At 35.8% G+C, this 72,089-nt stretch overlaps 4 protein-coding genes across 10 annotated transcripts; 1 reads left to right on the top strand and 3 right to left on the bottom strand.

Moving 5' to 3' along the window:
- Nucleotides 1-5,555: 5,555 nt before the first annotated feature.
- Nucleotides 5,556-13,545, bottom strand: LOC114296792 (protein NRT1/ PTR FAMILY 5.9). 3 transcript variants are annotated; one of them, XM_028241123.2, is made up of 7 exons: nt 13,418-13,545; nt 10,330-10,355; nt 8,772-8,856; nt 7,835-8,052; nt 6,926-7,422; nt 6,420-6,757; nt 5,556-6,153 (listed from the first exon to the last, which is right to left on the bottom strand). In XM_028241123.2, exons 3-7 carry the CDS (start codon nt 8,815-8,817, stop codon nt 5,681-5,683), a joined length of 1,572 nt encoding a protein of 523 aa, XP_028096924.2. In that variant the 5' UTR covers nt 8,818-8,856; nt 10,330-10,355; nt 13,418-13,545; the 3' UTR covers nt 5,556-5,680. The 3 variants fall into 3 exon arrangements, with proteins under 3 accessions (XP_028096924.2, XP_028096926.2, XP_028096925.2); XM_028241125.2 differs by lacking the exon at nt 10,330-10,355 and having other exon boundaries at nt 13,418-13,512; XM_028241124.2 differs by lacking the exons at nt 10,330-10,355; nt 13,418-13,545 and adding an exon at nt 9,432-9,539.
- A 13,452-nt stretch (nt 13,546-26,997) lies between these two features.
- On the top strand, nt 26,998-35,541 carry LOC114296795 (uncharacterized). Of its 5 annotated transcripts, none has more exons than XM_082867583.1 (18): nt 26,998-27,149; nt 27,325-27,369; nt 28,711-28,766; nt 29,845-29,902; nt 30,015-30,112; nt 30,789-30,889; nt 30,995-31,073; nt 31,650-31,710; nt 31,890-31,936; nt 32,050-32,142; nt 32,281-32,368; nt 32,925-32,973; nt 33,864-33,980; nt 34,068-34,215; nt 34,417-34,509; nt 34,584-34,652; nt 35,011-35,053; nt 35,136-35,541. In XM_082867583.1, exons 4-18 carry the CDS (start codon nt 29,845-29,847, stop codon nt 35,234-35,236), a joined length of 1,245 nt encoding a protein of 414 aa, XP_082723709.1. In that variant the 5' UTR covers nt 26,998-27,149; nt 27,325-27,369; nt 28,711-28,766; the 3' UTR covers nt 35,237-35,541. The 5 variants fall into 5 exon arrangements, with proteins under 5 accessions (XP_082723709.1, XP_082723708.1, XP_082723710.1 ...); XM_082867584.1 differs by having other exon boundaries at nt 27,003-27,149; nt 29,825-29,902; XM_082867585.1 differs by having other exon boundaries at nt 27,003-27,149; nt 29,819-29,902.
- Nucleotides 35,542-36,389: 848 nt separating this feature from the next.
- Nucleotides 36,390-42,545, bottom strand: LOC114296797 (alpha-mannosidase 2-like). The gene is made up of 4 exons (XM_028241132.2): nt 41,908-42,545; nt 40,838-40,987; nt 40,337-40,369; nt 36,390-39,516 (listed from the first exon to the last, which is right to left on the bottom strand). The coding sequence occupies exons 1-4, from the start codon at nt 42,478-42,480 to the stop codon at nt 36,775-36,777; spliced, it is 3,498 nt and encodes a 1,165-aa protein (XP_028096933.2). The 5' UTR covers nt 42,481-42,545; the 3' UTR covers nt 36,390-36,774.
- A 7,825-nt stretch (nt 42,546-50,370) lies between these two features.
- Nucleotides 50,371-52,560, bottom strand: LOC114296798 (putative pectate lyase P59). Its single transcript, XM_028241133.2, has 4 exons — nt 52,236-52,560; nt 51,431-52,133; nt 51,034-51,276; nt 50,371-50,838 (listed from the first exon to the last, which is right to left on the bottom strand). The coding sequence occupies exons 1-4, from the start codon at nt 52,430-52,432 to the stop codon at nt 50,602-50,604; spliced, it is 1,380 nt and encodes a 459-aa protein (XP_028096934.2). The 5' UTR covers nt 52,433-52,560; the 3' UTR covers nt 50,371-50,601.
- Nucleotides 52,561-72,089: the final 19,529 nt, after the last annotated feature.

Below are 72,089 nucleotides of genomic sequence, written 5' to 3'. Positions count from 1 at the left end.
CCTTTGGATAGGTAATTAAGTGATATAATATTAGAAGAGCTTCCCAGAATCCTTATTGAAAAATCACTTTAAAACTCAATGAGTTAACCACTGCGGCAGTATCACCCACATTAACAACAACAACAACAACAACAAAAAATTTCTCCAACTGGGACTACAAAAAATAATTATTTAACTTTATTTAACAAATATAAGATTATATATGATTGTCTAATTTTGTTGTTGCATACTAGCAAATCACGACTTTAATTAGGCATTAATTGTTGTATAATGACATATGAGAATTAACATAAAATTGAATTATTGCATTACAATATCATGTAAATTAAAATATGATTACCCACAATTAAACAACTGTTTAATTCTATCAAGCAATAAACATATGTCCAATTAAATAAATATTACCACTGCGGCAGTATCACCCACATTAACAACAACAACAAAAAATTCTGCAACTGGGACTACAAAAAATAATTATTTATCCACCTTTAAAACTTTATTTAACAAATATAAGATTATATATGATTATCCAATTTTGTTGTTACATACTAGCAAATCACGACTTTAATTAGGCATTAATTGTTGTATAATGACAAATGAGAATTAACATAAAATTGAATTATTGCATTACATTATCATGTAAATTAAAATATGATTACCCACAATTAAACAACTGTTTAATTCTATCAAGCAATAAACATATGTCCAACTAAATAAATATTACCTCATCAATTTGTTTAGACTTATAAGCAATATACCGTTGACAAAATATGCACTACCCATATTGATTTAAGAGTTCTCTAATTGGGACAATTTTAAAATAAACATTCTCCCATTAGAAATATCACTATTTATTATTTTAATATATAATAGTCGTTTGCACCAGTATGTTTCAAATCAATATATTCACGGGATTCAAATTTATTTATTTTTTTTTATTTATTTTTTTTTAAATGTTATGATTCCGAAGCAAACAATGAAAAGTATATAATGGAGGAACATTGAAAAAGGTTTGGTTGCCAAGCACATTGAAAAGGTTTGAATAGTATGTACGATCACCAGGCACATCGTTTTAGTAAAAGAAAATATTAATTTATTTCTTATTATTATATGAAATAATTTTACTGAATAATCTGTCATGATTTTGATTCTAGTATAAATTTGCTCGGATACCACATGTAAGATTATAGGATCTATATACTAGAAATCAAAATACTATGAATATAAGCAACTACTAAAATATAAACTTTAGTGTCTTGAGTTTTGCTTTCTTGAAAGAATATGTCATTCACAATTGGAAAACCTTAGCACCAGTTCTTCCCCTCCTTCTCCTAATCTTTTTGTTGTTTTTTCAATGGGCTGACAACCCTTTGATTTATATATATATATATATAGATATATGTAAACTCTAATAAGGATAGGAGAAGGGACTAGGCTTAAATAAAACAATTACTGGGCCCTCCCATTAAGGAACCCAAGTAACTTAAACAGGCTTTACACCTCCATATCACATATAAAATAATATATACACTAAGATGGACCATAACCCAAAACTTTATGAATCACAATAATAATTTTGGGCTCATACCAGTCAATTTGTCTAAATCACTTTCAACCCGTTTTTTATAAACCAAACAAAATATAGTCAATAATAACTTAATTAAGAATAAATTCTTACATTAACTCCTTATACCATACCTAGAATAAATCTCAATCACACAGTTTACTATCCAAATTTAGACACGGGTTTATCTTTTTATTCCCAATGCACTATCAATAACACATTATATATCGAGATTCTCTTATTTTATAATTCTCATTAAATTATGAAATTTATTTTTCAGAAAATTTTACTTTTTTATTTTCTGTATTTTTTTGTTTTCACTGATTTTTTTTAATATTTGAAGCATTTTTTTAAAATTTGTAGGCACACCTAACACAAATACACTTAAAAAGTATAATATTTGTGAAAAAAATCTTTAAAAAATTCACTAAATACCACAAATACAAAAAAAAAAAAAAAAAACGAAATTTAGTACATTTTTTTATATTTTTGTGCATTTATTATTTTTTAAAATATTTTTTCACAAATAGGACTTAACAGATCAATAGATAAATTTGGGACTAATTGGAATACTTGTTTGTGAGATGAGATTTATTAATAAATATCCCTAAATTTTTTTAATACCATTTTTTTTTTTTTTAACAAAAGACAAACATTAAGAAAATGAATGACTTTTTTAACAATTGCTAAATGTGTGAGTGATTTTCCGATCACACTGTCCAACTCAGTATTCAGCTGGAGAACACTGGCAGAATAGATGACACCTGGCTAACCTATAACAGAAAGAGAAGATTCCGACGGTGGTTCGTCCACCCGGGGCACTCCGACGATCAAGTCAGTATATCTCTCAAAGATAATCAATAGTGCTAATCTCACTAGACAGAATATATATTGCGTACCTTAGACCCATGAGGGTGCCTCTCTTTTATAGTTACCTCAATCCTAATCCCAATAGAAGTCTGACTTCTATTGATTCCTATTCAGTACTTACTTTGGACTCCTTAAGAGATAAAGATAAACTCCCTAAGAGTTTTATCCTTATCTTAGCTAAGTCTCCTCTTTATTCTAGGACTCTTGTCCCTTATCCGATTATCTCGGGTTCTGATATTTTCGGAGATAACCTCGGCCTTGCCGAGATCACCTCGGCGTCATGACCAGGACACGTGGCTCCTCGGCTGACACGTCGGCGTCACCTTGACCACGTGTTGGTACTCAGAAATATATCCCCACACCAAACATAATGGATTCTATTAATTTTTTTATATCTCAATTGTCAATTAAACAAATTAAAATAAAAAAAATAAAATCTTTTGACTTAAATAATTAAGAAGTGACTTTTGCTAAAATTAAATAGAAATAAATATTTTTTTCTATTAAAAGTGATAGTTGGTGAAACTTATTTTTTTATATAATAAAAAAAAGAAAATGGGAGTTACACGTGATAATTTATTCTTCCAGCAATACTACAGAATCATACTTTAACCCAGCATAATGTAGCAAGGCGTTGGATCCCATGTCATTGAATGTATAGCAAATCAAGTGTTGACATATATGATATCACATCATTATGGATACAATTGTGAGTGTTTTTTGTGGGTCTCAACATTTTTTTTAGGGTATGGCTTCCCTCCAGTCCGTGATCAGATTGGAGGGAACTGTTGGGCCTGTAGGGGCCCACCACGGGTCCCGTTTCGATAATCCGAACCATTCAGTGTGTAGAACTCGTCAAGTGTTATATGTCTGTAAAAAATCACGTTAATCGGATATCGATAGCTAAGAAATCAAATCAGTTTTATATTAAAAAAAATGGACGATGAAAAAATAAACAGTTGACAGAAATCTGATTTGATCACATAGCTATCAATATCCGTTCAATGTGATGTCTTACAAGCATATAGTACTTGACGAGTTCTACACATTAACGGTTCGGATTATCGAAACGGGACCCATGGTGGGCCCCCACGGGTCCAACAGTACCAGCAAGTTCGATCACGAACTGGAGGGAAGCCATACCTTTTTTATTTATTTATTATTCATCTAGACTTTTTCGGCACTTGCGAAATATAGTGGATCCTGTTAATTTTTTTTTTAATCTTAATTGTCAATTAAATAAACTAAAATAAAAAATGAAAAAAATTTGGCTCAAATCGCTAAAAAATGACTTTTACTAAAACAAACAGAAATAAATGTTATTTTTCTAATAAAAGTGATGGTTTGTGAAATATATTTTTTTTTTTAAAATTGAGAGTTATAAGTAATAATTCATTAGTCATCTAAATTTATTTTTAGATCAAATGAGAATACCATTTTAAATTTTCGTCTTACTTTTTTTCTTTTTTTTCTTTTTATCTAGATACTTTTATTTTGTAATAAATTTAATTTTATTGTAATTTTTTAAATTAAAGATAATTTTTGAAAAATCTTATTTAAATTATTTTATGCTATTATAAAATGTAATTTTTTTAATGTCAACTTATTCGATGATCCATTTCTAAAAACTGTATTTACTTTTATTCATTAATATTAAGGGGGTGTTTTGGATTATCTAAATAAATGTACTTTTTGATTTTTTACGAAAAAATATGAAATATGAGTTAGAGTTGGAGTGATGTGTTAGAGAAGTGTCGTGACTCAAATAAGATGATTGTAACCTAAATAGAGTAATGTGCTATTTTAGCACATGCCAATCACCCCTTAAATTTTTTAATTAATCTTATTTATTATTAAAAAATAAATTAGCAAATAATTATATATATTTATATATACAATTTTGTTCGATTGCTTAGGTTATTTGATCTCTCTGCCCAAATCTATTCAAATTTATTTGAATTGTTCAATTTTATATAGGTTTTTATTGAATTAAAAATTATGTTGCCCAATTTTTAAAAATTTACAGGCTTGATTCGAGTTGGTTGGATTCAACTTGTCTAAATTTGCAACTTTAGTAAGGGAATGAAAGTTATATGATTGAAATTTGACAAATTAAAAATTGATGCATAAATTGTAATAAAATTGTGAAACTTAAATTGTAAGTTTCAATATATATATATTTTTTTTTTGTTTTCATAATTTACATAAAAAATTTAACTATTTATATTATTTTATGTAAACATATTTTATTATTTTTTTTCACATCCCATGCATAGGACGGGTTTTCATTAGTTTTTTTAAAAGAAATGTGATTTGATCAAGTTAATTTTGATATTCGATCAAGTTAATTTTTTTACATGAATGATCGGCTCAATAATCTCCAAATTAAATGATTTAGTTCAACAAAATTAGACCCAGTGCGAGCCCACAGCCATGAAATTACAAGTTGGATTCCTGACAAATATTTATTTGTCCCATATACTTTGTGTTGTTAGTTACTTTCAAGCTGAAGACTCCATTAGTCCAGTCAGATGAGTTTACGTTTTCTTTTTGGAAAATATTATTTGTTGTAGATCAATAATTGAAAAAGTTATTTAATGCAATTAAAATCAATTTTGACACAATTTTTGCTTCTTATGGCCTTTTTATGTTGGGAAATTCTTTGGTGATCTTTAACTTGAAAAACAAAGAAATAGAAATGAAATGAATGAAGTTAATTCCTTTCAAAGATTAATATTATTTCATATTCCTCAAAAAAAAAAAAAAAAAAAAAAATCCTTTCTTTTCTTTGGTTAAGTTTTGAAAATGAGAAGAAACTTAAAAAGTATATTAAAAAAATCTATTTTTGATTTGGCTATTCATAAGAAACGAAAAATGTATTAGTAATTTCATTTTTATTTTATATCGAAAAGCCTTTTTTAAAAGTGAAAAAATTACATACCTTTATCTTGAAAATTTCTAATTCTTGCAATACCAAAAAAAATATATATATATATATATTAATGACTATATATTAGAAACGTTACTAAAAAATAAAACGAAACTAATCTGTTTGGAGATAAATGTAAATGAAATATAAACTTCAAAGAGGTGGAGTGGTGTTGTGATAAGGGACCTCTGCTTTGTAATAAGTTTGCTCACTTCAATTACAGTGAATAATACTATTAAAAAGCTATACAAAGCTATAAACATTACCTAAAGAGTGGTCAGAAAATGAAGCATATGTTACATATTACATTAAGCAAATCATGTTCTACTTTTGTAAAATCTACCCAAGATTACAAATGTTAGCATGCTTAAAGAACTTCCCAAGGCAAGAAGCCAGTAGTACTTATCTAGCCTAGCTTCTCTCATGTCATCAGAGAACCAACTCTGTCTTCCTCCTCTTCTTGAGTTTGTGAAATAGTCGAGAATGGTAATTAACAGTGCACTCAAGAAATTTCCTACCCCAAAAACACTTGTATACAGTGCTATCCCCGTTGTTCTCATTCGTATAGGAACTTCACTGTAAAAGTACTCTTGCATCCCAATAACGGTGAAAATGTCCGAAATACCCAACAGAATGTACTGTGGCAGCAACCAAAATATGCTAAGTGGCACTGTTTCTGATTGTGTGTTTTTACTTATTTTGAGCCTCTTCGTTTCTACAAGCGCTGCAATCACCATCGCTATGACTGAAAGAAGCATTCCGATCCCCATCCTCTGCATCACGCTGATACCTGTTGGGATATTTTAATAAAAAATAACAGATATAATTTTTAATTCTTCAATTATTATATATGAGTTTCGAGAATGAATTCTATGTTTACATCCAAATCAATATATCTATTACAATATTGTAAATACGAAATAAATCTATTTTTATTATTGCCCGCTATTGTTCTCAACTATAGTTTAATTTCTGTTTATATCATTATTTTTTGTATTTTTATTTATAATGTGTGCGCTTAACATTGTGATTGTTATTTTGCTAGACTAACAATACCTTTCTCGTTGTGCGTGACAACGCGAGCGAGGGGGATGAAGTACATGTTATATAAAGGCGTTAACAGGATTATGGATACTGTGATCACACTCTGTAGCATAGCCGGTGGGATTTTGAAGTTGCTTCCAATGTTTCTCTGCATTGTCACACCTTGTTTTGTAAAGAATGTCATGGGCTGTTGGAAAATCACTGCAAACATTAGAAGAGTAGTCCATGTAGGTAAGAGGTGCAATATGACTTTCGCGATTTCAGGCAGGTGAATGCCAGTGTTAGAGCTCTTGTCTACGCCCTCGCTGCCATCAAGATCTTGGTGAGACAGTGGTTTTTGTTCTTCAAGCCTATAGACAGATTAAAAGTCCCATCATTAATACTAATTCAATTTAGAATCTGTTGAATTTTGTTTTTGTTTTATTTTCTTTGATAAATTACTTTTATTACACAAAAACAACAATACAAACTAATTGGGCATATCCCAGATCAAACAAATCGGATTGAAGGAAGCTTACTCTAGCTCAACCACATCGGATTTGTTTGACACGGTTAATTGAACATTCATCATTTTGGCAGCAGTCCCTTTGATGGCATGAACTATGTTCTTCAAGGACTTCACATCACCACCCTTGTTAGCCTGCTTGTACACGAAAAATTTGCTACCACAAGAGAAAAATGCAATTGATGTAACCATCATGATCGCTGGGATAGCAAATCCTAATCCCCATCCTAAGTTATCTTGGATATACGACATAACCGTGACACCTAAGAGGCTGCCACTGCAAATCCCAAAGTACGACCACCCAAAGAACAAACCCTTGTCAGAATTCTTTTCATTTTTGCTGAAAGGCGATGTTTCATCCTCGTTTTCAAGTTGATCTGCTCCGAGCACTTGCAATGACGGGTTGTACCCTCCTTGGCCTATTGAAATCATGTAGAGAGACCAGAAAAGTGAAGAGGTGGAACTGGTTTTGTTGGTTGGCAATGTTGTTGATGTCAGTGCTAGAAGACCCTATAGAGAAAGGAAGTAGAGAAATTTCTCAATTGTGCAATGCAGAGTTGTACATCTTCATATCCTAGATCTATGTATGTGTAACCAATTGGAATCACCTAGTACCCTGTTTCCATGTATATATGATTGGACAATGTTAGGTACAACAATGTTGTATACACAGGAATGGAAGAAGAAAAAAAAAAAAAAGCTCGAAAAGCTACCCAGGATTTGAAATATGTAGATAATATTCATTCCACTAAGTTTAAATCTATACCATGTATTGAAATTCTGTACGCTTTCTTAAATTTTACTTTTATTTTTTTTATTTTTTTGTGTATATATCATTTCTGATATTAGGCATCAACATCGAGTAGATTTAACAAATACAAGAGTAAAAAAAAAAATTATGAGAAGAGGAATAATTACTCACCAGAGCATAGAGGAAAGAAGAGAATAAAATGGTAGAATACTGATCCCAGTAAGAGTCAGCAAGGGGTGCCACAAGGAGAGACAACAGGGATGTGACTCCACACCAACTGTTCACCGTCTTGGCAGCCGATGAGTTGCTCATCTTCATAACATCTGTTAAGTAAGTTACCAAATTTGATGCCACCCCTTTGAACGCAAACCTCTCCATACCAGCTATCACTGTTCACAACAAACAGACTAAGAAAAATAGAACAAGAAATATTTGTTTTTGAAATGAACAGAACAAAAAATAAATATAACAAACAAACAACCGTACAAAGATTTATGTAATTTAACTTTAAATCAACGTTCACGGGTGAAGAATTTCACTACAAAAATAGAGAATCTAATAAGGTGTCTTTTTACAAGAAATTTCAATATAATGAGATGGCTCTCTTTTTACAAGTCACGATATCTTTTATTCCAAATCTTTGTCTTTGTCACAAAACATTCTAAATCATTGAATCACATCTTAAAATGTCTATATCTCAAGATTCTCACATGATTTCATAATTGTAAATGTTTTGGGACAGAAGGACATAAAAATTTGAGTACAAATGATTCTAGGTTTTATGTAAAGTGTTTGTCATAAATTAATGCAATGGATGAGAGGAAAGACTCGTATGAATTTTGGTGTCTTCTCGTGGTGATAGGTCTCGACTAAATATTTATTTATTTTTGATAATTACACAGACAAGAAGTTATGGAGATCATCAAACCTATATACGCAATCCAAATAATATCAAACCAAGTCGAAATAGACCCTAAACCAAATACCGGGTTGAACATACAGGTAGGCAACGGGTTATAAGCACAATTCGATTGAATTGAAGACACACCCACAACCCAACCCATAGTAGTACAGCTAAAAAAAAAATGAAGGTGAAGACTGTCATTACCTATGATGAGTATACATGGCTTGTTGAGTCCTTGTGTTCTAGCCATGAGAGAGAATGAAAATCAATGCACTGAGACACAGCAACTCTGAAATAACAGAACAACAACAACAACAAAAGTAGAAGAAGATGGTGATCAAAACAAAAGGCCAAAAGAGATCCTGTTTCTTTCAAACTTGGAATCTCAGTCACTATTAATAGACAAACAAACACTGTACTACTTCAATCTTTTTCTCATGTTTATTGGCTCCACCACATCACTACATTTTTTTGGAGGGTTTTTTTAATATTACTTCAAAGTTTGTTTCTTTATGGTTCAATGGGATCATCACTAAAGTTGTTTTATTGAAGAGGAAAAGGGCCTTTACTCCATTTTTGATCAGTTGGTTGTGTCGTCACGGCTAGTATACATGCAACAACATTCATATTTTGGATTACTTAAGAAAAAATGATAGGGATAGTGAAAAAGTAGTTAGAAAAATTATCTAAAAATGAAATATACAGTGAATTTTATTTAAATTTAGTATTATAGACTTGTGAGTCACAGCAAGAATGAATTTGTTTTTTTTTTTCCTTTTTCATAAAATAAAATGTTAGTAAGTTTGATTACAATGAATGAAAAGACTGTAATTGCTTGATCAACTCAAATTTTGAACCTCTTACTTTTTTATTGTCTCAAGGAACAATTACATAAATTTTCCAACTCCTCAGCCTTGTTCATAACTGTTCACACCCCTAAAAAATTAGTACCATAAAAAAAATGTTATCCGCTTTGTGATAAAAGAATGAGATCTATGGTACGCACTCATGAAGTGAAAGTTATGACATAAATGGTGTAGTGAAAATGTTAATAACCATCATAGCAATAGTAATACTATGTACACATAATTATAACACAAAAACTGTATTGTGTGGTTTGGTTGAGTATAAAATTAGAATACGAAAAGAACACAAAAAATTGTATTGCACGTGTTAGCCAGTGAATTGAAGAACTAAATCAAACCGATCTCTTTGGGTTGGGTTGAGTTGGGTTGGTTTGGTTTGGTTTGGTTTTTGAGTGCATTGATTTGATTATGGGTCTTTAAATCATCAAATCGATAGGATTGGGTTGGTTCTTAGTTTAGACATCGTCTAAACCGAACCATACTGAGAACCGAACCTATTTATATATATTTGAAATTTTATCTATATTGATATTTCTTCACATAATTGATCTATTACAATGAATTTGATTGCACCTAATAATCTTTCAGATACATAAATTATTAGGTGAATGAAGGAACGAGTACTATAAACTTGTGTTTAAGCTTGAGTTAGATTTAATTTGTATTAGCTTACATTAAATAATATTTTGCTATTTATTTGTCACGACCCGCTCCCCATACCTAAGGGTTAAGTATCGTGATGGCTAGTAACTGAAGTTACCTTCGGCCAATTCTTGAACGAATAAATAAATGCGAGCGGAAATAATATTTAAGTGAGGGTACCAAAATAATCATTGGAGCTTCTATTTAATTAAATTGTCAGAGTTGAACTATGTCTACAAGTGTTTTGTGCCTACCTCACACGCTGGCCCTGATATGTCACCTGAAAGTGGTAAACAATTATAAGCACATGGCAGAGTGAGAAATATTATACTAAGAGCATAAGGGCATAAAATTCACCATAGATAATTATGGGGCCAAACAGAGCTTGATATTAAAATGTTGAATATATAATACGGAAATCATTTGACATATAATACAGAAATTACGTAAATAACTATAACCACGGTACAAAACATAACAGAACAGGGATCACCGGAGTGACAATCAGAACAGGGGTCAATGGATCCATGACAGACAACGGACCACAAAGTGGCCAAACAGGAGCCGATGGTTATTTAAATCCCCCAAGGCATGGGATTCCTATAGTGGTACTTATAAAATAATTACTCAAAACACATTTTAATAAACAGTTATATCCATGGATTTTCCTTATTATACAAAATAGGGTTCATAAAATAAATAATATAATTAAAATAAAACTACATAAATAAATTATAATAACTCAAAACATACGTAAAATATATTATGGTGACTTAAGATATAATATAACTCACCTTAATGTTAATTCTAATTTTTACTTTTCACTCACTGTGACCTACCAAATATTCCGAACTAAACTCAAAGTTATATGGGCAAATTACACTAGCAGTCCCTATAGTTTGGGATTCGTGTCACTTTGGTCCCTGATTTTTCAATTGTGACACATTTGACCTTGAATTTTGAATCTTGTTTCAAATAAGGACAATTGAAGATATTATTGTTTAATTGCAAGGGCAAAATCGTCAATTTAATAAAATATAAACTAATTTGAAAAAAATAAATGTCAAAAAAATATTTTTAATTTTTAAAAAATTATTTTTATCCACCAATAATAAAATTATGTAAAATTGATAAAAATTAATAAAATTTACATGATTAATTTTTAAAAATTAATTTTACATGATCATTATCCAAATATATAATAAAAATTAATTTGATAAAAAAAATAAATAAATGTCTAAAAGATTTATCAATTTTACATAATTTTATTTTTAGTGAGTATAAATAATTTTTAAAAATTCAAAAATATATGTTTGACATTTATTTTTGTCAAATTAGTTTATATTTTATCAAATTAATAATTTTACCCTTGAAAAATTTAATGATATTTTTAATTGTTCTTATTTGAAACAAGATTCAAAATTTAAAGTTAAATGTGTCACAATTAAAAAGTTAAGCACTAAAGTGACATAAATCTTAAATTATAGGAACTATTAGTGTAATTCACCCAAGTTATAGACAAAACAAAACAATTAGAGAGAGAGTGGAGAGACAGTGTTTGGAATTGGTGATGATGATTTGCACATCTACACATCTATATATATGGTGAGAAAGGCGTGGGCCGCAAGACATCGTAGTGGACATGCAAGTTTGTTGCAGAGAAAAGGTTGTATTTTAGTATATATTTTGATTTAGGAAAAATATAGCGAAAAATATAATAAAAATATCATAATATTCAGAAAATAATATTGAATAATAATATAAAGTTAAAATTATTTTTTTGAAATCATTTATAATTAAATAATACTAATATAAAATTTAAGGGATAATTTAAATTTTCGAGTTGTTACAATCTTTTCTCCTTTTAAAAATTCTGTTCTTGAAATTTGTCATATGTGTAAACTATCCGCTGCGCACTCTGATAAATATATACCTGATGATTAATTTGATATAAAATATTACCTCAAAAAAGTTACTAAAAATAACTTACTATTTATTTGTCAAAAATTGTGTTGGGTCAAAACAAGAAACAATGGTTGATTTTAAAAACTTTTCATTAGTTTTATTTTTGAAAAGAAAAAAAAAACGAGAACATAATTAAACAAGCGACTAGAAATGAAATGACGGAATCATATGAAAGAGCTAAAAGAATTTGAGATGAGATTCCATTTCTTTTATCTGTGAACTTTTCATTGATGGGAAATAGTTTCAAAATTAGTATCTTTTTTTTTTTTTTTTTTTAGTACTGAACTGGAAATTATATGTATTTAACTATATTATAATTTTGGTGGGTGCTTGAGCCTGACACCCTCTACTTCTTTTTCATCTTTTGCTATAACAAATATAAATTATATCTAATATCTTTTACAAATTATGCACACAAAAAAAATAAATATATATATATATATATATATATATATATATATAATCATATAAAATCATAATACACTTAAAATCATATAAAATTATAATATAATTAAATCGACTAACAAAATATAGTATTTAGGTATTAATTACCCGCTATCATACTTCTTAAATGTGCATGTATTCTATGCTCCAATGATGATTTTTATTATTATTTTATTTTATTTTTTTTAACCATTGCTCTGATACCACTACCTGCTCCCCGTACTCAAGGGTTAAGTATCGTGATGGCCAGTAACTGAAGTTACCTCCGGCCAATTCTTGAACGAATAAATAAATGCGAGCGGAAATAATATTTAAATGAGGGTACTAATATAATCATTGGAACTTCTATTTAATTAAATTGTCAAAACTGAACTATGTCTACAAGTGGTTTATGCCTACCCTACGCGCTAGCCCTGACATGTCTTCTGAAAGTGGTAAACAACTATAAGCACATGACAGAGTGAGAAATATTATACTAAGAGCATAAAAGTATAAAATTTACCATGGATAATTATGGGACTAAACAGAACTTGATATTAAAATACAGAATATATAATACGAAAATCATTTGACATATAACACAAAAATTACGTAAATAACTATAACTACGGTACAGAACAGAACAGAACATGGGTCACCGGAGTGAAAATCAAAACATAGTTCAATGAATCCATGACAGACCACAAAGTGGCCAAAAATGGGCCACTGGTTATTTAAATCTCCCAAGACATGAGACTCTTGTAGTGGTACTTATAAAATAATTACTCAAAACACATTTTAATAAACAGTTATATTCATGAGTTTTCCTTATTATATAAAATAGGGTTTATAAAATAAATAATATAATTAAAACATAATTACATAAAATAAATTATAGTAACTTAAAATATACGTAAAATATATTATGGTGACTCAAAATATAATAAAACTCACCTTAATGTTGATTCTAACATTTATCGTTCACTCACTATGACCTACTAAATATTTTGAACTAAACTCAAAATTATATATAAAACAAAATAATTAGAGACAGAGAGAGACTAAGAGTGTTTGGAATTGGTGATGATGATTTTCACATCTACACATATATATGGTCAGAAAGGCGTGGGCCGCAAGACAGCGTAGTGGGCACGCACGTTTGTTGTACAGAAAATATTGTATTTTAATATATTTTAATTTAAAAAAAATATAGGAAAAAATATAATAAAAATATTATAATATTCAAAAAATAATTTTAAATAATAATATAAAATTAAAATTATTTTTTTGAAATCATTTATAATTAAATAATATTACTATAAAATTTAAAAAACAACTTAAATTTTTGAATTATTACATTATTTGTGTTATATTTAAATGTTAAAAACTTGTTTATTTTTGCTATTTATTATTGATTGATTAATTTATTTTTAATATAGTGAAACCGTGGTTCCAACCCCGAACTACATTTTGGATTGGATTAGTTCTGGTACATGATTGATTTGATTCTAGATCCAAAAACTTGAAATTGACCATAATTGAATTGATTCTAAATTTAATGCCAAACCCACCTATAAACACTCTTAATAATTAAAATATTATTTCTAATATAGCCCACATCACATTCAAGATGAAGGTTAACTACATAGTAGTGTTTTGAAAAGTTAATAAAAAATTAATTTTTTAATTTATTTTTTATATTGTAACTTTTTTTTATATGTCGACATTTTTTTTTTTTTTAACTCATCATCTACGTGAGGGGATCTTTACTTTTTCTATATATATCGACATTTTTTTGATAATTCACAGTCCACTTACGGGTGATTTGACAACTCACCATCCACTTACGAATTTGAACTTAAAATTTCGGAAGGAACACGCCCTCAAACATTAAGAGTTGTTTGGAATGAATTAAATAAATATATTTTTTATTTTTTTACAAAATAATATATAAAAATAAAAAAAATAATATGATAAAAAAAATTAAAAAATAAATTATTTTATATATGTCAAACTTAATCTAAATCTAGACCATCAAACCAACCCGTTAAAGATGTATATATCGACAATAGCATACAAAAGAAGTAAAACGTGATCAACTTTTGATGCTACTAAGGCACCGTTTGGGAAGGTGGGTTGGAGGCTTTTTTGGCTATTTTAGCCACAAAAAATAAAATAGGCTATTTTAGCCATAACAAACAAAACATCACATCCAACCCATAATCATTACATTCTTCTCTCACAAAAAAATTTAAAAAAGCCAAAAAGTCAAAAAGCCCTTCCCAAACCAAGCTTTTAAGCCCAGGCTAAAATAGCCAAAAAAGCCAAAAAGCCAAAAAGCCAACCCACTTCCCAAACGGAGGCTAAGGATTATAATAATAATAATATAAAAATGTAATGGAATTGCGTTGTGATGTGTCCTTGTGAGGTCATACCATACGCGCATGCACCCACGCAACTCTTGTGTTGATAGATCAGTAACATTGCTTGCTTATGAAGGTGAAACACTCGATTTAGGGATTGTTTGGGATAAATTAAGGAGTTATTTGGGATGATTTAAATAAGTGTACTTTTTATCTTTTTACGAAAAGATGTGCAGAAAAGTAGAGAGATAATGTAATGAAAAAAAAGATAAAAAGATGAATTATTTAAGGGATGTCAAACTACCCCTAAATAAGGTTTTGTTTGGCAACAAGTCGGTTTAGTTAAAAAGTCAAAAAGTTACTAAAAAATTCAAAAAGTTACTAAAAAATTCAAAAAGTCAACAACCCATACCAAAAAGTCAAAAATTCTCTTTTCTCTTTACTTTTTGCACATCTTTTCCTAAAAAGTCAAAAAGTCATCACAAACATACTAATTTTTTTTAGCTCATATTTTATCCAAATAGCCAAAATGTTACTAAATTAGTCTGTTCCCAAACGAGGCCTAAATGCACTTTTTGACTTTTTATCAAATATGAGTTGAGTTTAAAGTGATGTGATAGAGAGGTAATATGACTTAAATAGGATGATGTGACTTAAATAGGATAGAGACTTTTTGAATTTTTTAGGTTATGCCAAACCAAGCCTTAATACCATGTTTTGAAATGTGGCAACTCTTTCGTATTGCATTATAACTCTTTCGGATGTGAAATCACAGTGACTTTAAAATGAATCACATAACTTTTTGTGTTTTCATGTATATGATTAAAATTCTTACTATATTTTTGTTCGTGTTCCATTTCTCATTGATGTCCCAACAACAGTAACCTCAACCATCACACTTCTGATACACAGCTTCGTTGAGTGGATTCCATATGAGTTTGATATGACTTTAAGTTAAACTTCACGCTGCTAATTTAAGTCATTTAAATTTGATTACTGTAATGTAAGGGTTTCTTCGCTTATAATTAATTGATTTCAAGTTGGATGCTTTAAAGGTTTTCACCATACCTAGAATAAATCTCAATCACACAATTTACCATCCAAATTTAGACACAGGTTTATCTTTTTAGTCCCAATGCACTGTCAATAACACATTATATCTCGAGATTCCCTTATTCTCATTACATTATGTAGTTATGAATGCATTATAAACAAAAAAGACTACTTTGTTTGGTTTCTGTTTCAGAATTCACTTTTTAAAACATTTTACTTTTTCATTTTTTGTATTTTTTTGTTTTTATTAAATTTTTTTAATATTCTAAGTATTATTTTTTAAAATTTTTAGACACACCTAACATAAATACAATTAAAAAGTATAATATTTGTAAAAAAAATCTTTAAAAAATTCACTAAATACTACAAATACAAAAAAATAAATTAATTAATTAATTAATACATTTTTCATTTTTTTTTGTATTTATTAATTTTTTAAAATATTTTTCACAAATATTTTACTATTTTAGATATATCTATGTAAGACGGATCTAAAAAAGTATTAAAAAAATTTGCTTAAAATTTCAAAAATATTCACTAAAAACAAAAAAACAAAAAAACTCAAAGAACAAAAAAACTCAATTTAAAAAAAAATTAAATTTAAAAAATTAAAACCAAACCTACTGAATAATTTTAAAACAAGATAAATCTCTAGTCCAAATTTTGGTTCTCAAAATTAATCACCACAACAATATTGATACTTTTTGTCTTTCCAATCAGACATTATCGTCCAAATTCGAAGGTATCAATCACAGGCAGAGAATATTTTATAGTGATTTTCCACAAACATCAGATAAGCATTCTAGCAATTAGAACTTTCTGTCTTTCCAATCAGACATTATCGTCCAAATTCGAAGGTACCAATCACAGGCAGAGAATATTTTATAGTAATTTTCCACAAACATCAGATAAGCATTCTAGCAATTAGACTTTAGGTGGTTTAATGAGATGGAAATCACTTTGGACAACTGTATGATCTTTGGATTGTCCCGATCTATAATAACTTTGTTTGGAAAGAAGGGTTAGATTGGGTTTTGGATTATTTTAATCATAAAAAGATAAGATAGATTTTTTAATTTAATAAGACAAAATATCATATTCAATTCATAATCATTATATTCTTTCTTTCACAAAATGTTAAAAAAGTCGAAAAATCCTTTCTAAATGAGATTTTTTAACCCTTAAATTAAAATAATCAAAAAAAATCAAAAAATCAAAATGTTAACCCACTTTTCAAACCAAGTCTGATCCAAGTTAAATTCAAATTGTCCGAATTATAAATGAGTTTCATTTTTTTTGGCAATTATATTATTAAATTATTAAAATTTGACTCTATTTATATTTTTTTTTATTTATAGAAAATCATTAATACTATCAAAACAAATAATTTATATAATGTGAGAGTGATGCCACTGTAATAGTCTTTACAATTTATAAGTCAAAATAAAAATAAAAAGTAAGATTTTATATTATTTGTATATATAATATATATTCAATATGATTTACTAATTTAAATTATTTTAATATCATGTAATGGCTAATAATTTATATGTATATTTAATATTTTTATATATCTATATATGTATAATTCAGGTTTCGGATTGCTCGGATTATATTGATGTCTTTGCCCAAACCCATCCAAATTTAATTTGGGCTTCTGCATTTTTTTTCAAGCCCGTACGAAATTTGAAAATATTTTGTCTAAGTCATAAAAAAATTCGGGCTAAGTTCGGGTTACTCAGATTGAACCCACTCAAGTTGCACCCCTAGTGCACACTGCTTGCTGTGCATTAGATTTTTTATTTTTTCTTTAAATTATCGGAACCATGTACTGGACAACCTTTACGTTATGTTTGGTTGCAACATTTGTGAAGAGATTTGAAAAAGAAAAAAGAAGAAAAAATGCGTGTAAAACTAAATAAAATGTAGGTATATTTTATTCACATTTGACTTTATCTTTTTCATTTTTCTTTCCAAATATCTTCCAAAATCATCTAACCAAATACAGCATTAAGAGCATGTAAGGAGGTTCAAAGTTAGGAAGATGATTAGAGACGTAAAACTATGTTAATGATCCAAGAATGGTGGAATGACAGGAGGATGAGCAGCAGCAACTCTCTGGGAGGTTGGAGGGTGAGCAGCTGGGTAAGGGTGAAGCAAATAACTCAAGAAGAAGATAATGGCAGTGCACAAATGGACAACATCTCCCCCAAATCTCAAAACTCCTCTTCTTGGACCTTAGGAAATGGGTCCTATTTATAAGTTTTTCCTTGGTATCAAAAGGGCACCAAGTGGCCAAATAGAGAGAAGACAGGTGTCCCTAAGGATCATATGGAATATTCTGCTTTGAGTCACCAGGCTGGAGGTGTCACGTGTCCCTTTGCCTGTACTGTGTACTATCTGTTTGCCTCCGCAACTACCTTTTTGAGCCTTAGCAAGTGTAGCTGCGATGAGAGTATTTGGCGCTACAACTCTCTTTTGAGCTTCAGCAAGTGCAGTTACGGAGGGAGTGTTTGCCGCTGCACTTGCCTTCTCAGGCTGAACCTCAACAAGTGCACTTGTAACAGTAAACCTTACTACTGCACTTATCTTCTCAGTTCTATTTAGTTAGTACATACATTCTCAGGACTTCATTAGCTTGCTATCGACTATGTTCATGTTCATGTTCACCTCAGCGAAGCCTCCACCCTTAGCCACCTAACCACAAACTTTCGAGCTTCCCATAGCGAAGGCCACAGTCAAGCCTGCTATCAGCCATGTTATTCCTTAATACCAAGCCCAAGGGGACTTCCTTAGTCATGCCTATGTAACTAAGGCAAGTTCATGACTTAGGTAAATAGAAAGAGAGTCCCTTACACGCCGGCTACCCTGCCTCCATCTTCACGAGGTTGCCGCGGTATACTGGTTTACCTTTAGGTCTGCTATCAACTCCAACTAGTAAGTCTTGGGGCCTGCTATCAGTGCCAGGTTAATGAATTTTGGGACCTGTTATTAGTCCCAGGCTAATAATCCCTTGGAGCCTGCTATCAGCACCAAGCATTAGCCTCTACTTGCAGAAAGGAAACATTTCCCAAAGGCTGTTTATCACCTTGCCAGGACGTTCCCTCCGCATGTTAGTTACGATGGCTATAGTTGTGAAGGTAGTCATTTCTCGCGGCAAGTTCAAATGGCAAAATCGACAATATTAACGATAGTGGCGTCGACAAAATGCCTCCGCAACTTGGGCACTGCAAGTACTGCCTCTATAACTTAGTTGCTTCGGTTTTCTCATTCCTTCAGCAACTCCAGGTGGCTGAGGTACCGACAATACTTGGGATGGCGGCGGTACCGACAATATTTGGAATAGCATCGTTGAGGCAAAGTGCCTCCGCAACTTGGTCGTCGCAAGTGTTGCCTCTACAACTTAGTTTCTTCGGCTTTCTCTTTCCCTCAACAACTTTAGATAGCAGTGAAACCAACAATATCAAGAATGGCAGCACTGAGGCAAAGTGCCTCAGTAACTTGATCGCCGCAAGTATTGCCTCTGCAACTTAGTTGCTTCGGTTCTCTTTTTCTCTCAGCAACTTCAAATTGCCTCTGCAACTTTACTTAGACATTTTCCTTCATGGAATCTGTTCAGCTCTTTGGCGAGTCAAGCATGTTTCAGCCCACTTGTTGGCCCACTTTTCTTGGACTTTAACCCATGCTCCTTTAGTCATTCTTGATCGCTTTAAAGGAGCGATCTCAGCATTTAAACTCATACTTAATTTAGAGTTTAATTTCTGACCTTCTACAAAGTGCAAGTTCAAAAAACAAGTAACATTCGTTAATCATATAATCCGGATAAACGTGGCAGGCTAATAAGGGTCAGATTGGATATGTGGGAAGCAAACGCACTGCCTACTAGACTATCCCCTAAAAGGTCTCTGCATGATAAGTAAGCTTGTGAGTTCATATTGTTAAAAAAAATATAATAAAATAAATTAAAAGTTATTTGGTATGTTCATTTTTTCTCAAAAAATTAACTTTAATCACTTAAAAGGGTCATTAGAAAAGTCAAAAATATTACCAATTTACCAAACAAACTAGCTCATTTAAGAAACAACTTTATTTGTGAGTTTATTTTAAATTAATAAGCTAACTTAAAAGCTTAGAGCCAAATGAAATTTAAGTCATTTAAATTTCATTCATATATTTTCAAAATTTTCATTATATTATTGATTTTAAATTCGACATCTATTAGGCCCAATTTGTTTTCAAATGTAGAATGGAGGGGACTCATAGTGAGGGGATTAAGTAAAATTGTGTTTATTTTGATGATAGTTGTTAGTGTAGGGATTATTAAATTATTTTTATATAAAATAAATATAAAATAATAAAACAAATAAAAAAAATACAAAACATTAAACATTAATGCTTTTAAAAAAAATGCCCAACATGTAAAAAAATTTAAAAATATAAAAAAATAAAAAATTTCCAGAAAAAAATAAAACAAATAAAATAATGATTTTTACTTAACAAAAAATACAAAAAAATTAAATATTAATGTTCAAAAAAACATGCCCAACATGGAAACAATAAAATAAAAAATAAATAAAAATAAAAAATTTCTAGTCTTACGGACTATTTTTCTAATACCAAGTCTTGGAGGCCCATCCGAATTCCCTTGGGGAGGCCTATCCGAATCCGAAACTCACTATCAATCCCCTCCCCATCTTTCAAAATAAACACAATATAGTGTTGTGTTTGTTTGTAGAGTTGGAGAAGGGATTAGGATAAAGGAGGGGATTAAGATGGAGGTTGGAAAGGAGATTGGGATGGAGGAGGTGGAGGTGGTATTAGAAAAATAGTGAAGGGATTAGAATTTTTATTTTTATTTTTATTTTTTACATGTTGGGTTTTTTTTTGGAACATTAATGTTTAATTTTTTGTATTTTTGTATTTGTTTTATTATTTTATATAAAAATAATTTAACAATTCCTACACTAACAACTATCATCAAAACAAACACAATTTTACTTTGTCCCCTCACTATCAATTCCCTTAGGCCCCGTTTGTTTGGAGTTATGGGGAGTGGATTGGGTTTGATAGTGAGGAGGGAATTGAGAATGGAGTGTTTATTTTGAGAGATAGGGAGGGGATTAGTAATCCCTTGGTATTAGTAAGGAGGAGGAAGGGGGATTGGTAAGGAAGAGGTAGAGATGGTATTAGAAAAATTATGAGGGGATTAGAAATTTTTTTATTTTTTTATTTTTTATATATTAGGAATTTTTTTTAAATATAATGTTTATTTTTTATATTTTTTTATTTGTTTTATTATTTTATATAAAAAAAAATTAACAATTCCTCACTATCAATCTCCTCACTATCAATCCCCTCACTATCAATCTCCTCTATTCTATCTCCCAAAACAAACGAGGCCTTAGGCCCCATTTGTTTGGAGAGTTAGAGGGGGGATTGGGAGTGGTAGTGATGTGAGACCCACTAATCTCATCCCACTCTCACCTCCATCCTAATCTCATCCCACTCTCTATACTCCAAAACAAACGGAGCCTTAAAATTGAGTCTTGAGCGATTTTTTAGGACAAGTCTACTCTTTGAATTTCTTTCACTAATCTTGTTCATTTCTTAGATCGCACGTGCATAATAATGTAATGTGGGGATATATTTTCTGAGTATCAACACGTGGCAAGGTGACGCCGACGTGTCAGCCGAGGTGCCACGTGTCCTGGTCGTGACACCGAGGTGATCACGGCAAGGCCGAGGTTATCCCCGGAGCTATCAGAATCCGAGAAAAGAGGATAAAAGATAAGGGACTTTGACGCCCCACTTTCAGGTCGTTAAATACACTAAAATAGCCTCAAAAAAAATACAAGTTTTGCTCCTAAAAATAATAATTACAAAATTGTCTCCAAATGGTACAATATCCTCCAAATATTCTAATTACCTCCAAAATAAATAATATTACAACTATCTCCCTATTTAATAATTAAAGTGGTGGATCCCAAATCTCTGTATTAATAAATCTTTCTAATCTCAATTTCGAGCTCTGCTAAAATCTGCTTCGCACCTGAAAAATAAATTAATTTGGGAAGTATACAATACGACAGGAATACAAGGCTCGGATACAGAATAAATTAACAGAAACCCAACAATTTATGACAGTAAATCAACGATACGATAATCAAGCAATTTACCAAATTGCACAACAAATCAACCATAATTTATCTGGACCAAACACTCAGTCTTACTCAGTACATGACCAGTGAATAAATTCATTTATTCACCCACCTCACCCAAGCTCCACGCTTATCCGGGCATATTGGTGTAAACAGGGTTTGTGCAGAAGGACAAGTCGTCGCCGACGTTTTCGGTGGAGGAAGGGTTTGTGCAGGTTGATCATCAACAGATGATGGAATGCTGGCCAGAAGATCTTTTGCAACTGGTTTTGGGCGGCCCATCTCGGCAGTAAGGACAAGTCGTCGCCGACGTTTTCGTTCTGATATTGGGACCAGGTATGGAGCTGAAGTTGATGGCTGATCAGCTGAATCAGATGTTGATCCTTGATCTATTCGTGATGTGGATGCAGTCAACAGAGTTGTAGCAGAGGGCGGAGAAAGGTTTTTTTTCTTCCTTTTGGGAACGTCGGACAAAGTTGATTTGTATGATGGAATAAAATTGAGAAGCACAGGCGCTTTCCTTTTATGGACTGGCAAATCCAGAAGTTTCTTCAAGTCCTTGCTGAGGACAAAGGGTTAGAGAAAATTTTTCTGTGGCTGACGAACAGCTGCAAGAAGAACAGACGTCAGAAACAGACAAAGTATTTAAGATTTTGAAAGAAAACAGACAAAGCTGAATACTGGGCTCTTACCCTTGCCCTCTAAAACTGATCGGGGAAGAGGGTAGAGATGGATGTCCTCGTTTGGAGCAAACTCCTAATTTCCCGAGGTAATGAGATAGTCATCTCCAGCCCCCTTGTTGGAGTCTGGGAGGTCGGCTACGATTTTGAATTCTGTAGACCTCGGCTTAAGGTAATAAATGTAGCTTTTTTCTTTCAAATTAAGGGCACACATGGTATAGCAATACTGGATATCGGCTAGGGTGATCCTAATGTTTTCTTGTTTAGCTAAGGCTATGGCACCAAAGATCACTCGATAGGAGTTGATTACCAGTTGCATGGGGTTCAACTTATAATAGTGAAGAATCTCGCGAAAAAGGATGTTGAGTGGGAGCCGGAGTCCGCACTCAGTAAAAGCTACAATGGGAAAGGGCATGGAGTTTTCTGTAAGCATGATGTAGTCATCATCCCCAGCCAACCTCAGATGGACATTGACAGGGATGGAGAACTCTTGCCTAAAGTACTCAAGTTTGGTCGGGGTATCTACCCTATGTCTCCACATACCCATGATATCGGCCTGAATTAGAAGGGTTGAAATTCAGAAAGAAGATGTTTCTTATTGATGGGACCTCGGCAAAAATAGGTTTGGGCTGGTACAGAAATTTGTAAGGAATGCTTCAGTTTTGTCCTAAATCGTGGGTTCTACAAACAAATCCCAAACCTAAAACTATGGAAATGAGGATCAAAGGCACAGATCTAGAAAAGACACAAAAAATAGAAAGCAAGAATGGAATTTCAGAATCAAGAACAGAGATGGTTTATCAAGAGCATAAAGAATACAAGAAATACAGGTCCAAGATTAGTGACAAAGATACAAGGAAGTAGTGAAACAATGCGTGTGCTCAAGATATGAGCAAAGGCAAAATCATAGGAAGGACACATTCAGGTGTATGAATCGCAAATTAAAAGTTTCAACAGATGCAGTAAAGGCAACAAGTAATGGAGAATATCAACAGAATTGAAAAAGAAAGGAACAACAGCTTACCAGAAGAGAGTGAAGCCGGTATGAAGATTGCCGAAGTCCGACGATGGTTGCAGGAGTAACAGAGTAGCGAAAGTTTCACCAGAAAGACGAACGAAGACAACTGCAGAGCTTGGAACTTAAGCAATGGCGGATTTGAAAGAAGGAGTTTAGAGAGAGAAAAAGCAAGAGAAATCAAATGCAAAAGTAGAAAAATGAAGAAAGGGGGAAAGGTTTTGTCAAAAATGAAAACGGCAGCAAAAAATAATCAATACGCCTAGAAGAACGTATACATCAGACGGTGCACGTGAGAAAGAGACGGCTTATGAGTGCGTCACAGGTACGAACCAGTAAGAAAGAAACGCGTGATTAAAAACGGTTGAATTATAGTGTATGACAGCTCATTTCAATAAAAGGAAATCGGCCAAAATAATAATCTCGGCTGAGATACTGAAAACTGACGTATTGGAAAAACGGAATAGGTTCCATCACCTCAGAATGCCGAGGTAATAGAACTTAGGGGGTAGTTGTGGGAATATATTTTCTGAGTACCAACACGTGGCAAGGTGATGCCGACGTGTCAGTCGAGGTGCCATGTGTCCTGGTCGTGACACCGAGGTGATCTCGGTAAGGCCGAGGTTATCCCCGAAGATATCGGAATCCGAGATAAGAGGGTAAAAGATAAGGGACAAGAGTCCAAGAATAAAGAGGAGATTTAGCCAAGATAAGGATAAAACTCTTAGAAAGTTTATCTTTATCTCTTAAGGAGTTCAAAGTAAGTACTGAATTGGAGTCCATAGAAGTGAGGCTTCTAGTGGGACTAGAATTAAGTAAACTATAAAAGAGAGGCACCCCCGTGGGTCTAAGGTACGCAATTTATGCTTTGAATAGTGAATTTAGCACTTGATTATCTTTGGGAGATATATTGACTTGATCGTCGGAGTGCCCCCGGGTGGAAGAGCCACTGCCGGAGCCTGTTCTTTCTATTACAGGTTAACTAAAGCCATCTATTCTGCCGGTGCTCTCTAGCTGATTACTAAACGGGCAGTGTGATCAGAAAATCACTCACACACGTAATATCGTCATTATACTCAAGTTTTTCTCTCCTATATCATTTTTTAAGATTTTTTTTTTGAAATTTACCTATAGGTGTTTATAGGTAGACTTATTATTCAATAGGTCCTGTGAGAATTAATAAATTTTTTAATTAAACACTATAAAAAAAAATTAATAATTGTTAATTTTCAACGACAACTTAAAAATTGTCACAAAAATGGCACTAATTATAAATTTTAGCAATAGTTTAAAAAAATCGTCACCAAAAAGTCACTAATTTTTAACTTTTAGCGACAATTTTAAAAAAATTGACATACAAAAATATCACTAATTATAAGTTTTAGCAACAATTTATAAAAATCGTGACATAATAAAAGGTCGTTAATTGTCACTTTTTAGCGACATGTACAAAAAATCGTTATAAAAAATTATTTTTAGTGACGATTTTGTTAGGACTTATTTTCAATAGGACATGATGGGAATTAAGTCTAATTATTAGGACCTATTGATAGTTTATAATTTTTTATTTTTTTAATTAAGGGAACTCAATGTTTTATAAGAGGAAGAAAAAAAATCTTAAATTTCTTAGGCCAATCCTATTATTCTAGTTCATTTCTACCCATAAGGCCCGGCCAGGACAATGGGCTGGATTGAGGTGGGCTTCTAAGCGGGGGCTTATGGGCTCTCCTACAAAAAAAAGAAATGATATTCGGATATTCACAAGACAACATGCCTGTTTGGTAAAAGATTAGAGCTTAAAAAAAAGCTCTTTTCAGCTCAAAAGCAACTCGGGGCATGCTTATAGCCGAAGGTTCTATTTACACACACAAATTCCTCTTTTTACACATCCTTCTTAATTCACACACACAAAAAAAAAAATAATAATAATAATTTACTCATCACACACAATTTTGTTCTAGTTATATCCCATACACACACTCTCATCCACACACCTTCTTCCACACCAGCAAGCAACGATCAAACCCTATCTCTCATCAAGGGTGTTCAGAGAGAGAGGTCGCAGCGGGCACTTCCTTCTCGGCCTCGCGCTTCTTGGCCTCCACCTCCTCGTCGCAGCGCTGGGGGAGGTGGTTACGCTGCTGCTAGAACCGCCATTTGGGGCCGAAGCGAGGGCAAGAAGGTGGCTTGCTGTCGACGAGATGGAAGGTGGCGTCGTCGTCGTCGTCGGCGCCGCCACCGCCGGTGAAATCGAAGACGGAGTCGGAGGGGTGGGTGGAGTTGTAGGGGTTTGTGAAGTTGCGAGTAGGGTTGTAGTTGCGGGTCCAGTCGGCTAGGACTGCTCCGACTTCAAAGCCCACCATTGATGAGAGATAGAGAGAGACTGCAACAGATAAGAGGAAGAAGACGACGATGGTTCAGAGGGAAGACGAAGAGTGGTCACCAGAGAGATAGAGAGATGATATATTTTGGTAGTTTTATTTTATGACAAAAATGTAATAAAAAAAATTTATTAAGTGTATGTAAAGAGGGTAAATGATGTGAGCAAATAGAAGCTCCCGCGGGAAGCTGATTCATGGGTGATGAAATGACTAAAATGCCCCTTCAAAACTTCAACAATTACAGAATTGCCACTATATAAACCCTCTTGTTGCCCTAGCCCTCTCCTCTCCTCTCCTCTCATCTCCTCACACTCCTCTTCTCATTCCCTCTCTTGCCGACTGAAGACGATCCTCCGTAGCAACCGATTGAACTCCTCCACATCTCCAAGATCAGCCGATCAAACTCCTTTCCTTCCTGTTTCCGTTGATCTGCACCAAAAAAGTTAGAGTTCATGCCTTTTTGTTTATGATATATAGCCTCCGTTTGGGAAGTGAGTTGACTTTTTGGCTTTTTAGCTATTTTAGCCTGTTTTTGGCTTTTTGGCTTTTTTGACTTTTTTTGTGAGAGAGGATTGTAATGATTATGGGTTGGATTTGATGTTTTGTTTTTTGTGGTTAAAATAGCCTATTTTGTTTTTTGTAACTATTTTAGCCCCAAACCAAATTCCCAAACAATGCCATACTTATATATATATATATATATATGTATACACACATCGAGTTAGGGTTTACACAGGTAGAGACCAGATCACACTGCATGTTCCTCTCTTTGCTTTCTTCTTCCTCTCTGATTTTCATCATCTTTTTTGTTTGACTAAAATGCCCCTTTAAAACTTAAACAATTACAGAATTGCCACTATATAAACTCTCTTTTTGCCCTAGCCCTCTCCTCTCCTCTCCTCACACTCCTCTTCTCATTTCCTCTCTTGCCGACTGAAGACGATCCTCCGTAGCAGCCGATCGAACTCCTCAACATCTCCAAGATCAGCCGATCGAACTCCTTTCCTCCCTGTTTCCGTTGATCTGCACCAAAAAGGTTAGAGTTCATGCCTTTTTGTTTATGATATATATATATATATATATATATATGTGTATACACACATCGAGTTAGGGTTTACACAGACAGAGACCAGATCACACTCCATGTTCCTCTCTTTGCTTTCTTCTTCTTCTCCGATTTTCATCATCTTTTTTGTTTTTTTTTTCCCCAGCCACCATTAGCAGCCGTTGGACGAGTTCGACACCTGAGTATTCAGGTAAGATTCTTCTGCTTCTGCTCAATTTTCAGTGTTCTTGTTAAATTTTTGGTCAAATGCTGCTCAATTTCTGCTCAATTTCTGTTAAATTTCTGCTCAATTTCTGTTAAATTTCTGCTCAATTGCTACTCAATTCTTGGTCACTTGTTTGCTGTAGTGTTAAAATCAAAATCACTTTTGGTTCAGTTTTTTGTTTTTTGTTTTTTTTTTTTTAAATATATATATATATATTTAAAGATTGGCCCAATCAGTTTAAATGTTGACAAAATCTTGAATCAGAATCATTGTAGCACAGATTTACAATTATAAACACTGGGTGTTTGTGTATTCCTTGAATTTTTTTGAAAATAATTAAACAATCTCTGTAAGACTATAATGTTTGAAGGAAATTCCGTCCTAAATAACCAGCATTGTAGTTTATACCGTCACAGTAAAGAAACTAAGAAGCAAAATCATTTCATGAATTTCCAAGTTCCCCCATCGTAAAGATGTTAATAGCTGCCTAAAATGGGTTTGACTCGTTTTAAATAAATGCTATGTGAACCCTACTGGTATTATTCAATTTTCTTCTTTGTCCAAATGCTCCATTAACAGATGTGTCAATCTGTGTCTCATTGGCCCTTCAGCACCGAAGTGTGATAGACATTCTTCAAACTGATTATTGAACATTGCATCTGAGTGAAGTGAAGGATATAAATTGCATAAATATAAATTTGGCAAGACTTTTTCTTTGCATCTTAGGCTTCGGTTTTCTTATTATTATTAACTTCCCTCAATCTTGCTAAATGAAGAGATATTGTCAATTGCCATATTCCTTGCAGTTACAAATCTGATTTATAATCCAAGAACAAAAATCAAAATACAAATTAGTAGTTTCCAACTAAAACTTTTGAAAAGCAAAGAAGATTCGATTAAATTAGAAGTATATTGAGATAAAATTAACAGAATAATTTTGGAATAATTAAATGGGAATGGAATTTTGAATGTTAGAAACTTGGAACATTGACCAAGAGCAATTATTCCATTGGAACCAAATGGGGTATTATTATAGAATCTACCTGAGGGTTGGGGGGAGAGAATGAAAATTATACCTGAGGGTTTGTTTGGCTGTGTTCTCATTCTGTTTTTTTTTTTCTTTTTCTGGAAAACACTGATAATTGTCCAAATTGAATCCATTTTTATCATAATCTTTGTAGTCTTGTTATTCCATAGAGTGCCGGCCTTGTGAATGATTGATATTGAAAAGTTGGAAAGACGTAAATATAAAAAAGGTTTGGCACTGCCAATTTTATGAGCATTATTAGCTTACATACTCTTCATGTGTTCGTTGTCAATTTGCAGATTTCCAATGCCTCACATCATATGAAGGATAGGTCGTCAAAACCGATTAGTTTGTGGTATATTGGGAAGATATTGCTCGCTTTTGTTTTTATTTTTGTTATGGGTGCAATATTTTCATTAGCTTTGGAGAATCTTCCAAGGCTAATCTTGTTTATTAACTCATCCATGTAATTTTTGTACTTGTGCAACAGAGCTTGTCGTCTGTTAAATTAAGGATTTTATAACAGAATGCTTTATTTTATTTTATTTTAATTTTTAATGTTTGCCAATGTGTATATGATGGAGAGCTTTAGGGAAGAACTGTGCTGTGTTACTTTTGAAAATCATAATTGCATATAATCTCTCTTTTGTTAATGCTCTATGAAGCAAGGGCTTGGGGTTGCGGCATTTTCAATATGATTTATTGTATTTTTATTGCAATGATATTTTTTTGTTCCCTTGTGAACTCCATATTATTAAAAAAATAAAAAATAAAAAACAAATTTGTGATAATGTAAAAATGTACCAAATTACGTATTAATTAATCAACTTCCATTAATGAAATAACTTTTTCAAAATTTAAAGTGAAGAAAATGACAAAATTACAATGTTTATGTTCACAAGGGCAAAAATTACAATTACACAGTAAAAAGTTATTTTACAGCTTATTTACCAAATACTACTCTGCTGCTTAAATGTATAATTTCACAACTACGCCAAACAGGTTATCAGCTTATACTCACAGCTATAAGCTATAATTTGTTAAGCTATAATCTGTTAAGTTATAATCTATAATCACTTCCCCACAGTTCTACCAAACGGGGCTAACATTGTTTTGTCATTTATGTCGGTTCCAAATCTGGATCCGCACTCTTTTCCACCATGTCTGCAAACCCAATCAGACTCAGAGAGACAGAGAGTACTGTGTGAGTGGCTCTCACTCTTCAACCGTTACTGTGATTTGACTCCATCTCTCCAACGTCTCACAATCTCCATTCACACAATTTTCTTTACAAACACTCGTTGATTTGTTCATTACTTTGGAACACAGCATTTTTTGCTTTTGTCTTTTTTAAAAATTTTTGGGATGCAAAGGATTTGAGAATTTTGGGTTTTTCTTGAATTTGAGATCTAGGGTTTTTTTTTTTATTTGAGATGGCGAGCTCGGAGGAGAAAGTGGTTGCTGTGATCATGGTGGGTGGACCCACCAAAGGTTAGAACTTTGAACTCACTTCATTAATTCTTTCTTTCTTTGTTTCTTTTTCTGCTCAAGAAATTGAGATCTTTTATTAAGCTTCAATTCCATATCTTTTTCTTGTTTTTAGGTACTGAATTTAGGCCCGTTTCGTTCAATACTCCGAAGCCTCTGTTCCCTTTGGCTGGTCAGCCAATGGTTCACCATCCTATCTCAGCTTGTAAAAGGGTATGTATGCTTTAAATTTACTCAATCCCTACTCTTCTGTTTGGTTTCTGAGAAATATTGAGGGGAAAACAAATAAATAGAAACTCTCAATTGTCTTGTTCTATGATCTTTTGTGAACTCTGTTTGGTTTGGAGTTTTAAAAATAGTTTTCTGCTTTTTCAATCTGTGGTTTTTTTTTGTTTTTGTTTTTTTTTTTTTTTGGTGTTGATTTTTTTTATTTATTTTTTAGATCCAAGTAATCTAGATAAATTAAAAGGTATAAAATTTGTCCAAAAATTTTAATAAAATTCATTGAATATAACAAAATACGAAAATATACTCTCTTTTTTTTTTTTTTTTTTTTGTATTCAATGAATTTTGAAAGATTTTTGCACAAATTTTGTACTTTTTAAGTGTACCTAGATTAAGTGGATCTAAAAAGTAAAAAAAAAAAAAAAGGATTAAAATGGTAAAAACAATCAACTCAAAACAAAATAAATACAGATTGAAAACTTATAAAATTATTTTTGAAAACTCCAAACCAAACACAATTAATGGGTTTTGTAAATTTGCATTCTTTGTGTGACTTTGTTTTATTGGTTTAAATGTAATGAAGAACAACAAAATGCTTAAAACAGAGTAATTTCTCAGTATTTGACTGTCAGTAAAGCTGGTTTTGTTGATTACTCTGATGTAGATGCCCAATTTGGCTCAAGTTTTTCTAATTGGATTCTATGAAGATCGAGAATTCGCGCTATATGTCTCTTCAATCTCTAATGAGCTTAAAGTCCCAGTGAGGTGACGAGAACACAAAGTTACTTAAATACATACCATGTCTTATTTAAATTTAATCTTCTTAAGAATTGGTTCTAAATCAATTTCTTGATGCTGGTGCTGCTCTAGGTACTTGAAAGAAGACAAACCTCATGGGTCAGCTGGTGCCCTTTATTACTTTCGAGACCTGATTATGGAAGATGCTCCGGTATATTTTCTTTTTGTCCCCACATTTGTGCTTGATCTGATTTGTATTAAGTTTTTATGTTTTCAAATGATTTCGTAGATTGTTGTAAAAAAAAAAAAAAAAAAGATTTCGTAGAATATTTAAATCCATTAAGAAAGTGTTATTGAAAGCAAAGTTCAGTAGCCTGAGGATTGTGTTTGAATCCTTTTTAGCCAAGAGCTTTGACGTCCAACCCTCCTGATCCCCCCACACACTTCTGGAAATACTTCGTTTTCCACAGAAAAGAATAATCAAAGAAAAAGTAGCAGAAATACTATATGCCCATAAGCAATATCAAAAAAATAAAATAAAAAACAAAGTGCTCAGAATTTGAATGTATGGTGTAGATTTAAACTTAGTGGGGTGTGGTGGGTCATCCTCATTTCAAATTCAGGATGTTTTTCTAGTACTTTTTTCTAGGTACATAATAATGTAACAAGAATTCTATGACTTTCTTTATTGTCTTGCTCAAACATAAATTACATCTTTTTCGTTTTTCCATTTTCATTCTTGATACATCAAGTGATTTGATTATTCTTGTGTGCTTTTCTCTTTCAGTCGCATATCTTTTTGCTGAATTGTGATGTGTGTTGCAGTTTTCCTCTGCCAGACATGCTTGGTAAGCTTTACCATACTGTCATCGGAGTTGCATGTTTCATCTTGTTTTTGGGCACAATCTTCTTTTCCCTTGAAAAATGTGTTCTCAACTTCTTGTATATTTTTTAATTAGTTTTACTAGATCATTATTTCTAACTCATGTATTAGAGTTAATGCTGGTCTTTGTCATTCTACTGGCAGAGGCGCATAGAGGGTATGGTGGGATTGGCACATTGTTAGTAATCAAGGTCAGCTTCCATTTGTGAATCCTTCTAATTGTGAAGATTTATACTGGCAAACCAATCTATATTGAGAACACTCTTTGGTCCTCATATGGGTTGTTTCTGTTCTACTTATGCAGGTTTCTGCTGAATCAGCCAACAAGTTTGGTGAGTTGGTTGCTGATCCAATCACCAAAGAACTGTTGCATTACACAGAGAAACCTGAGACTTTTGTATGTACACTACAATTGAAGTTGTTTCGGTTTCAACATGTGATTTGGAGCTTGAATGCTTGATATCCTGTATGGGTAATTTGAATTTCCATTTTTTCTGTTGCAATTCCTTAATGATCTTCTTTCTGTAAATTGCAGGTAAGTGATTTAATAAACTGTGGTGTTTATGTCTTCACTCCGAAAATTTTCAGTGCCATTCAGGTCTCCACACACCGGGAAGACAGAGGTTGGACATTTTATTCCTTCTTAATTGGGAACTTATATGTACCCTATTCAAGTCATGCAACTATCTATCTCATCATCTGTCTCAAACAAATGCAGTTTAAATCAATAACGAGGACTCTGTTTCCTTTCCCCTCTCTCTCCCTCTCTCTCTCTCTCTCTCTTGCCAACAAACTTAATGTATTTTAACATGTTGCCCACCATTCCTTTTCAAAATTAGGACACAATTAATGTAACATTGGTTGTATCAGTATATCTCTGTTTTTGATGGTTGTGTTCTTTGTTCCCATCTTAAATGTTCTATAAGAGTGCATTGCACACTTCTTCTTTCAAATGAAAGCGTATATGTAAAACTAAAATGATGGAGCTGGAAACTTTCAGGCTGTGCTTTATAAAATATAAATTACCTCAAAAATAAAATTGTATTAGCAATAAAGCATCAAAAGGACATTTATAATTACTTGCAAATGCAATATATTATAATGTTTTATTTTATGTTGACCTGGGATAAAATAAAATTCTACTATGTTAATGTCAGCTCTGTATTTCATTATTTGCAGCTAATTTACGGCAAGTGCCTAGCTTTGAAGCCCTTCAGTCAGCAACAAGGTCATACCTCTTATCAGAAGTCTGCATGTTGTTCAAAATTTACTGTTCCAATTTTAGATTCTGAAAATAATACTTATGAGAATAGGCTATGAATTATTACTCATACACGATATAATATAAGCAGATGCATGCATATATGCATACGTTAAAATAATTATACTCTGTAAATATATATGATTATGCTGGTGGAATATCTGTTTGGGAATGAAAGTTGTACCTACTACAGTATCTAGTCTAAGTGCAATATAGGACATCTATGCATAATATCCTGGCAAGGAAGCACCGTAGGATGTCATCTAAACAATATTCTTGGCCATGTTTGGTTGACAAAAGAATTGAGTAGAATGTGCTGTTCCCTAAGTTTGATAAAACGTCATTATCCCAAGATACTTAGAAAAATAGTGTTAAAATAAAATAAATAATAAAAAAATCACTGTTTTGTTTTTCTCATGTCAGTATTGAAGCAACTTTCAATTTTTAACTGTCAAACTTACTGTATTTGTGCTTTCGTTTGCAATTTAAACATGTGATTTCTAACATATTTGAATCATCTCATACTAAGTTTTTCACTAATTAACGATTCTGTTGATAGAATGGTTTTTATTTTTGACTATGGTAGTCTCCCCTCAAGAATGAAGTGCAATTTTGGGTGGTTATTTTTAACTTGTTCTTTACAGTTTCAATGCTTTGATAGGTTATTCATTTATATGATCATAGCATTGCTATCAGTATGAGAGTTTATATTGACAGGCTTCTTTTTTTTTATGTTTTTACTTAATTTTGGTGTTCCAGGATAAATAATATTTGTGGCTTTATATTTATTCTATTGGTTGTCCTTGACTACAATATGCATATTTCTGTCTCTATGCTCGTACTATATGCTTGAACAGGTCTCTTCCAACAGATTTTGTACGATTGGATCAAGATATCCTGTCACCTCTTGCTGGAAAGAAGCAATTGTATACCTATGAGACCATGGACTTCTGGGAACAGATCAAAACTCCAGGGTATAGTGGATTTCAATATTTGTGCTTCCTCTTCCCAATGCCTTGAACCTTGGATTGTCATGTCTAAATCTTCGTCGAACTCTACAGGATGTCTTTGAAGTGTTCTGCTCTGTACCTTTCTCAATTTCAATTTACCTCTCCCCATCTCCTAGCGAGTGGGGATGGCTCTAAAAGTGCTACAATTATCGGTGATGTTTATGTTCATCCATCTGCAAAAATACATCCAACTGCTAAGGTAATTCTGTCTCATCTCTTTCCAATAGTTGTTTCACATTGCTCAACAGTATTGGTTATCTTTCTGTGCTTTTTCAAGTATTTTAGAAACCCATGCCAAATGTTGAAACTAGTGTTGAATCCTGAATTGGATATTTTCCATGATTTTCAGCCTTTCTTTCCCATTTTGTATATTTAAATTTTTTCATTTTCATTTAAACAGATTGGCCCTAATGTTTCAATCTCAGCAAATGTTCGTATAGCAGCAGGTGTAAGGCTTATAAGTTGCATCATCTTAGATGACGTTGAAATAAAGGTAAGGAGTTGAAAAACGTTATAGAACAGTTACACCGAAGACCTGAGATTAATATGTTAATAATCTCCTGACAGGAAAATGCGGTAGTTATGCATGCTATTGTTGGAAGGAAATCATCTATTGGGAGATGGTCGCGTGCCCAGGTAAGCTTGATCACATTTTCACTGTTCTGAAAGCATTTGATATTCCTAAAATTGCCAATTGATTCACCTTTTTTATCAGTGTGGTATTAAGTTAAAGCTTCTAGATGTCTTTGACATGCCAATATGTCGAAGCTCTTGACATGCTAGATTTTTTTGTGTCTCTGTCAATAATTTGTTGCCACTTGTAAATTTTAATGATTCTATCATCCCGGGCATTTTAAAAGATTTCCCAAGTCCAATAGTGGCGATCTGTTGTGACAACTGAAGCTAAAAAATGTATTGATACTTGGTGTGATCAAATCTTTGTGCGTTCTTTCTAGTTTTTACAGCTGACCCTACTTTTGATTTTGTGGTTCAGGCTGAAGGAGACTACAATGCCAAGCTTGGAATCACCATCCTTGGTAATCACCCTATCCTTCTCATGTCTAGTGTGTCTGAAGCAGAACACCATCTCATAATAATGGGTTTTTCTCTCTGATGCAGGAGAAGCTGTGACAGTTGAAGATGAAGTCGTGGTGACTAACAGCATTGTTCTCCCAAACAAGACCCTTAATGTTAGTGTGCAGGAGGATATCATTCTGTGAGGACAAGGAACCAAGATCCGGCTGGAATTCAATGCAGTGTTTAGTTGTGATCCTTGAATTTTTTTTTTTTTTTTTATGTCAGAGAAATTATTGATTTTTATGTCAAAGGAGCAATTAGTGATAGATACCACAGTAAATTGTGTTACTGAAGTAGAGTTTCAGTAGGGAACAATTTTTGCCACGACACATGATTTTTTTTTTTTTTTGTTTTTTTAACACAACACATGATGTTTTGAGAAAGCTGAATGGCTTTTTATAAACTATATTAATAGAAAGTGAAAAATAAAGAGTTTTGTCATTTTGCCTATTTGGACCCAAAAGTTGTATGATTGTCGTGCAGGTGCTTTATATTTGATTACATTGTTGGCCTTACCTGGGAGCACTTCTCATTTACCTTTCTTTAGTGCCTCTCAACAGAAAATATTTAATTGTCAAAACAAAATGTCTTTCCTTACTGGGTAAATTACACTCGACCTCTCCTAATGTTGGAGAAAAATATAATTAGTTTATACTTTTAATATAATTATACTGACATTTCTTTAAGATTTTAAATTACATATCAGTTAGGCCAGTCTTCATCAATAAAAAATATCATCTCTTATCTATTAAAATATATATATATATATATATTTATCTTTGTTTATTTCAATATTTACCCATCATTTATATTATTTCTAATCAATTTAGCCTTACAAAAGAGAGGTAAATGTAATTATATAAAAAGTGTAACATTAACTACATTTTTCTCAAATCTCAAGAAATTTGGGTGTAACTTATCGTTTCTTTTTCATTGAAAACTAATATTTGCAACAACTTTTTTTCTTATCCCTTTTTTTCCAGGGGAAAACTTGCATGGTGCAACAACTGAAGCCTCTTTGTTTTTATATTTTGCTTGGATGTCTGGTTCTCTATGAAAAAATAAATAAAATCTGAGCATGTCGTAATTAAATATTGGGGGAATTCCACTGTCATGGTGATCAGAAAAAAGATTTACAAAAAAGTTATAAATGTTATAAATATTAATAATTAAAATCATAAACTCCTTCACCAATGTGTAATAATTTTTCAAAACGCCAGTGAATGATAATTTCCCCTAAAATATTTCATTCTGACAACTTGAGCAAACCAACCAAAGCAATTCTCAACAAGCAAATTAGACGTGTACACGTATGTTTTCATATTAAAAGACTGTTAATGCATGTGGAAAATCCCTCTATCAAATCTATATAATGACCATAAAAATACAATCATTTACCTAGTCTCTGGAAGCGGTGGTATATGCCGGTGCTGCAGCTCTCCAAACAAACTCTGAAATGAGCCTGAAGAAATTAATTTACCATTACATAACAGCAGCTCCATAGCCCGGGCCAATAACACCTACAATTTGGTCAGATATTTCTGACAAAAAACCATATACATACAGATGGGTCATCGTGATATTTCTCAAATAGATAGTTTGAAAGGGAAATGCAGGATCATCTTCTCCACCAATAACCCAGGCACGGTGAAAAAACTGCAACAGGATCTGCACTTTGAACTCATTGATGCGGTCGTAGTTCCAATTTGTAAGCCTGCATTTCCATGGGAGAGATGAGTACGTGTCCTTCTTGGGCAACACGTCCTTGCTCAGTGAATCCAAGCATCTCTGTGTCTTCATGTAACAGATTCAAAGAAGTAACTCTTGCATTCAACACCGCAAGCCCCTTGAACATGTCGAACAAATTTATAGTCTCGTTGGCTATACTTGAACATTGAGACCTGCCTTTCCGACAGTAAGAAGAATCCCGATGCCACCTTTGTAAAATTAGCACAAACCTAGGGTCATCGCTGGGTTGCTGAGAATACTTTGAAGGCCGAGGAACCTTAAAACTCACAATATGCAAGTCACATGGCAAGGATGAAGCTAAAGGAGAGAAGGTTTTTGGAGGTGGCTGCACAGATATTTCTTGTGGTTCCTTGGCAATAAAAGCATGGAATGGATAGTTCAAGTGGGCACCAACACGATGAGAGAGCAGCGAGGGGCTTAGAGGGCTGGAGTTCGAAATGGGATTTGAAGTCTTGGAAATGTTGGATTCCAAAAGGATGTGGAAAATTACATTCATTGGTCGGTTATCCATCACGCCTTGCCCAAGACCACGGTCATCATCTCTTACCAATCGACGATCAAGCATGATCTCTAACCATCCATTTTTAAGGCTCGCCACACCCAAAGATTGCCGGCTATGGACAGAGAAGCGGTGACCATTTGTTCCTTGCATATACCCCAGCGAGGGCATTGGGTAGTAATTTCCTTGCAGAGGAATCTTATCATAGGTTTCTCTCCGGCTCATCTGAAAGCCATTCAAATCAGAAAAGAATATCCGTCTGTTATCAATGTCTGTCTTGTATCTAACTATTAGTTCTTTGTCATTGAAACTCTGGCCAAGAAGCTCAACATGATATTCCTTCTCAATGAGAAATTCCTGAATTGTGTTATCACCATTATAAATTCGGGTACTGTGCGAAATTGGGCTTTTATCCCAAGCAGTATTCGGGAAAGAGAAAACTTCCTGCATCAAAGGACCCTCTGATACCACCACTTGCCCACCAGCCTGTATGATAGAATCAGCACCACCAACAGGTTTGAATAAATACGCTCCACTTTTCAAACTAGAATACATACCTATTTCTTCACCGACAACATTTTTGTAACCATCTTCACGGCTTACTTTCTGCAACAAACCCAGATTGGCATCGAAAGTGAGAATTTGGTGCCGGTTACGGATTACTATGGTGTCTGCACTTTCTAATTTTGAGCATGAATATGGTGTGGGGCAAGCAAAATGGTTGTCCTTTGTGGAAATTCTGAGTCTCGCTGGCTTGGCCTTTCCACATCCAACAAACCCATTAGCAATGTAATATACATGCAACCCCAGGGGTGGAACGGAAGCTTGCCAATGGACACGGTGCCTCCCGGTAAAAATCTTACTTTTATCATGCTGCAACTCGGGAGATACTTGGCTTTTGACACATGTCCAATTTGAGTTCAAAACGGTCACATCTGGCCTGTCAACAATAACCATCACAATTTCATCTCTTGTTTGCTCAAGCGGATTAAATAGGACAACTGATTGTGCAGTTCCTTCATTTGCGCTGATTGATCTATGCACTGGTTGGACATCATATTTAGATCTCACCTGTGCCGGTTCAAACTGAGCTGTGTTCTGATCAGATTTCTCATGTCGGATTCCAAGCAGAACTTCAATAGCTTTGGACATGAAAACTTGCAAATCTTGTAAAGAGGTATGCATTCGAGTTCCGTAGTCCTCAACCACATGATCCTTAGCAGTACCCGTTACTCCATCGTGATGCTGAAAAAGAGCTAAGTTTCTTCTCGCAGCTGTCAACTTGTAGGAGAAACCAGTTGGCAACTTTTCGCACGACGATCTCTGGCAGTATCCTAACAAGAAAGCCATCATCATTTCTGTGGCACGAAGAGTGTGCTCCAATACACGATCCACAGCCTTGAAGAAAGGCCTAGATACATAGTAGCCACTCCAATAGTCTTGTTCACGATCAGAATAAGTAAAGAAATCACCTGATAGAGAAGGAAAACCTCCAACCTGACCCGAGCCAACCTCACCAGGAAGTGAATAATTTATCCTGTCAGCCTCCTCGCGAAGTGTTCGGAAATAATCTTCCAAAGTACCAAACTTTGCCTCGGCATTCAAGCTCGGACTAGAATTGATATAATCAAATAACAATTGATAATTCCTAAACTGTGCTTCCGCTTCGTCCACGCTGACGTAACGAAAATCATCTCCTAGTGGTACAAGAAGCGTGTTTGTTCGGTATAGTGTCGATTTCTTCTTATACTGATCTAGCAGTTTGAGCGCTCTCTCCTTCACATTCTCTTGGTTGGTCTCCACTGGATCTTCTCTCCAAGGGCAATACTCATAAGAACCAACGCCACGCATTCTCGCAAAGTCAAACTGGCAACAAATTGCAGGCTCTGGACCACAAGTATGCGGAACATCGTAAGAATAAAAGGGCATCATATGGACAAAAATATCAGTTGTTTCCTCGGGATCCCAGCTTTGGCGCCATATGTATTCCAAATTCTTGGAGAAAGCCAGTTCCTTTTTCAACTCATAATGGGTCCTCTGTATAAGCATGTTCTCAAAGCCCATGCGACGGAGAAGATATGCCATGGTAGATGAATAACCAAACGGATCTATTGCCCAAGAATTTTTAGGAACAACCCCGATGGTGTCTTTCAACCACATATTCCCCTCCATCATCTAAGGCATGAATGGCACAAATTAGAGATGGCCTATCATCAGCACTTACATAAGCAGAAAATTAAGATTCTATGCACATGACAAATAGGAAACATCATCTGATTTCACATGCCGACATGGGTTATCAAATTTCCATGTAAGGCTAAATTTTCCATCAGAAGGGTAGAAGCACAAGGGTGCCCAAAAATGTTAGGAAAGATGATGTACTTAGTAACAAGGATTAAAAACCTTTGGTGAGACTACATACCAAACACAAGTTTAAAAAATATATATCTCAACGTCATATACTCGTATACCACTTAAAACTGGATAAACTAACTTCTCTAAACCAATACCACTATACTAGAAGAAACCCATACGAAAGCATAATATAGTCTAAAACCCCCGTATTAACAGGTACTTTGTTCTCCTACTCTGGAATCTTATTCAAATTCAGACTTTTTCACTTGCGAGTTGTTACATTGTTAATCTCATAAATGGCATCAAAAGACCAGATCAACTCTTCTTCTCTTTTTTTTTTTTTTCTTTTTTTTTTTTTTTCTCTTCTTCATTTTTTTTTATAGGTTAGGCAATGAGAGATTCGAACTTCTGTCTCTTTATTGGCGGAATGCGACCTAAATAGGGGACAATCAGACCAACATAATCATATCTATTAATAATCTCCTCATGCAAAGCAATCTACATAGCCTACTTCAGTAAAAAGCACCATAAGGCCTTAAGATCAAAAAACTACACGTAGATTGTTCGATGCATTAACTACTCAATTTAGATACTAAAAATTTTATGTCTATGCAAAACCTATGAAGAGGGAGTTCAATACCTGTTCAATGATAGCAAAATAATGTGAATTAGCCTGCAAAAAGTTAAAACAAATTTAGTAAGTCAAGCTTGTTCAATATACAATTGCCCAACAATTCTGAGAGAACAAATGAAAGATCAGTTCCTTTAGCCCTTGGCATAAGTCTAAGATTATGTAAATAACTTCATCGAATCTAAGTATTTTGATTTTCAGATGTATAATTCCAGTCAGAGGCAAAGACATCGAATAAAGTTTTCATAAATTGTAGTCAGAGCACTAGGAGTTAGTACATCAAAGAAAGAATATAGCACAATAGTGGCAATTTTTTAGTGCCCCACAAGTATGGCAATGCACATTCTCTGATTGATTTGAAGATGGTGATGAATTAGCTTGCACAAAACAATAGACAATAGAACTGCATTTCATGAAATTGCATTCAAACCCACACCCTAAATAAATTTATAAGGAAGCCCAGAGGTGAAAAACGCAAGTTCAAACTATCCACATGTTTGCGGATTTTACCTCATCATTCATCACCCACCCACCTCCAACAATTTCTAACTGTGCATTCTTCACTAGATTGATGAAAGATTCTTTTTTAGTTTCTGAGGCATCCTTCCACCATCTCTCCAAATAAGACATCTCCTCCCATATAAATTTGCGGCGAGGATCCTACAAATCCAAGTTCAAAGAATGTTAATTAGCAAACCAACCCCAATTAAGTTCAAGGCAATTGACATACACCATAATTGAGTCGAGAGAGAGAGAGAGAGAGAGAGAGAGAGAGAGAGAAAGAACCTGTTGGTGAGCGTTTCACTTTTTAGGTTCATTAGTAGTTTTCAAAGCCAACAAGTATGCATATTTTCTCATCCAATAAACTAAATGCTTGAGTCCCCAAAAAATCATTTGTTAAACTACTAGATTAAACGTTCTTGAGAGAGAGAGCATTTGGTAACAGAAACCTGTTAGTGAGCCTCTCACTTTTTAGTCCCATTAGTAGTTTTCAAAGCCAACAAGTTTGCATATATTTTCTCATCCAATAAACTAAATGCCTGAGTATCTAAAAAAATCATTTGTGAAACTACCCTATATATTACACAGACTTTTTTTCATCACTTATATACAATTCACTTGGTCCAATAATTGATGAAATATATAATTTGTCAAAATTCAAACAAAAATGTGAATTTGGGTGGAAGTATCTTATTCCGTAATGAAGACAATTAGATTCTTTAGCATGAAGTATAATTTTTTTCTCGGTAAGTTTACCGGCACTATAGTTAAGCTAGATCGAAAGCAGAATCATTGTTCATCAATAATCAAGATCAGTAAAACCCAACAAAATTAAGATCAAGCAACTATTACTAACTAATTAAACTCTCAGTTCACAAACAGAACCCAACTGAATTCAGATCAATAAACAACATTTCAAACCCAAAATTAAACCCAGATCACCTTTGAAATCAGTAAAACCCAACAAAATTAAGATCAAGCAACTAGTACTAACTAATTAAACTTAGTTCACAAACAGAACCCAACTGAATTCAGATCAAGGAACAACATTTCAAACCCCAAAATGAAACCCAGATCACCTTCGAAAGAGTCTCGACGATGGTATCAAGAATATGCCTCGACTGTCGATCATAATACTCCTCAACAGTGAGCTTCCAACCCGGATCATTATGCGAATGAGGGACCACAAAAACCTTCAATTTCTCCGAATCCCACTCGTTCCCTTCGTATCTCACCCTCCAACCCTGCTTCCACGGCCCACCATCCACATCCAAGAACTCGATCTTATCGTACAAATCCTTGGTGGTGATATCAACAACAGCCCCAGAAACACCATCGCGATCGGCAAATCGAGGAGATTTTGTCCGACGAATCGGATTTTGGGGGTTTCGGTGCTTGAATTGGGAAGAGAAGGGTTTGGGGACGCCGAAGCGGAAGACGACGATGAGGAAGAAGAGGAGAGAGAGGGAGAGACAGATGGTGAGGAAGTTGGAGAAGATGAAGTCTCTGAGAAAGAATCGTTTGCGGGATTTACGAGAGTATTTGGACTTAGAGTGTGGCGAAGAAGACGATGATGATGAGGATGATGATGTGGGGAGGGTCCAGCCTCCTCCACGGCGGGTGTTGCCGCCATTGTACGAGGTGAAAGCCATCTGCGTGTGTGTGGTGGCGTTGTTGTTGAAGTAGACGATTTTGGTTTTGTGTTCAGTTTTCTATTATTGTGGCTGCTTGATTATTTTAGTCCATTATTTTAATTTTTAATTATTTTAATAATTTAAAATTTTTGTATTTAAAAAAATAATTAAATTTTTTTTTATAATTAATTCTGATATTTATAAAGAAAAAAACAAAATAATTATAAATTTAATGTGATATTTTATTTTATTAATTATTTTAATATAATTTATCTTTTTTATAAATTTTAATTTAAAAGAAGAAGGAAAAAAAACAGTCAAAAATATGTGGAGAGTGTGGAAATAGTAAGATGCCAGAGCTGACGAGACGAGAGTATTAGATGTCGATCTATTATTAGATAAATTAATAATGTTAAGTAGTTTAAAATTTTGTGTCTTAAATAGTTTAAATTATTTAAAATGACGTTATTTTGAGTGTAAAATGATATCGTTTTGACAAATTTTGACAAATTTAAGTCATATAAGTTATAAAATTTTGGCCTATCAAACATTTTTTTAAATAAAAGTTTGGGAAGCGACAATTTTGGCTTACAAATTGTCAAAAGTCAACCAAAAAAAAATTACTTTTCCCCCGTAATTGAATAAGAAAGAGGTATAATATTGAAAATTGTGTGAAAAATATATTAAAATGTGTAAAAAATATATTAAAATATATTAAAATATTTTGGGATATGTGAAAAGTATATTAAGTGTTTGGAGATTTGCGTTTTTTCATGGATTAAAATTTTTAAATTTTTTTTTATGTTTATGAGTTTTTCTCAACTCGACGGATAAGAAAAAAAATTAAAAATTTTCAAAAAAAATCTTCACAAGGCAAATCAAAACAATAAAAAAAATTGACATAATTTTCAAAAAAAATCACTAAAAACAAAAAATAAATTAAAAAAAACTTGAAACTTATTTAGAGAAACACCCATTAAATATGCTGACTTTTTGTATTTGTTATTGATAATCCCGGTTGCCATTAGCTAGAGGGAAATGTTTCGTAGCTCGAAACATTTTGCCCCAAATGGCTCGAGGGAGAGACGCAGAGAGAAGCAGAGAGAGAGAAAGAGAGAAGCAGAGGGAGAGGTAGAGAAAGAGAGAAGCAGAGGGGAAGAGAGAGGGAGAGAAGACGATCGTCGCCCCGGCCAGCCGTCGATCGTCGCCCCTCCCAGCCGCCGATCCGCCGATCGCCGCCCAGCCCAGCCCCGCCGCTGCCTTTGACCGCCGTCGGCCCGCCTCCGCCTCCTCCTCCCCCGAATATTATGCCCCCTCTTCCTCCTCCTCCCTCCTTCCTCCTCCTCATTTCTTCCTTCTTCTTCCTGGTCTTCGTTCATCTTCTGCAAAAAAAAAAAAAAAAAATCGAGCCATTCAGGCTCCCCGTTTTCGAGCTACGTAGCACGATCGTTAGCTAGATCCATTAAACAAAGGTTACCATAAACGCTACGTATGAATTCGCTGATGATGTGGTAAGGGTGTTGACTCTGTATGGTTAAGTATATGTCATAAATTGAATCAAAAAAAAAATATATATATATATGTCGCAAATTAAAAATTGATATTTGCTATGTCATATCATTGTAAATCAAATTATAGAATTTTTAAGTGTCTCAATCCTTTTCCAAAAGTTATATATGATAATGTTTTCAGTTAATTGTTAATAGGGTTGAATATGAGCCCGACGGCCGCTAAGTCTGCTCGAGCCTACCCATGATGTAGGGGAGGTTGCAATTATATTTTAGACTCATATGGTCATCAGTCAAATTTTTTTAAGCCCAATTATACTTGTGAAAACCCATCTTTTAATTATTCTTTAAAGAAAATTAATTAATTAATTTATTAATTAATTTTGTCTACAGTCTATCTGAATTATACATTAGTGTAAAAGTTAGTTTTAAATTGACTCAAATCAATCACTAACAAGACATTATTAAGAATAATAATTTTGTGGGTGTTCAATATTTGTTGTTTATAAATTATTTTAATTATGATTCAATATAATAACTATTCTTACTAAATACCTTAGTTAAAAATCTTAGTGTGTCAATTTTCAGAAACCCACACAAAAATAAAATAAAGAAAATAATACAAACAAACAAACCATGGGCAAACAACCCATAGTTCCTACCAAACCCACCATCTCTTAGAAATTAGGAAACCATAAAATTTAGGGAAAGCTCATTCTTAGAACTTGGAGAAAGGGAATGGAATGTTTTTGAGAAAATAAAATAATGGAAAGAATGAGAGGGAGAGAGAGATGTCTTCAATATTTATATGCATGCAAACCTTCCTTGTGCATGCAAGCATCCGGTGAGAAAGAAAAAAAAAAAAAAAAAGAAGAAGAAGAGAGAAATCCCCAAAGCCACCAAGCTTGGTGTTAGGAGAGGAAGAAGAGTACAAGATTAAAGAAGCCAAAATTCTCAACCATTTTGTCACTCTATTACTAAGTAAGAAAACCCTCTCAACCCTCTCATTTTTTTTTATATAATTGAAAATCTTCCGATTATGTACATTTGATACATTGTCTAAAACTGTGTTGAGAATAATCTGTCTTGAATCTGCCAGCATGTTACCCGAATTTTTAGACAATTTTATACTCAGAATTTCGAGATGATTTCTTCTACAAATTTGTTGATAATGATGTCTAGTTTATCCAGAAATTTTTGGAAACAATTTTTGAGCTTTCTACGAATTTATACAAATTTTTAACTAAATCTGAAACTGTGTTGAGAATAATTTGTCTTGAATCTGCCAGCATGTTACCCGAATTTTTAGACAATTTTATACTCAGAATTTCGAGATGATTTTTTCTACAAAGTTGTTGATAATGATGTCTAGTTTATCCAGAAATTTTTGGAAACAATTTTTGAGCCCTCTACGAATTTATACAAATTTTTAACTAAATCTGAAACTGTGTTGAGAAATCTGTCTTGAATCTGCCAGCATGTTACCCGAATTTTTAGACAATTTTATACTCAGAATTTCGAGATGATTTCTTCTACAAAATTGTTGATAATGATGTCTAGTTTATCCAGAAATTTTTGGAAACAATTTTCGAGCTTTCTACGAATTTATACAAATTTCTAACTAAATCTGAAACTGTGAGACAGATTTTACCATGTATTTGAAAATTTATTTAAAATTCTATACTAAGCCAAATCTGGTAATTTCTAACTAGAAGATGAAATTTGAGAAGTCTAGTTTCATAATAAATTTTTAGATTATGGGTTTGATCTATAAATTTAAGCATGGAATTAATGTAAGGAAATGTGACAAATCTGTGTCATAAACACCCTTGGAATTTGTTTAGAATTATTTATAAGTTATTTTTGGAAAAAGCTTTCTGAAAAATAACCATAACATGTTTATTGAGTATCCTGTAGATTGATATGAATTTTAGAGTTGTATAAGTAATGTATTTATAATTTTAATTGCAAGATATATACTCTGAAAATTTTCTGGACAGAATAAAATCACCACTTTAATATTATGCTAGTCTAATTTTGTAAATCAAAAATTTGTGCATGTGTATGTTTAGGGTTTAATTCTTGTATCTAAGTTATTATTTCATACCATGGTTTAAATAAATTGTTTATTTAAATTCTGTACTTTTATTTAGTATTGTGTGACACATGCAATATTTTATGATTGAGAATTTTAATGAGTTGGTATAACATTATTTGTGATTAAAAATTTGGAATTATTTGTGATTAATATCAAAATTAACTGAAATGATTAACGACATATACAAAGTTTACAATTGACGGTTAATACCAGTTGTTCGGAGTAAGTCTTGGTTTAAAGACTGTACGGAATTAAGGGTTGACGGTTAACACCGGTTGTTCAGGGTGAGCCCTGGTTTTGAGAATTCTCACGTAAATTGTGTTGCGAAACTCTAAGATGGCACGGGACTTATTTGAACCCTTTTCGGTATTCGGTTTTGGAATAAGGGTGGATGTGCAGGTGGCACACAGGGAGGTTGCTTACCCCTGGCAGACCGTTTCCTTGGGGCAGACCACGGATGCCACTACTTGGGTATATAACTCCGGACGTGGGCATCCCTGGTAGTTACGGTTGGTAACACTTAAATATTTGACCAAGGGAGGGTTTCAAATTAACCGTTGCCATGCTTAGTGGTTGGTAAGTTAAATCTCTTTGGTGAGATTTCGAGTGTCACCTAATTTATTAAAATTACTGAAACTATTCTAATGGTTGTAATTTCTGTGTATAATTATATTGTTATCTCATGTTTAGAATATTATTATTTGTCTCTTAAAAAGAATGGTAGGTTTGTTACATTTTCTTACTGTGTTGCAAAACTCATGGCATATATTTTGTTGCCCTGGCGTTTCATGCCAGATTATGTTGAAGAAGGGACTGAGGCTGAAATTGGAGCTGCTGCGAATATCGAACCTTGGCTGACTTAGAGTCAAGATTTTGTCAGAATAAAATCCTGTTATCCCTTGTATTAGGATTAAACTATGTTGTGACGTTGCGTGTGAACTTGTAGTTTTATTTTGTCGTTGGACTTTGGCTTTGTAAGAACTTAAAAGTTCCTAACTAATAGTTAAAGTTTTATCTAGCAAGTTATTGTTATTTAAAATCTTATGACGTTTCAAAAAAAAAATAAAAATAAAATTTTGGGGCGTCTCAATACTATGGATTGGGATTGTAAAGATTGATTCAAGCTTAGCCTAATCTGTCTACAAACTATATATTCTAGGGTAAATTACATTGACTTTTCCTGAGGTTTACCTTAATTACAAGGACCTCTCTTACAGTTTCAAAAATTATACAGACCTCCCTTACTTTTGAAACTAATATACAGATATCTCATTCCCTTCAAAAGAGCATTAATGACGTTAACTTGACAGTGAAATTGATCATAATACCCTTCAACCCATTGTCTTTCCCAAAGACCTAACCCATTCTATATTATCAGCATCTTACTTCCTTTACTACCCATTTCTGCCATTGTCTTCCTCACACTCTCTTTCCTAACCTCTCTAATAAAAAACTCAAAACCCAAACAAACAATAATCCGATCAAACACACACTCTTATTTCGACAATTGATCAAACACACCGTTATTTCGACAATTCAAGGGTTTGAATCAAGGGTTCAAGACACACACTGTTATTTCGACAATTGATCAAACACAAATAATTCAACACACACACTCTCAATCAAACATAAATAACCAGATCAAATACACACACTCTTCCCAAATTGGCAGTGCATATATAGATAATTCGAGCTCGTCTCCGAGTGTGGTTTTGATTGAGAGAATGCATCCCACTGTTATTTCGTTGCCTTCTCCGATGATCGAATCCCTGGCTCTCTTTCTCTCTCTGTCTCTCTCTTTATCTCTCGCGCGCGAGCGCGTTCTGTGTTTACTCAATCACAATTGTTCTGTGCTTGGCAAGAACATGTCTAACCCAAGTCAAATCAGGTGCAAAGGCTCAAGACTAATAAATCGAGATTGAAGTTCCAGTTGATGTAAGATCTATTTATAATCCAGTTGAGAACTCCGTTGCCTTTCACCTCCTTGAGCTTCACATCTTCTCCTCATCGCATCGCCACCATCGCACTCAACCACTACTGCAATCTCTCTATTTCTCTCTCACTCTTTCTGCAACTGTTGCAACCGCCATGATCGTCATCGCGATTCGACATCACTGCAACCCTCGCGATCAGATCGTGACCATTGTGACACCAAGCTTCTCAGATCTAGGGTTTTGGTGATGGTGAGATGAGATGAGAGAGAGAAGAGTTCGGTATGGTGGTGGCGGCACTGGGCGGAGGTTTTGAAAGGGAAGGCGTCAAGGCAACGGAAGATGATGAGGGGAGAGAGGCAAACCACAGAGAAAGAGAGAAAAGAGAGAGAGAGAGAGAGAGAGAGTGAGTGAGTGAGTACAGTGATATATATATATAAAAGATATGCATGTTTTTATATATATATATATATATATGGGGGAGGTAAGGGCAGTATTGAAATTTGAACAATAAGTTTGGATGAAATCAGTCAAATCTGTTTGAATTTGGACGGATGGGTAACAAAAGAGGGTATTTGTATATTAGTTGCAAAAGTAACGGATGTCTGTGTAATTTTTGAAACTGCAAGGGAGGTCCCTGTAACTAAGATAAACCTCAAGGGAGGTCAGTGTAATTTACCCTATATTCTATAATATACTTTTATAAATATTTGTTTAACATTATTTAACTTAAGTCTTTGAGGGAGTTTCTAATTACATCGCGTTAATATCTCTTTAAATTTATATGCATGAAGCTTTCTTCATACAGTACAAGTGTTACAATGCATAAAAGAATGTATTGAAAAAATTATTAAATATAAATATATAGAAGCACGCATTTGAGTCATGACTAAACATGACATTTTATGCACGTAGCATTATTATTATCATCATTTTAAATATTAAATAAATTTAACTATTTAAATTAAACCTAATTTTTAGCCTATGAATAGCCAACAATGTTCAAAGGGTGTAAGAATAAGAACAATTCTACCACAACCACAAATCAACCGATGCATATGCAATCAAGCATGTATGATATCTTTGGAAGCGTAATGAGTCTTTTTGGATAGGGAAGAGAATATTAGACAAATTATAGAGCTATTGATCTTGGTATTTGAGAGGGAGATTAATGATATGGACTTTGTGCCAGACAGATTTGGGCCGGGCAGAGTTGTGCCGGACAGATTTGGGCCGGACAGAGTTGTGCCGGACAGATTTGGGCCGGGCAGAGTTGTGCCGGACAGATTTGGGCCGGACAGAGTTTTGCCGGACAGATTTGGGCCGGGCAGAGTTGTGCCGGACAGATTTGGGCCGGACAGAGTTGTGCCGGACAGATTTGGGCCGGGCAGAGTTTGGACTGAGTGTGTGCCACCCCGGACCGAACAGAAACTGCTCGGCCAGGAAGTGACCGGTCGGACCAGGATGCTCGGTCCGAGGATGGTCGAAGCCAGACAGACCGAGTGACCGGCGCCCGGAAAGGCGTGGTCAGCCGAGGTAGTTGATTGACCGGGAGGAAGGCCGACCAAAGGAGGTACCCGGGCTAGGCTTTGCCGGGATGCCGCCTAGCCCGGTCCTCCATGTGTTTGTCCGGTTAGGCGCATGGGTATGAAGCATGGCATGGCCGTGGTAGAGCAGCTCGGCTGCCGAGCTCCAGCTGTGAAGTCAGGCAGTTGAGATTAGGTGATGTTCAGCAAGGTCTATGCTGACAGATGGGATAGCAGAGCCACGTGTCAGGAGATGACTGGGAGTGGGTAAGGGGCTCAGAAGGTATATAGGCATGTCTGCGCCCCCCATACGCGACACACGAACACTCTGTAAGGAATTTCTTACACTCAAACACTCTCTCCTCTCTCTCTATTCCCTCTAAGGTGTGTGCTAATTTGATCGTCGGAGGGTTTTTCCGGCCACACACCGCCGGGTAGCTCACCCCTATTGGCTCGCAGGTGATCGGACATCGACGGAGCTTGGAAGGAAGGAATACGGGCACGCCGGAATATTTGCTCCCCGTACAGTATTATTGCTCAATAAAAATAGCTAAAAATAATAGATGATATTGGTAATTTTTTTGGTTATTCACAACCACAATTGACAAATTAAAGCATCTGGTTTTAGGTTTAGAGTGCCTCTCTCTTTTTCTTTTTTCTTTTTAAATAATTAATTCATTGTTTCAATTGATAGCCAATGAGGTTTGAGCCTTAGGTTCCACTCCATAGTAAGTTAATTAAGTGAAGAAAAAAAAAAACAAACAAACAAACAAACTAAACTAATCATATACAAGTCTTATCAACTGTTATAAAGAAATTAAACAAAATCAATAAATCAAATCATGTACCAGCAAAACAAAGAAATTAAACCAATAAATCTAGCTACAAGTATAAATGATAATGCAATTCAAATTTCATTGCCTTTCAATGCATTACACCACAATAAAACAAAACACTATTTTCTCTCCCCTTCTCATTCTCACTAATAAAACAACCCCACAATTCGTTTTCTTCTTTGTATCATTTATCATTTAACAATTACGTTTTATACCACTTGCACGAGGTATTTTCAAGTCCTAACAAGGCTTTCCTTGAAAGCAAAGAAGTGAACCCGCGAAGCGTGTGATTGTAGTAACAGATGTCCCAGGTGCTGCTGCTATCTTAGCTTTGTTCTCAAATTTGGTAAATGTCTTTTGAGGCCCATTCGGATCTCCAGATTGAACAAAGAATGCATCATTCATCATAAGATCTCCTTGTGACCTCCATATCCAATTCTGCCACACTGACTGATCAGCATACTCTCTCTTAGTAACCTATACCATCCCAAAAAAGAAAAAACAAATAGGTTAATGATCCTCTAACCACATCAATATCTAATGCATAAATACATAATGTACACATATACACACATGTATATATGTAAGAATGACGGTAAATTTGTATGATAAAAAATAATGAACATATGCAAATTGTATTTTATTTTCTCTAATTTTCCTTCTGCCTTTTACCTCTCTTAATCTTGGGTTCAAAGGAGCAATGAAGCGGTTACCCTGGCTAATGATGGTAGGATGGGTGCTACCTCCAATGGCATACATGTTCCAATGAGTGTAGTCATTGTTCACGATGTGGAATAATCCCCATCGGCATCTGGGCATTCTCTGTACTAGTCTCTTACCAAAGTGGTTGAATGCGACCGTGATTTGCATAATTTGATCTTGTGAGCTCGAGTCATGTGCCCCAAATAGCATTACCTGCGCCATTCCAATCATTTTCATTATGATCATTAAATCCATTGTCATCTTATACATTATTATACTCGCCATAATTTGAATTTTTCTTAGTTCATTATATCACTTAGCTTGGAATATGAAAATGAATCCAACTAATACAAATCAATTATGTTACCTCATTATGATCCGTGAAATGGCTATTTGAAATGGTGATAGCAGTGGATCCCTCAATGGCATCAATGAGGCCGTCCCTACAGTTAGACATAGAGACATGATCAATCCAAACATTGGAAGATCCATAGATTGAAATGCCATCCCCATCACTTATCGTCCTAAAGCCAATATGGTCAACGGCATCTATGACATTGCCACCATTGGCAGAAACAATATTTCGTATATGAAGATTATGAATGATCACATTCTTTATAAACTGGATGGTGATACCAGCTCCACCAATAATGTTTACATGAGCCCCGCGGCCATCAATAGTCTTGTCACCCTGCATGATCAACTCCTCAGTTAGCCTAATATTCATGCTGCGCGCAAATGTGATCCACAATGGCTCCTTTTGGATCACAGCATGGCGGAGGGTTCCAGGTTTTGGTTTACTAGAATCGTCTGAATTATCTGTCACAACATAAAATTTTCCAGCCTTACCACCGGTTGTCTTGTAACCAAAGCCAAGGACGCAATCTGCTAGTCTCTTTCGGTTAAGATGCCAATTTGGTTGGCATCTCCAACACCTATCAATTGGGTTGGTAGCCAAGCATGGACCACCGTATCGTTTTCCCTTTAGGTACCTTCTAGTGCTGTTGCTTGTCAAATGGATGTCGCTTGACATAGTGGCGTTGCTTGTCAATTTGATGCTCTTTAAAGTCCTGCACAAAATATATATACATGCATAAATATCAACTATGTATATTTTGATCATAATATGTCAATGATAAATATTAGCCTTGATGTCAAAATAAAACACCTACCTGCGAACTTCTTTGTTTAAGCTATCAGTGACTATTGAAGGATCTGATTCGTAGGAATTAAGGGCAGCCTCTTTCGCTTCCTCTGCTCGCCTTTGCCACACCTCATCGAATTGGCCAATGTTGGCCATTAGGGTCGGAAGCAAAGTAGCAAGGCCGAAAAATAAGATGAAGTACCAATTGAGCATAGTGTTCCCCATTTTGGTGTGTATGTATCTATGTATCAAGAGCTAATTAACAGGAAATTGTGATCGTATAGGGTCGAGCCTTTGCTGCTGTCTCTAGAGAATAAGGTCAGACCAACATTTCCTAGGTGGTGAATATGATCCTACCCACCGGTAATGTTGGTTGACAAAACAATTAGAAATTTGAAATCGCTTTGTTGTACTTGCTTAAATACTTTCGACAAAGTCTAAAACGAGACATTATAGGGGAGAATTGGGGGAGTCAACAAACAAATTTCTATAAATATCTAGTTTGTCAAAACAATCATATAGGCCTTCTTTTTATACCTTCTGTCCAAATTAAGATGGTGAGATAATTACAGTTACAAATGAGAGGGTCAAATAATTTCAGAATGAGATTCATGTTGCCCAATTACACATCCTATTTACAAGCATAAATGTATTAAAAGTCGCATACAAATCTATACTATGTAATTACAAAACATTGTAAGGTGAATTATACTATATAATTTATACTACATCGTTCATTGAATTTGTGAATTATATATAAAATACTCGTTCATTGAATTTTTTTTATATTAATTTTCATGCTATACACGGTTTATCGTAACAACAATGTGTGCAGTGAAAGAGACCAAATATGGAAATAGGATATAGTTGAAATAAGAAATCAAATCTCAAATAGGAGCCACTGAATTAGCACAAGTTCTGTATGAGTAAGAAATAATCTTTTCGTATAATTCTGTTGATCAAGTCCGCGCTCCTCCAAACGACGTCGCTTTACTCCTTGAAAACACAAACGTGAGCTAGCCGGCGAGTGTGTGCCAGATACCTCTCCGATGCCTAAGTCAGCAAAATAGACAAATAGACAAAAACTCTGTGTATTCGAGAATCAAAGTTGTGTTACCTCTCCATAGGTGATGTTATGAGCTTTTATAGGTTCCATGTGACACAATCCAAGTATAACTCTTACTCCACCATGTAGAGTTCTCCTAGGAATCACCTTCCTGAAAGATAATGCTTATCCTTCAACACCCCCTCACTGGTTAAACCAAGTGAGATGGTTCTACCACGATTGGATGTCAATACGACCGAGATAACATGGCTATGCTAAAGCCGCAGACTAGACCGAGCTCCCACTAGCTCGGTTCTTCCTTTCACTGCGTGTACCTCGGTTTGACATATTCCAACTGGGTTGTCTGAGACCGCACTAATCACATCAAGCTTGAACCAAGCTAACCAATAGCAAGGTTCTGAGGAAAGCTCAACATACTTCGGCTCAATATGGTATGACCGAGCTAACCGTTCTGAGTGTGGTGACCGAGCTAACCGCAGAGCTTTCTTGGACCGGGCTAACTTCTAGGCCCTTTTCCTCAGCCCTTCTTACTGCGGTCCACAGAATGGCCCATTACCCAACTCGGCCCAATTTATGCATAAATTACCCTCTCAATTGCCCCTTAATTCCATCTGCGCAGCATGATAGGGATTACCTGTTACTAGCCGAGCTAAAAAAACCTTTAGCCTTCCAACCGAGCTAAAAAACTTTTAGCCTTCCAACCGGGCTAAATTCATACCGTGCTATCAATCTGTCCGGTCAAAACGTCTCCTCAGCCTCCAACTGAATCGATTTCTATTCCAACGACACGTGGTAGACTCTGATTAGCCAAATGCAGCTGTCACGCCGTCTTCGTACTTTGCATTTTTTGAACTGTCCCGCCTTTTTGTCCTTCCCTCTACACAAAACAAACCCTTCGTTTTGAATCTATCACTTCACTATTCATCATTCTCTCTCTCTTCGAACTTGTTTGAATCTTCATTTCTCCAAAATACTATGCCTGAAAAAACTCGTGTTCTTGCTGAGATTGCTTTCATCCTCAATCCCTTCACCTCGAACTGGTATGTAACTCAAACCTGTTTCCTTTCTGTCGATTTCGTTCTTGTTTATATAGCATGTTTAGTTGTATGTTTTTTCAAAACATATGCCATGTTTGCTTCCATGTTTCTGTAAAAAACCATGTAACATAACCACTGTCTATATGAATAACCTGGGAAATGGTAGTTTTGATCCAAAATCACACATCAACCGAACTAGGATACTGTTTGTATTAGATGCAAGCCTAGCCATACCCAACAACCGCACTAAAACTTCATGCCATACTCGCGGTTTCCATAGGTTAGGGACCTTTGGTTTCTTTTAACCGAGCTACCGAACCGTACTAGGTTTGCGCAATACCACGCTAGAAAAGCCTCAACCACCGACCGAGCTAAATCTTGGGGCTAAACCAGCTCCCTTAGTTCAAATCGAACTAAGAATGCTGCCCCAAAGGCTCAACCAAGCTGAAGCCCCTTGCTTAAACCGAGCTAAAACTGGATAGCATCCCACGTAGCCGAGCTAGGACTTTATTTATCTTGCCTATATTTCTTGTAGCACGGTCCCACGATCTGTGCTTAACACCTTTATTTTTTACTTTGCAGACTCTGACTAGGTTGCCCAGGCACTCCTTTGAACGTTCGACCGAGATATCCAGCATCTTCTCAGCGCCGAGCTAACACTTAGGCTAATTTATACATAATTTAAACACATGGGAAAGTATAGGTTTTTAGTAAACTCACCAGGTGCTATGGCCGAGTTCCGAAGTGGCTACCATATCCCTGATGATGTCCACCTCACCCTAGCCGAACTAGATGTAACACCTTGGGGAAACCCTAGTTTTGTTCCCTTTACCCTTCTTTCCATTGTAGAAACCGGACTAAGATTCCTTGTACAACCTCTTCTCTGTGAATTTCTTAGGCAAACCAACCTCTGCCCTACCTAGCTTTCTACAAATTCATATCGTATAATAAATGGTATTGCCGAGCTAAACCGCCGTGCTGGTCTTAACTTTGGTTTAGCCGAGCTTTTCCACTAATATTCCATAGGTTCAAATGAAGATGGTTGGGTTTCTTATTTAAGAATAAGGCGCCGGTGTGAAAAGATAATAAAAAATACCCCAGATAAGGATGTAAACGATGATGACTTCTTCTGGGTTTCTGGGAATTTTGAAGACCAACAAGCCCAGATCCCGGGTGATCGAATAAATTGGAATAAAGGAGTTGCCGGTATAATTGCCTCGGCTTGGTTTTTTGCTTTCTTTTACCTCGATTTTCTTATGTTGAACCGCACTAACTGTTGTCTTCTTTTCTTCATGCAGATTTGAACTTTCTCAAGTCCCAATACAGCTATCCCAACTTAAACACACTTCGCGTTGCACTGTGATATCCTAATAGAGGTTGGGCCAAGCTACTGAATTTTGAACCGACGTACAGATACAGTAGTAGGCGAAAGACCAGGGTGACTGACTTTTTATTGGAAGCCTCTCCTGAACCGGACCCAACCTTGCCTGAAATCAACCTGATCCGACTAACTGCTGAACAAGAAATGGCCAAGAAAAAAGCCGTAAAAGCCCTTTTGACCGAAACAAACCAGTCCGAGGTACCACTGACCGGCCAAACACAAAAGGCCGTGGTAGCCCTACCAACCCATCAGCCTTCAACATCTCGGGCAAGTAAGCGTGCTTGGATTTCTCTATCCAAGCCACGCCTTGTCGATGAAGACGAAACCGTGCTTCCTCCAACCGCAGTACCAAGCCCGCAACCTGAGAGCTCGGACCGAGCTAACTTTTCTGATTGGGCATCGAAATTATCGTACCAGAACCGAGCCATCTAAGACACAGATTCAGTGGTGGCAACAAAGATCACATGCTAGCTCTCAATCTGGCTAAGAGCGTATGTCTGCCCCCTGATATGGATCATCATGCCCACCTTACCGAGCTAAAAGCTATCCGTTCGGCCACCAAATCAATGGTGCTAGTGAGCATTCTATCCTTTATCTTCCTGTTTTTGTGCAACTATTAGCTCGGTTCTTACTCCAATTTGCTTACCATATTTATGCAGGCCATGTAGAAAAACCAGATTGCTCATAAGCGTGTGCTAGAGCTACGCAAAACAACGAGGCAAGCCTTGGTAGAGGCTAACCAGAAGACGGCCGAGCTAAACGAGGCCAAACAAAAAATGGCCGAGCTTTAATCTGAGGTCGCTCGCCTCACCGGTGTAGTTAACACAGCCAAAGTGGAGAAACAAAAAGCTTTGACCGAGTTGAAAGACTACTACCTGCGTGAGCTTGCCACCATTGAGGAGAAGAAGACGGCCGAGATAACTGACCTTGAGAAGAAGATCGGTGATACAGAAGACCGCGACTTCAAAGAAGGTGAAGCAACCTACATTCTGCAGTGCGAAACTGCCAAGGATCTATTTTTTAAGTGCGGGTGGAAGGCGGCGATGGAACAGCTCGGTCACGGTCCAGAGACTGAGGTTTTCCTGAACCCTCCATCGTACTTCATACCGAGCTGTATGGCGGAGTATGCAGCCGCCATTCAACAAAAATTCCTTGAATCTAAGGATGATGAAGAAGAGACCGTGCCTAACAATGCCCCGGTCATCGATGATCCTGTCATCCAGTCAGTTCAGGTTGACCCACCTGTGGAAGGCCTGACAACTGAGCTACTAACTGAAATCGGGCTCCAAGTTGAACTGGATGCTGATCTTGACGACCTGTTTGCTTGACTTTGTATTTTCTTCTTTTTACTTTTGGAAAGAAAACTGTAACCGGGATGAAATCCCACCCTTTTGTAACTCTTGATTTGCATTCTCAATGAAATCGTCTCTTGTTTTCTTCAACTGTCTGTTCGGTTTATGTCTATGATATAATCTAAATGAAGTAAAATCTCTGACCGAGATATTTTATCCTGGTCTTAACTTTGTAATCTAGCTATCCATACCTGCCAACCTCTTCAACCTAGATCCTTATCTCGGCTGAAGAATAATAAGTGTTGGTTTTTCCAGCCAACCTCTTCAACTTATATCCTTATCTCAGTTGAAAAACAATAAGTGTTGGTTTTTCCAGCCAACCTCTTCAGCCTAGATCCTTATCTCGGCTGAAGAACAATAAGTGTTGGTTTTTCCAGCCAATCTCTAAGTTGGTTATTCCTGTCAACGTAGAGTAAAGTTTTTGGTTATTCCTGCCAAACGTCCTGCAGCCTGGATCCTTATCCTGGGCTTTGGAGGGGTGTTGGTTTTTCCAACCAACCTCTAAGTTGGTTTTTCCTACCAACCTAGAATAAAGTGTTTGGTTATTTCGACCAAACATCCTGCAGCCTAAATCCTTATCCTGGGCTTAGGAGGGGTGTTGGTTTTTCCAGCCAACCTCTAAGTTGGTTTTTCCTGCCAACCTAGAGTAAAGTGTTTGGTTATTCCGACCAAACGTCCTGCGGCCTGGATCCTTAACCTAGGCTTAGGAGGGGTGTTGACTTTTCAAGCCAACCTCTTCAGCACTGATCCTAATCTTAGCTGAAGAGAGTGCAAAGTTGGTTATTCCGGCCAACCATGCTTTCAGTGCGCCTAACTCACTAAAACAATCTTTTACAGAAGGAAACAGCTATACTAAAAAGAAACTACTTGTTTTATTGAGAAAGAAAAAATTACAAATACTTGAAAGAAAAAGCTTAAAAATAAAATAGTTTGAGATTGGCAGTGTTCCATGGCCTGGGAATGGCTTTGCTGTCTTCATCTTCCAAGTGGTATGCCCCTTTTCTTGCTAACCCAACCACTTTGTAAGGTCCTTCCCAATTGGGCCCTAATTTGCCATCTTCGGGTACCAGTGTATTTCCCATTACTTTGCGCAGTACCCAATCTCAAACTTTGAATTGCCTTGGATGTACTGTCTTGTTGTATTTTCTGGATAACTCTTGTTGGTATGAAGCGATGTGAACCAGCGCTTTTTCCCTTCTTTCTTCTACAAGATCGAGCTCCAATGCTATGGCTTCCCCATTTAAGTCTGGGTCAAAATTTTCGCTTCTGATGGTGGGGAGGCCAATTTCCAGTGGGATTACAGCTTCCATGCCGTAGGCTAAGGAGAATGGTGTTTCTCTAGTTGATCGTCGAGGGGTGGTGCGGTAAGCCCATAGGACATGAGGAAGCTCCTCGGCCCACTTTTCTTTTGCTTTCTCTAACCTTTTCTTCAATCCATCTAAGAAAACTTTGTTTGATGCTTCTGCCTGACCATTTGTTTGGTGATATGCCGGTGTAGAGTTGTAGAATTCTATCTTGTACTCCTCACAAAAGCCTCTAAAAATTCTGTCGTCGAACTGAGCCGTTGTCTGATATTAGAGCCTTGGGTATGCCAAACCGAGTGATGATATTCTGCCAGACAAACTTCTTCACATCTTTCTCCTTTATTGATGCTAGTGCTTCTGCCTCCACCCACTTTGTGAAGTAGTCTGTTGTTGCTAGAAAGAATTTCCTGTTGCCGGGCGCCGTTGGAAGCGGTCCTACTATGTCCAAGCCCCATATTGCGAAAGGCCATGGGCTAGTTAAAGGCAGAAGCTCTCTGGCTGGTTGATGTATTTGGTGTGCGAACTTCTAACATTTCTCGCACTTCTTGACATATTTCTCTGAATCTGCTTGCTTATAAGGCCACCAATATCCCTGCGAAATTGCTCTGTAAGCCAATGATCTCCCCCCTTGGTCGCTTCCGCATACGCCTTCGTGAATCTCGAACAGGAATGCTTCGACCTTGCTGGGATGGACACACTTTAGGTAAGGTCCTGTGAAGGATTTCTTGTACAAGGCCATTGATGGGGAGAGCCAAAATCGTTGCGACTTTGCTCTAATCTTGTTGGCCTCCTTCTTTTCTTCGAGAAAAATGCCATCTTTTAGGAACACTATAATGGGATCCATCCATGAAGGGCCTAGTTCGGCACAACATACCTCTGCTACTTCGGGTTCTTCAATGCTTGGTTTGGGTAGGAAGTCGATCAGTAGTTAATGTGGGATAGATGTATCTGCCATCGAAGCAAAACCTGCTAGTTCGTCTGCTCTACTATTTTCTTCTCGGCCAATCTGCTCTATTTGTACTACTTAAAATTTCATGATCTCTTTTCTGACCAACTCTTGGTACTTAGTCATCCTTTCATCATTTGCCTCGTAGTCGCCTGAAATTTGGTTCACCACCAGCTGTGAGTCACTGTAGACCATGAGCTCGGTGGCCTTCATGTAAAGTGCGAATTTTAGTCCTGCCAGAAGCGCTTCATACTCCACTTCGTTATTTGATGCTGGGAAGCCAAGGTTGACTACCTGTTCCACTACTAGGCCATCTGGTGAGATGAGGACTATGCCGAGTCTTGCACTGTGCCTATTGGACGCTCCATCCACGAAGAGCTTCCACATTTCTCCAACGAATAGCTTCCAGCAGGTAGAGGGATCAGATGATGCCTTGGGGTCTTGAGTGTTGCTGGTGTTTTCTTCAAAGTCCACACTTACTGTTTGCCTCTCGCTGTCTGTTTGTACCAAGTCGTTATTTGTTGATGGGTCTTTGCTTGGTGTAGCATAGTTCGCCTTTTCCAGCTCGTCATTACTTTGGTCTGTCCTGGGATGTGGCTGGTATCCTGTATTAGGGGTTGCGCTATTCCGGCGCCACTTTCTATCCCTATTTCGGTTGTACCCGTTAAGTCAACTGGGCAGACGTGATGACTTCCTGACGTGAATTCTGCGACAAAGTCTGCCAAAGCTTGGGCTTTTATCGCGGTTCTGGGCTGAAACTTGATGTCGAATTGTCCCAACTCTACTGCCCACTTCAAGATTCACCCAGAAAAGTTCGCCCTCTCAAACAAAGCTTTTAATGGAAAAGCTGTGAGGACGATTATGGTGTAGGCGTGAAAGTAGTGCGACAACTTCCTTGAGGCCATCATCAAGGCTAAGGCCAGTTTTTCCAATGGTAAGTACCTGGTTTCTAAACCCAGTAATGTCTTGCTGACATAAAAGATGGGCAGATGTTGGATTCCTTCCGCTCGGACCAACACTGCGCTAATTGCGTGCTGTGAAACTGTCAGGTACAAAAATAGTTCTTCTCCAGGGATCGGGGTCACTAGCAGTGGTGGAAAAGACATGTATTCTTTCAAACTTTCTAGGGCGCGGTCGCATTCTTCATCCCACTCAAACTTGGCCTTTAATGCTTGAAAAAATGGTCGACATCTGTCTGACGACCGACTTATGAACCGGTTTAGCGCGGCTGCCATACCGGTGAGATGTTGTACTTCTTTTACTGAGTTGGGCCTCTCTAGATCCTGAATTGCTTTGATCTGAGAAGGGTCTGCCTCTATACCTCGGTTGGTCACCAGGAAGCCTAGGAATTTGCCTGATCCTACGCCGAACACACACTTAGATGCATTAAGGCGCAACTTATGCTTCTTTAGGATCTGAAATATCTCACCTAGGTCCCTGAGATGGTTATTCTCATCCTTGCTTCGACTACCATATCGACGATATAAGCCTCTATTGTTCTACCTAACAATGGTTCGCACATCTTGGTGATCATCCGCTGGAATGTTGCCCCTGCGTTCTTTAGGCCAAAGGGCATGACCTTGTAGCAATACAAACCTCTTGGCGTGGTAAAAGATATGACCTCCTGGTCTGGTTCATCCATAGTGATCTGATGATAATCTCTTCATGCATCAAGAAAGCTAAGTCGGTTGTGTCTTGCCGTGAGGTCTACCAATTGGTCTATCCTTGGTAGGAGAAAGCTGTCTTTTGGGCACGCTTTGTTGACTGTTTTCTAGTCTACGCAGACACGCCATTTTCTATTCTTCTTTGGCACCACTACTGTATTGGATATCCACTTGGGATAGTGCACTTCTCTGATAGCTCCTACATCTAGAAGGTTTCCCACTTCTTCCGCCACTATCTCGGCGTGGTGGAGTGCTGATGTCACGACCCAAACCCGCCTCTATGGGTTTAGCACCATAACCGGCCAGTAATCCGAGATTACCGAAGGCTTGCTTAACAGTCAAACATAAATACAGAGTACAGGGGCTGGCGGAAGCCGAAACAGTTATTAAAAGATATCCAATGAGCTGTGACAGTCTGTATGCAAAAAGATTTTTCAATACACATGTATAATCAGTACCAAAACAGTATGTACAATATATACAATCATTCAGGACAGGGACTTAATTGCTAATAGAACAGTACAGTACAACATCATTCAATCTATACAGAACATAAACAAAGAGGAGAAAAACTAAAACACCCCAAGCAGCCTCAGCTTGAACAGTTCTAGAACCTCAAAGTGAGGCACAAAGGTTGGCTTGACAGAACAGGAGTTAAGCTTAACGCCCCTAGCAACGATTCGGTGCCTGAACACCTACATATATATATGAGCAGTGAGCTAAAGCCCTTTTAGTATTGAAAACAGTCAGTTAAACAGTATATCTGTCATTCAGTTTGTGGCTCATAATTCATGCCATAACAGTCATTCAGAAACTATAATAGTCATATGTGGTATATCCAATAGCAAAGCAGTACAGTAGGTCTTAACAGACCGAGCAGTCAATGATGGCCATCAGTAATGGTTCCAAACATGGGAACCGACAGAGATCTTTGTAACAGTAGCAGTAACAGTTCAGTAACAGTATATTGCTATGGATGCCACGAATACAATTCACAAATAGGACAAACATTCATTCAGTAAACAGTGTCATTTCATAAAGCAGTACAGTCATTTGTTCAGAAAATAATCTCAATTGAACATATCTTTACAACATTGTTACTTACAAAGTTCTGGGCTACAGATAAGCTAGTACGCGTCCTCGGATGCCAACCCTACACAGTTACAGAGTGAACACACACTAAGCTACACAGTTGGGAAAAATATAACTTAATCCCTATCTTGACTCGGTGTGGTTCTACATCAATATCCTCATTAAGATGCCTTAAACTAAGCCTAAGAATGCCTAGAATGGAATGAGGATGCAAAAATACACTTTAAAAACATTTTCAAAATTTTCAGAAAACAGAGGTCCCGCTCGAGCGTACATGCAAACAAAAGTCTCCACTCGAGCTTAAACTTTCTCACTCGAGCGGACTGCAAAAGTACTGGATGTGTGAAAATCACGCTCGATGAGCGCTCGACATCCGCTCGAGCGTGTGACACAAGTCCTCGCTCGAGCATGAAAAACCCCGCTTAAGCGGACTGTAAACACAACAAAAGTGCTGGATACACGAATTTCCCGCTCGAGCACTACTTACCCCGCTCGAGCAGGAGTCCAAAATCTAGAATTTCTAGATTTGAACCTCAAGCTCAAAATCAAGTTTCAATATACCAAATTCGATCCTTTTGGGCTAATTTTCTGGAAAACGCTTTAAAACTCATATTATAACATGATTCAAAGCTCGATTTGTAAAATCAAGGCCCAAAGGTGAGTCAATTAAACCCAATTTCAAACCAAACTTCAAGAACATACTTCAAATGTAACATGCATGTGTTCAATCAAATTCAAAGCTTCAATTACTTGCTCAAATGAGTTCAATTGCCTCAAAAGCAAGATGAATTCATGGACTAAGCTCAAGATATGATCATGCATGTGGAATTTCATGAAGAACAACCTCAAAATGCAAGACCATGCACATGCATGCATGGATTAAGCTCCAACTTAACATTATTAGACTAAATCAAGACTCAATTCATCCACAAATCAAGAACCATGCAAGAACTAACTTGAATACATTAATGAGAGGTTGAAAATCCTACCTTGGGTTCTCAATTACAAGTCTAAAAGCTAAATTACAAGAATGAGAGCCCAAATTTGCACTTATCCTTCAAATCTTCCAATTCTCTAAGCAATTCTCTAGATGAAGCCAAGTTTCTCTACCCCTCTCTCTCTCGTACGGTTTTGCTCTCTCACAAATGAACAAGGATGATGTATAGCATAGATAAGTCAAGACTAAACAATTGTCTAGCAAAGCCCACTAATGGCAAAATGGCAATTAAGTCCAACTCTTGTAATTTAGCTTTATTAAATCTAATTTAATCATACCAAATCACATTTCAATTAAATATGCCATAAAATCACATAAATCTTAATTAGCACAAAACATCAATCAATTTCAGATTCGGTCGCCAATAAGGCCTTCAATTTGCAGTTTAAAGCATAAAACATGAACAGATAATTTAACAGTCAACAGATAGGATTGCATTCAAACTAGTACAATCAATCAATCAGTTTAGTAATTCAGTCAATCAGTCAGTTAACACGCTTAATCATGGATTAGCACTAATCAGTGGTGAGGGTTGTCATAGTCTCCCCTCCTTATAAAGAGTTTGGTCCTCCAAACTCGAATTACCTTCATTTTGGAAGAAAATGGGTTCAGTGGGAACAGTTCAGGATATCTCTTGACCATATCATCTTCCCTTTCCCAAGTGGCATACACGCCACCATGGTTCTGCCAGTCAACTTTCACTAACGAAATCTCTTTGTTTCTCAACTTCTTGATCCGTCTGTTCACAATCTGAATAGGCCATTCTTCATAAGTGTAGTCATTTCTTAGCACTACACGGGTAGGCTCAATCACATGGAAGGGATCCCGAAGGTAATCCCTCAACATTGAAATATGGAACACGTTATGCATATGCTCCATTTCAGGAGGAAGTGCTACTTGATACGCCACCGGATTGATTTTCTCAATGATCTCATACGGTCTAACATATCTCAGCGCTAACTTGCCTTTAACCTCAAAACGGGTCTGCCCTTTCATCGGTGTCATTTTCACAAAAACATGATCACCTACTTCGTACTCTCCGTCTCGCCTTCAGACATCCGCATAACTTTTCTGTCGGCTCTGTGCGATTTTCAGTCTTTGTTGAATTAATTTCACTTTTTCGGTGGTTTCCTGTACAATCTCGGGCCCAAGCAAAGGCCCATCTCCAACTTTTGCCCAGCAAATTGGAGATCGACATTTCCTGCCATATAAAGCCTCGAAAGGCGCCATACCAATACTTCAATGGAAGCTGTTGTTGTAGGCAAATTCAGCTAAGGGTAGATGACTTTCCCAATTTCCCTAGAAATCAAGAACACACATCCGTAGTAAATCCTCCAGAGTCCGGATGGTTCTCTCTGACTGACCATCTGTCTGAGAATGGTAGGCACTACTCAGTTTCAATTCAGTACCCAATGCAGTTTGCAGGCTTTGCCAAAATCTCGATGTAAACTTCGAGTCCCTATCAAAAACAATGGACATAGGCACTCCATGCAATCTAACAATCTCATCAATATAGATTACAACCAATTTGTCCGATAAATTGTTTTGACAGGTAAGAAATGAGCAGATTTAGTCAATCTATCAACAATAACCCAAATTGAATCCATACCTTTACTGGAGCGAGGTAATCCAACAATAAAATCCATAGTGATATGTTCCCATTTCCACTCCGATAGCGGTAAGGGTTGCAGTGAACCTGCGGGTCGTTGATGTTCGGCTTTAACTTGTTGGCAATTAAGACATTTTGACACAAAATCAACAATTTCTTTCTTCATTCCTGGCCACCAGAAATTCAATTTCAAGTCTTGATACATTTTCGTATTTCCTGGATGGATAGACAATTTTGAATTGTGGCCCTCTTGCAGAATTCTTCTTTTCAGTTCAGGATCACTCGGTACACACAATCTTCTCTAAAATTTCAACACATTATTCTCAAATTTGAAATCTGGCCTCGGTTTAGATTCCCGTTCTTCGATGATCTTCTTCAAGAAGTCATCCCGTTGCTGTTTCTCTTTAATCTCTTTAATCAGTGCCGGTTGAGCAGAAATAGCAGCTAAGATTCCACCTTGTTCACGCAAAACAATCTCAATTTCAAGTCTCTCATGGTCACATAGCAATTCTTTCTGCCCGGTGAGTAAACAGGCTAAATTTCCAATCGATTTCTAACTCAGTGCATCAGCAATGGTGTTAGCTTTTCCTTGATGGTACAAACTTTGCAGATCATAGTCTTTTATCAGTTCTAACCATCTCCGCTGCCTCATGTTCAATTCTTTCTGCGTGAAGAAGTACTTCAAACTCTTGTGATCGGTATACACTTCACATGTCGCCCTATAAAGATAGTGATGCTAGATTTTCAATGCAAACACCACTGCGGCAAGTTCTAAGTCATGGGTCGGGTAGTTCTTCTCATGTGGTCTCAGTTGTCGGGAAGCATACACAATCACTTTTCCATTCTGCATTAAAACACACGCCAAACCCTTATGAGAAGCATCACTAAATATAGTATAACCATTCATACCTGAGGGTAAGGTGAGAATCGGTGCAGTCACTAGTCGAGTTTTCAACTCTTGAAAAGCTGATTCCCTTTGATCGGTCCAGTCAAATGATATCCCCTTCTGAGTCAACTGTGTCAGTGGTAGGGCAATTTTGGAGAAGTCTTTGACAAACCTTCTGTAATACCCGGCTAAGCCTAGAAAACTCCGGGCTTCGGTGACATTTGTTGGTCTAGGTCAGTTCACTACTGCTTCAATTTTCTGTGGATCAACTGAAATTCCATCTTTACTGATTACATGCCCCAAAAACATAACATTGTCAAGCCAAAATTCACATTTAGTCAGTTTAGCATACAATTTCTATTCTCTTAGGGTCTGTAGGGCAATTCTCAAATGATGTTCATGTTCCTCCATGCATTTGGAATAAATTAAAATGTCATCTATGAATACAACAATAAAGTCATCGAGGAATGGTTTAAAAATTCGGTTCACAAGGTCCATAAATGCAGCAGGTGCATTGGTAACTCCGAAAGGCATGACTAAGAATTCATAATGTCCATACCTCGTTCGCAATGCAGTCTTTTCAATGTCTCTGTCTTGACTTTCAACTAGTGGTATTCAGATCTAAGGTCAATTTTGGAGAACACTTGGGCACCTTGTAACTGGTCAAATAAATCATCAATACGAGGCAATGGATATTTATTTTTCACTGTTACCTTGTTCAGTTCACGGTAGTCAATGCAGAGTCTCAGTGAGCCGTCTTTATTTTTCCCAAATAAGACTGGCGCGCCCCACGGTGAAGTACTAGGCCTGATGAACTTCTTATCTAACAGTTCTTGCAATTGAACTTTCAACTCCTTCAATTCAGTCGGTGCCATTCTGTAAGGAGCTTTAGATACTGGCTGTGTACCCGGAATCACATCAATGGTGAACTCAATCTCCCTATTAATCAAATCCCATGGCAGATCATCTGGGAAAACATCTGGGAATTCTCTGACTATAGGAATACTCTCCACATTAGTTTTATCATCAGTAGGTACAGTCAATACAGAACATAGATACCCTTTACACCCCTTCTTAATCATTTTAAAAGCTTTCATGGATGAAATCGGGTATGAGGGAGGTACTACTCCAACTCCGTTAAACACAAATTCAAGCAGTCTGGGTGGACGGAAAACAACTTGTTTTGTTACACAATCTATGGTAGCATGGTACTTTGTTAACCAATCCATTCCCAATATCACATCAAAGTGATCAATATTCAGAGGCAATAAATCAATATACAGATGGACATCTCCAATAATAATTTCACATGCAGGGTACATATAAGCACAAGTCGTGGGTCCCCCAACAAGTGAAAATATAGCTAACAGATAGTTCATGGGTTCCAATGGTCTATTCAATTTTCGCAAAAAAGCATGCGATACATATGAATGTGTAGACCCCGAATCAATCAAAACATATGCATTTTGAGCACAAATTGAGAGTATACCTGACACGACAGTCTCGGTATTTTGTACGTCTCCCGGTACGAGTGCGAACACTCGGCCTTGCCTCATAGGCTCTTTCCCAATAGCTTTGGAGTTGGGTTTCGGTGGAGCAGTTGATGCTGCGGCGTTTGGTGTAGCTTTACTATTGCCCTGATGAGTGGAAGGGCAATCTTTGACCATGTGGCCCACCTTGCCACACCTGTAACAAGCACCTAAAAATTTATAACAAACCCCTTTGTGTTTCTTACCACATTCAGAACAGGGCGGTATGGAACCACTTCCCTGACTGGAACTGGTTGTTGACCTTGTATTCTGCTTCTTATTCGATGAATTGTTTCCGCCTTTCTTGAATTTAAAACCCCGCCTCTTACCACGCCATTCAGACGCTGGTGTTTCAGTCTGTTTTAGTGCCTCGATGTTCGACTCAGCCATCATTGCTCGGTCAAGAACATCCACATACTTCAACAGTTTCAAAACATTAATTCTGTCAAGAATTTCTACATTAAGGCCGCCTTCAAACTTCCTGGCCTTCTTTTAGTCAGTGCCCACCATGTGTGGTACATATCGGGCAAGTTCAGTAAAATTTGTCTCATACTCAGCCACGGATATGGTACCTTATTTCAGTTATTCAAATTCAGTCACCTTTCTGTCCCTGACACACTGTGGGAAGTATTTCTCAAAGAAGGCTCCCTTAAACTGGGCCCAAGTCATAACGGTGTCGGTGTCACGGACTAGCATCCACCACCTTCTGGCCTCTTCTTGTAAGGTGAAGGTAGCCAGTAGCACTTTGTGTGCTTTAGAACACGGAAAGACTTCAAATAACTTTTCTGTTTCGAGCACCCACGTGTAACATGCCCGGGGGGTACCCGCGCGCGTTAAACAGTTCGGACCCCCAAGATCCCTTTGATCTATTCTCACGAGTGCAATGTGAAACGTAGATGAGAGTCCAGATTTGGCAACTTTTATTGAAAATTCATTTTATTACAATTTTGTCAAAAATGGACTGCGTCATCACATCTCAGAGTCGCCACCTAATATTTTGGGAAATTAGGAAACCCATGACTCGGTGCCAAGGCCACTGTTCGTCGTAACCAAGGATGCTTGGCTCGGAACCTTAGGTATGAGAGGGGAAGGTCAATAATGAGCACCCCCGCTCACCCGATCAAAAGATCGGCCTCTACTAAACTATGATATGACTTTTTTATTTTCTTTATATGTTCATGTTCTGATTATTGAATAAATCCTAAAATTTACTATGTGAAGCATACAAGTATAGACTATGTCACCCATTTTGGAACAACTTGATTTCATGTAATTTTGAAAGAGTTTCGAAAATGTATAACCCAAATAAATTGAGTTTACAAACATGAAAATCAACATCATTCCAAATTAAGCGACACAACCTCCATCCACTGGCATTCATACAATTATATCACATAAGCAAATAGCCACATGGTAGAATGCTTAAACATAGTAAGAAAAACATACACAAACGGGATGCTAAAGCATAAAAACTTACATGTTTGACGACCCGCGAACAAGATACAAAACAAAGTTAGTAAAACATGCATGATCTTATATACAAAATCCTAATGCAATTCACTCATGAGATGCAACTAATGATTCAGCCTCTAAAATATGATATGTGAATCGTCTCAAGAACATGAGGTAGCGCACATAATCACATAGGAATTGATTAAATCCACAAATGCAAACTTAGCCGAATCAAGATGCATGAAACATGGATGCAAAGCATAACTATGATGAAAAATAAATATGATGTTTATGTACAAATAAAGAAAGCAAGTAAAAGAACGGGATAGAAAGAAGCGGGGCGGGGAATTATTACAACATTTAAAGAATAATTACAAACCAAATTAGAGAGAGAGAAAAGAATATTACAACAAAATAAAAATCTCACAAACTCTCAAAATAAAAAATAAAATAAAATAAAGAAACTTCATGTGCGCCGGAAAATATTTTGCTTGACGTAGGAAGACTGCTCCGTTCTGTTCGGGGAGACTTATTTTTGCGGGAGCACTATTCATCCCGAGATACTATTCACTGCCGGAAGTTACTATTCATCATGACAATTACTATTCACCTTTCTTGATCGTTATTCATCTTACCGGGCATTTTTTTCATCCGCTGTTACTATTCATCACCGGAGGTACTATTCATCGATGGGGCTATTATTCATCGTCGGAGTTACTATTCACCGCCGGAAGTTACTATTTACCGCCGGAGGTTACTATTCACCACCGATCACTATTCATTTGGCGGGGTCACATCTTTTAACAAATTAGGTGGTTCGACCAACCATTTAAAGTGATAAAATTACAACAATTTATAAATAGTAAACTACAACATTTTATGTAAATTACAACAGTTTATATACAACCGTAAATTACAGCAGATAAAGTAATAAAATTAGGTGGTTCAACCGACCATTTAAAGCGATAAAATTACAACAATTTATAAATAGTAAACTACAACATTTTATGTAAATTACAACAGTTTATATACAACCGTAAATTACAGCAGATAAAGTAGTAAAATTAGGTGGTTCAACCGACCATTTAAAGCGATAAAAAAAAAATTATGAAAAACAATAAATAAAGTACTTAAACAAATTATATCACATTTTGAAATTAAATGAAAGTTTGCGAAAACTCACCTTTCGGGGACATGATGAATTTTCTGATTCACAAACTTTCTTTTGATTACCCTCAAGTCTGTGGAATGTGTTCTCAATTCTCAGTTAAAATTTGGAATTACAACTTTAACAGTTCCTTCTTTCTGATTCTTTTTCTCTCAATATTCCCTCGCACCAATTCCCTTTTTTTTTATTCTCTCTCCCAATTTTTTGACTCTTGTAATCTCTCCCCTGCCCAAAAATCTCCCTTCCTTCTCTGATCTTCCCCCTTTTATAGAAAATAATTGTAAGAAAAGGACAAAAGAAGAAACGGTGGTGGAAGGAGTTGATTTCAAAAGATGCACAGTGATTTTACTGTGCATTGCACAGTAAAATTACTATACACTTTACAATATAATAATATATAAAATAGATTATTAGCATAAATATATGTACAAATACCCAGAAAAATATATAAAAACACACAAATACGTAAAATTAAAATACATGGACTAATAAAATATATTTTAGTAGGCGAAATATGCAACATAATTTGACCAAAGCGGGTCTAAAGGCACAGAAAACAAAAAGACGCACGATGGGAGTGTAATGAATTTTTTTTCAAAGGAGGAATAATACCCTTATATAATATAATATTATATATATACAAAAGTATGGTGCGTGGGTGAAACCAGGGTACTGAATAAATTTAATAAAATATTATATAATAATATAACATAGTATATATATATATATACATATAATACATAATAAAAGGAAAGAAAATGGAGAAGGAGTCTAAAATAATTTGGCAAAAACAGGTGTAAGACTAAGATTAAAGTTTATATTCCATCTTTTTACTGAGAATTTTGTGAGATAGCATATTCCTGTTTTCATCATTGAGTAATCAAAAGAAAGCGCCCAAGTCTTAGGGCCGGTCAAAATGGGGTGTCTACAGTTGCCCCTCTTTGACAGAGCTCAAAGTCATTTCATGACGTGAGTGAATGTCAAAGCCCAAAGACGACCCTTTTGACAAGGCCGTAAGACTTGGGCAAGCAAACAAGATGCAATGCAGGTGGTTGAACCCGAAGGTTGCCTACGTATCCTTTTGCAAGGAATCAAACCAGCGTAGTTCAGGGGCAGAATGGAAGTGACATGCTCAAAATGCAGTTTGAAGGTTGGACTTACACGCTTCGCGAAGCCAGTTGTTTGAAAATTCATGATTATGCAATGCAATACAATGCCATGGAGTGATGATAAAGATATGAAGATGACAACAATGAAAAGGCAAGCTTTGTGCAAATGATATGAAACATAACAGGGGGTGCATTGCATTAAATGTGCCACAAGATCACATACAAATGTGTCACAACATAATTTTAACCGAGTAAACTTGCAATCCCAATGCGTTTCACGGGATAGGAGGAATGGCGGTATAACCAACAATCTCATACGGAGAGGAAGAAGGTATTAACCAAGTAGAAAATGACAATGGTGTAACCAACAGGCGTATCTCAACGTATTTTATACGAAGAGAGGGAAGGTTTTAACCAGAGAAAATGACAATGGTGTAACCAACAGGCGTACCTAACCGTATTTTATACGGAGAGGGGGAAGGTTTTAACCAAGTAGAAAATGGCAACGGTGTAACCAACAGGCGTACCTAACCGTATTTTATACGGAGAGGGGGAAGGTTTTAACCAGAGAAAATGACAATGGTGTAACCAACAAGCGTACCTAACCGTATTTTATACGGAGAGGGGGAAGGTTTTAACCAAGTAAACGTCACATCCTAACACGTTTCACGTGAAAGGAGTAAAGGTGGATTCGAAATCCAAACGCGTCTCACGCAAGTGGAAGAAGGTATGGTAGAATGACAAGGGGTAACCTCTACATGTAGAAGCCACCGATGCTGCTTTTCTTCCTGATCATATTCACAACTTTCCCTATTCTCTAACGGGGTGACAGACTAGGTTGGTTCAGTATCCAGAATTGAGGCGCATACATGCTACCTCAACCTATGGGGCTGCCATACAGATTTCAAGCCGGGGATACACCCCTGGGTATTTAAACCAGACTTTAGTCTCGGAAATTCCAAACCTTTTGCGTTCTAGGCATTGCCATTCGAACTCTAGTTTCCACCGTCGCAGTTGGTCTCCTAGGAACTCATTGCAATCACAGGCAGGTGGCTATACCAGACCATCTGAAGTCGTTCGGGCACGACAAACACCAAAGGAATTGCACCTTTAGAGGATTTAAGGTCTCCTAGACCATTCTTAGACCATTGAAGTCGTTCGGGCACGACAAACACCAAAGGAATTGCACCTTCAGAGGATTTAAGGTCTCCTAGACCTAGGGAGTGCACAAGATGGTGTGATGCGCAAGATAGCGCGATTAAATTGAAATTGCACAAGACAATGCGAGTG

The sequence above is a fragment of the Camellia sinensis genome, chromosome 4 (genome assembly GCF_055761805.1).
Source record: "Camellia sinensis isolate YWXY chromosome 4, ASM5576180v1, whole genome shotgun sequence".
Lineage (NCBI taxonomy): Eukaryota > Viridiplantae > Streptophyta > Magnoliopsida > Ericales > Theaceae > Camellia > Camellia sinensis.
The sequence above is the reverse complement of the archived record's forward strand: the minus strand, read 5'-3'. Positions and strand labels throughout refer to the sequence as shown.

What these genes read in the sequence shown, in the direction of transcription:
- LOC114296792 (XM_028241123.2), bottom strand. Translation starts at nt 8,817, where the DNA reads ATGGCTAGAACACAAGGACTCAACAAGCCATGTATACTCATCATAG. An exon ending in GCCATGTATACTCATCATAG is followed by an intron (nt 8,053 to 8,771) that starts GTAATGACAGTC and finishes TGTTGTGAACAG; the next exon opens with TGATAGCTGGTATGGAGAGG. An exon ending in TGTCACGCACAACGAGAAAG is followed by an intron (nt 6,154 to 6,419) that starts GTATTGTTAGTC and finishes ATATCCCAACAG; the next exon opens with GTATCAGCGTGATGCAGAGG.
- LOC114296795 (XM_082867583.1), top strand. Translation starts at nt 29,845, where the DNA reads ATGGCGAGCTCGGAGGAGAAAGTGGTTGCTGTGATCATGGTGGGTGGA. An exon ending in GGTGGGTGGACCCACCAAAG is followed by an intron (nt 29,903 to 30,014) that starts GTTAGAACTTTG and finishes TCTTGTTTTTAG; the next exon opens with GTACTGAATTTAGGCCCGTT. An exon ending in AAATACATCCAACTGCTAAG is followed by an intron (nt 34,216 to 34,416) that starts GTAATTCTGTCT and finishes TCATTTAAACAG; the next exon opens with ATTGGCCCTAATGTTTCAAT.
- LOC114296797 (XM_028241132.2), bottom strand. Translation starts at nt 42,480, where the DNA reads ATGGCTTTCACCTCGTACAATGGCGGCAACACCCGCCGTGGAGGAGGC. An exon ending in TCGTCGAGACTCTTTCGAAG is followed by an intron (nt 40,988 to 41,907) that starts GTGATCTGGGTT and finishes TTGGATTTGTAG; the next exon opens with GATCCTCGCCGCAAATTTAT. An exon ending in GGTGGGTGATGAATGATGAG is followed by an intron (nt 40,370 to 40,837) that starts GTAAAATCCGCA and finishes AACTTTTTGCAG; the next exon opens with GCTAATTCACATTATTTTGC.
- LOC114296798 (XM_028241133.2), bottom strand. Translation starts at nt 52,432, where the DNA reads ATGGGGAACACTATGCTCAATTGGTACTTCATCTTATTTTTCGGCCTT. An exon ending in TTAAACAAAGAAGTTCGCAG is followed by an intron (nt 52,134 to 52,235) that starts GTAGGTGTTTTA and finishes TATTTTGTGCAG; the next exon opens with GACTTTAAAGAGCATCAAAT. An exon ending in TGAACCCAAGATTAAGAGAG is followed by an intron (nt 50,839 to 51,033) that starts GTAAAAGGCAGA and finishes GGGATGGTATAG; the next exon opens with GTTACTAAGAGAGAGTATGC.